General features: G+C 38.0%; 2 long non-coding RNA genes across 3 annotated transcripts; both read left to right on the top strand.

Moving 5' to 3' along the window:
• The first annotated feature begins 15,220 nt into the window (after positions 1–15,220).
• On the top strand, positions 15,221–18,828 carry LOC133784074 (uncharacterized). Of its 2 annotated transcripts, none has more exons than XR_009871112.1 (3): positions 15,221–15,684; positions 15,767–15,845; positions 18,467–18,828. It is a non-coding gene; the product is annotated as an uncharacterized LOC133784074 (long non-coding RNA). The 2 variants fall into 2 exon arrangements; XR_009871111.1 differs by lacking the exon at positions 18,467–18,828 and adding an exon at positions 17,428–17,644.
• Positions 18,829–24,986: 6,158 nt separating this feature from the next.
• LOC133784073 (uncharacterized) lies at positions 24,987–43,129 on the top strand. Its single transcript, XR_009871110.1, has 4 exons — positions 24,987–25,361; positions 25,444–25,522; positions 27,105–27,170; positions 42,852–43,129. It is a non-coding gene; the product is annotated as an uncharacterized LOC133784073 (long non-coding RNA).
• The last annotated feature ends 28,960 nt before the right edge of the window (positions 43,130–72,089 follow it).

Raw genomic sequence — 72,089 nt, 5'->3', positions numbered from 1 at the left:
AACTAAGTTTTCAAATTAATGTCTTGGATTCAACCAGGTCCAAAAACTTAGAAGTTAGTTCAAAATTGATTGATTGATGTTTTTCTTAAAAAACACGAGATATAGATAAAAAATTAACGCGAACTAAGTTTTCAAATTAATGTCCTGGATTCAACCAGGTCCAAAAACTTAGAAGTTAGTTCAAAATTGATTGATCGATGTTTTTCTTAAAAAACACAAGATATCGATAAAAAATTAACACGAACTAAGTTTTTAAATTAATGTCCTGGATACAACCAGGACTTGTCTTAGAAGTTGGTTCAAAATTGATTAGCATTTTTTTTCCCTAGAAAAGCATAAGGTGCCAATCACAACACCAACAAAAACTAAGATTTTTACCAAAGGCATGAAGGAGAAATAACCGTAAGATCGAGGCAAAAATATGTAAGTCAATTTAAATAAGGTTGAAGAAATCAATTGTCTTGAGGTTAGAAAACCTCATCACATAAAGTTACAAAAAAAATGTAAATGATAAAAAGAAAAGGAGAGAAGTCCTATGCCCCACCAGGCCGCTCTGATGAGGTCACCCCCTCGCCATCCTGCTCGGCGGCAGTGGAAATTTCCCCAGTCTCAGAGGGTGCCTCTTGCTAAAGGTAAGCTTTGAACTTCTCCAGGAAGGATTCCCACGCGTCCAGCCCCAGAAAGGAGAAGTCACCATCTGGGTTGAAAACCCAACAGTGGTACAGCATAGCCTCCATGGAGGAGCTGGAAGCTACCCTCTTCGCCGCCAGGGCGGCCTTGGCCTCCTCGGCCTCAACCTTCACGGCGTCCAGTGCGGCCCGAGTAGCCCTGGCCTCCTCGAACTCAGTCTTCGCAGCAGCTAGGGTGGCCTTGGTGGCCTCGGTCTCCTGCAGCTTGGTCCAAAATGCCTCCAGCTCGGTTCACGCAGTTGCCAGGGCTGCCTTGGCATCCCTTTCCTATTGTTGAGCCGTCGCGAGGGCGAGCAGAGTAGCCTGGTGCTCGCCCCTAATCTCTTCGATCCTGGACTTAGACCAAGATATGCTCTGGTGGAGGGCTAAAGCACCCTGCAAGACCAAAAGATAATAAGGCAACTGCCTTAGAAAAAAAAATGATGCATACAAACAAGGAGTACCAATGGCAAGGCCAACCTTCCATGAGAGTCATCCCCAACGAAGACTCCATTTCGTTCTCAGGGCTCCTTGTCTCAATTTCCCGCAGATCCCTCGCAGAGGCATTGTAACAATGGTCCACCATGTAGGTCGCACTCTCGTAGATCGTCCCCCTGAAGACATCGGGGATTTTCTCTGAGGCCTGGGGGTTGACCGGAATGTGCACCTCGGGGGTTGTAGTCGACAAGGTCCCAGTGGGCACCTCCGGTTCCCAAATAGAGACGGGAGCTCGCGGAGGAGGTGGGGGCATCTTCTCCATTGCCGGAGGGGGTGGAGGCACTTTCTCCTGAGCAGCCGGGGCTTGGTTTATCCCTTTGCAGGAGACTTGGAGGTAGTCCCGATGGATTTCTTCGCCATCCAAAGCTTTTTCACCATGGGCCCGGAAGCCCCGGAGGAAGGGTTGCCTCCAGGGAACATGGCTCGCAAATCATTGTTCCCGGGCTAAGACATCTCCTCTGTTGAAGCAAAGATAGCAAAGCATTAATATACATCTAAAAATATTTGTGCAAAACAACAAAAGAAAAAAAAGCAGATCTTAAGTGTGTATTAAAAGGGGTCCTACCCTTCGAGCTAGAGGAGGAATCTATGGTCACGACCCCCGGCCCCGCAGCTTCGGCGGGGGAGTCTAAGATAACGACTTCACGGGCTAGAAAAGGCTTTGGGTCCGAATCTGCCTCAGGACTAGACTCTTCTACGTACTGCCTAAGACCCGGAGCTACTACACCCTCCGGAGGGAGGGCCACGATCGAAGATTGGTCCCGTACTCCTCGAAAAAGGCCGACCTAAAGGCTAGGGTATTATCTACAACTATAGTACCCTTAGGGCGGCTCATGTCATAACCCAGCATGAGCTGGTCGACGCATTGGAGTAGGGTTATGTCGCGGTCTGGGTCATTTCGATGGCGATGAATGGGCTGGCTGGGATTGAACCTAGCAAGCCGAAGGTCTGCGGTGGCCCTATCTAAATCCCTAAACAGATAAGGATTACCTTGGCCGGAGGGGCCGGCTGCTGCCCTGGACTGGGCCCTCTCCACGTTTACTTCTTGGGCGACCTCCAGAGCTCGCTTCCGTCGCACAAGGGGCACCTCATCCTCATCCTCGCCCGCGGCCTCCTCCTCGGGGATGGGCGCCATCTCGCGAGCAGGAGGGAGGCTCCGCGGTCTCCTCAAGGCCAGAGTCTGGCTCGGAGAGATTAACTTACACGCCAGCATCGTCTCGTCGGACATGAGCTGGCGATAATCCTTTTCACTTGGGGGGAGCCCTGCCAAGGTCTCATATTGACCCCCAAGGGTCACTGACTTGACCATCCTCGCAAAAATGGCTGCATGGTAGTTTTTAAGTCAGGAATGAATAAAAGAAGCTAATCAACAATCAACTAAGGAGCTGAGAGTAGAAGGTACTTATGAGGGCGGTTGAAGTAATGGTGTTCGCAGTTGCGAAACCCCTTGGACATAAAAAACTGGTCCTTAAAGTCGTTGGGGTGGCTGGGCAGCTCGATGACCGCAGCCGAATTTGGTAAACGGGTCAGGTAATAGAACCTGTCGCCTCGCCCCCGCTGCTCAGAGCTAGCTTTGAGGCAGAAGAAATAAAGGATGTCCGCCGGCGTGGGGACCTCCCATTCCTGCTTCAGGAATAGATACTTCAATCCCGCTAACAGACGATATGAGTTAGGGGGAAGCTGGAAGGGAGCCAACCTCACGTAATTTAAAAAATCTGCGAAGTACTGATCCAGCGGAAGGAAGGCCCCAGCCTTAAGGTGCTCGTCACTCCAAGCGGCGTACTCCTCATCGAGCGGCGCGCAGCTCCGCTCACCTTCAAGGGGAGATCGGGCATCTAGGGCGCCCCTCCCTATCTCAATGTTATGGGAAAGGAAGATTTTATTCACTTTCCCCTGGGTGGTGACCTTCGAGGCAATCCTCTCGGTCTCAAAGAAAGCATCGGGCCCCACCTCGACCTCCTTCTCCACGGCTGGACCGAAGGCGGGGATCGAGGAATCCGTGACCACCTCATTTCCCTTGTTGGTTTGCTGGGAAGACGAGCTGCCAGCAGTCTTCTTGGGTGCGCTCTTCTTTGGTACCATCTAGTCGCCTAACGAACAAAAGAAGAAAATTTAGAAAGGGCGACCTAAGCATAAGAAAGAATCTAGCGCGAAGTGTTTCCTTTACACGGGCTGAGGTAATCTCAGCCCGTGGAGAGTGAGACCACGCGGTTCTATGAACACGCGCCTGTGCTCCCAAAGGATCCCCGATTACTCGGAATCCGTGTGTCAGGAGGGTCAGAGTAAAAGTTTGCCTTGGAAGGAAAGTTTCAGTAGGCAAACAGTGCAAAACCGCCTATGAAGCGTGTCCCCTAAGCTACCCGGTTTTTGTACCCTAAGAACTGGTTATTCCAAACAGGCACACAAAATTTTTACCCAGAAAATCTCCCCAGAAAGTGTACCCTATGAGTCATGCTCCTAAATGGTTTTTCCTACGGTCGATGCCCCTAGGATAAAAACCTATGCGTATCATACCAACAAAAAACCAGCAACATACTGCATGCTATTACAGAGACAATTTACCTAAGCAACAGTGAAGGAAAACATTTAAAACATGCACAAACAAAGGACTTACAGAAATGTTTTGCTATGATGAGACTGAAAGGGTCGTCTGGGTTGGAATCCTGCTGGGATTGCTGGTGCCGAAGTCTCAAAGGAGCTCTCGTGCCTGAATCTCTGGAACGCTGGGAACAGTGACTGGAAGAAAGATAGGGTTTTGAGACTGAAAAGGAAGAAGATGAGAAAATGAGAAAATTTTCAAATGAACGGGTAGCCCATGTGAAAGGTGGCCACCCCTTTTATATACGTAAAAGGCCAAAGGAGGAGGGTCGTTGGATCACCTTGATGTAGGATACGAGGATCACTACTCGAAAGACGAAACGACGGCCGAATATAGGCTAGGCCATTTAATGCGGTTCTCGGAAGACGGACCGTCACCAACCACGATGCTCCACGTATTCGATACCAGCGTAATGGGAGAAATGTGAAGAGTCCACAAAGAAGCCTAAAAACCCCCCACTATGGCCCCAGGTGACGTCATATGCCACAAGCAGGGGCTTGGGGAGAAAATGTACGCCCGAAATATCCACGGGCTATTAGCGAGCTGAGAAAGGGCATAATTATCTCAGCCACATGGATGCCACGTACCCGGAGTTGCTATTGTTAGGTCCTACCTCTCTAGCTCAAGGTAACCAAAGACCTAATGAGATTACTAAGGAGTCGGGTCAGGAGTATGGACATCACGGGCTAAGAGTACATTAAGCTTGAGGCGTGAGCTTGAGTTGGCACCTCTGACCCCTTATAAAGTCAACCACGCAATGTAAACGTGCATATATCAGACATCACGTGTCTGATCCATCCCTGAATTCTCGGACACGCAGCATAAACGTGCGTGTTCAAGCACCCATGACTGGGTTGGGCCGTGCGACCCATTATCCCCCTTACCTATTGATTAGACCACACTTCATTGTCAGGTTTTAGGAATTAATCATGAATGTCATAGAAGTGACATGATGGGTAAGAAGGTCACTGGATGACCTTCCTTGCCAACCCCCAGGTGCCTTCTCCCTATAAATATGGAGACCCTGGGAGTTGCAAGGGGTTGGATTTTATTTTGTAAAGAAATACCCTGTAAAGAATATCAGAGAGATAGTAATAATATTGGCTGGTGGACTAGAAGGATTTTAACCATTGAACCACCTAAAACAGTATTCGTGTTATCATTTTACTTTGAGATCATTCATCTATTACAGTTCATTATTTAACACTAATCCCACTCTTTATTCTATTAATTATCTGTTGCCGAAGAACCGCATCAACACTATCGTTTCCTTGCAATCTAGCATTTCCCCATACTTACTTAACCAATCCATATCCTAAATCGTACCAAGCTGGTCATAACCAGCTTTATCAAAATCACTGATGATTCATTTTCATCATAACCTAACTCATCTCTTAAATCACCAATACAGTATCGCATTCCCATCATAACATAACCATGTGATCTGCATATCATCTTTATGCTTCTCTATATGCAACAAACAAAGAAACAACATGGCACCAAAACCAGTCAGTACAATACCAAATAAGAACTAGAAAGCTGACCTTCCATCCCCAAGGAACTAGTCTCAGTCTTTGACTGCATCGGAACAAACTCTCGAGCTGGAGTCGAGTTGTCCATCCCCTTTTCCTCATCCTTTCTAGCCTTGGGCAATCTTTCTTGAAATGCCCAACCATGTCACATAAGAAACATGCCTTTGCTCGGCATTCTCCCAGATGACACCTAGTGCACCGAGCACATACTGGACGGGTCCTCCACTCCTTCTTCTTGCTTGGTCAAATAAATGGAGGCATCACTGCTTGAGCTCCATGCTCTCCAGCATTCTCCTGCCCAATCTGATTTCCTGCACTCTCAATAGCAAGAGCCTTCCCTACCACCTGAGCGTAGGTAGAGATTTCATGCATTGGTGCAACTCTAATGCCCTGAGCTATTCTGGGATTCAACACCTGAATAAAATTTTTCTTTCGAGCTGCTTCTGTGGGTACCATGTCAACAGCGAACTTGGCCAACCCATAAAATTTATTGACATACTCGGTTATTGTTGCATTTCCCTGAACGAGATTCACAAACTCATTCATCTTAGTTGTCTAGGCTGCATCATGGTAATACCTTTCATTAAACAGCTGTCTAAATTCTTTCCAGTCCATCATAACTGTATCTCGTGTCTGGGATACTACTTCCCACCACGTCCAGGCATCATCCCGCTGTACATATGCCACACAGATCACCCTATCGTGACCTACCAGCCCCATACCATCGAGAATGGAACTGATCATGCCCATCCATTGCTTAGCTCTAAATGGATCTCGGCCTCCCTCAAAGACTAGAGGGTAATACTCCTGGAATCTTCCACAGAGAAATTCCCATCTGCTCTCAACCCAAGGCTGAGCCAAAACTGGTGCCACTTCTGGCACAACAAAGGAAGAGGTGTTCCCCGACAGGTTCCGCTGTTGCTTCAAACACCTGATCTCTTCCTCCTGTATCTGCAATCTTAATTGCACATTTGTAAGCACCTGTTGGAAATTCTGAGGGGAAAATGAAGAACTCAACCCCTGGTTGAAACTCCCAGCCTTTGTATAACCACCATCAGGCCTCAATATCTGCCTTGGATACATACCTGCTGATTGAATCTGCAGTCAATAACTTGATCCATTAAACATGATGAGCATATCAAGAGCTTTCCCCCACAGGAACAATCTTACCACACTACATTCACAAACCACTGCAGTGCTAAAAACGTTGCCCGTGGCATTTATTCATCAATCATAATCCCTAGTCTTCCAACATACCTACCATGCCTCTAACTCCAGCATGAAAATATCATATTTATATAATCACGGAGTAGGTAATCATATAATCACATTATTAGTCAAGAGCCAGGCTCTATCAGAATCTCATGCTCCCTAATACAATATGCAGGTAAAGCATTAACATTCTATTTAAGTAGTTAAACACATAACTACAAAAATAGTTACCATTCCCCGAGTGAAGCTATCTTCATTGACGAGTGTACATGCCCAGCTTGTCTTCAAGAACCCTTAACCTTGGCTTGCTCTGATACCAAGTTGTAACGCCCTAAAATCCAGGGACCGTTACAGTGTGCATTTTAAATAGTGCTAAACTCGCTAATCGAGTTATTTGGCCATAATCGTGTAACTAAGTATGATTAGAGGTATAGGGTAAAAAATTGTGGTTAAGATATAACGTTTCACCAAAACGTAAACGATGTACATTGGGATCCCAAAAATATAATTTAAAGGTTAATTACAAGAAAATATTTACAACCAGCCCATTTAAGCGGCAAAAATAGGGTTTAACCTTAGTTCCTCTTTAAACCCACGACCGTGGCGGTTGAGCAGCCGCATATGTACACATCGTCACCTAAGTTCTCCAACTCAAGGATGGTCTAGCTTTCTTTTTCCTTTACCTGCACCACATAGCACCCGTGAGCCGAAGCCCAGCAAGAAAACTCAATATGCTCATGAACAATAATAACATGTCATCAAATCATAATGTGCATGCCTAGCAATAATAGCCTTAATCACGCATGCAAGCAGGTACAAATAAATGTTTGTGGAGTCCCGTGCTTTGAGTAGATGACTAGTAAGTCTCTCACTCTGAGGTAGATGACTAGTAAGTCAATCTCGGTCAGATGACTAGTAAGTCAATCCCGGTCAGATGACTAGTAAGTCAATCCCATTTAGATGACTAGTAAGTCAATCCCGGTCAGATGACTAGTAAGTTAATCTAGGTCAGATGACTAGTAAGTCAATCTCTGAGGTCCCATACCCTCCTAGCCATGTGACGTGTAGGTCACCTTAGTCTTTCCGACTCTGGCTCTAAGTAACTAGCCTTTAGACTAGACAAGCGCTTTGAGTTTTCATCAAACTTGAGGTCGGTCCGGCATTAATGCTCATGATGAGTCATCCAATGCAGATGTCGATTAGATCTAATCTTTTATCAGCTCTGTGTTCATGACGCTTATGCCGCTCCTGACTCTTAGGTCAATAACACACGACCAGTGCTCAGTACTATTGTTGAACTTAATTAGTAAGTCACAGCTTCACAGTCAGTTTTGACACCATTGACGATTCTGACTAGTAAGTCAGTGCCACACACAAGTAAGCAATGCTCCCAGGCATATATCATATGTCAAATATCCAAATGTAGGGCATTCAGCATGCTTACTTAACAATTACTAGCATAATTAAGATCATGCACAAACACAGAGACTCAAGCTCCGATTAATCTCATATTCAACATTCATGGCATGCCCTAACCACATGTTTCTCGTGCATCACATACTGGGTGCAGTTTTCTTACCTCTGGTTCAAGCGAGAAATAACAAATGAACGACCCTTGAGAACAATCGATCCTTTAATCCCTTAGCAGTCACCTAGTCATAACCAAATATGGGATTCCATCAGTAAAATAAATCAATAAAAGGTTCCCGGACCAAGACCTAGCCTCCGGGACATGAAAGCCCACTAAACTGGGTAGTAGGAACGATCCCGAGGCCTAAGGTTTGAGTTCCCATGACCAAAACACATTTATGGACAAAAATGCTCTTAAGGGCCGCAGCCCTACATTCACCATGCCGCGGCCCGCCTCCCAAAAAGAGGCATAGCCTCAAGCTCCTGCACCCTATGCCGCGGAATTGCCTCCCAAGCGCGCGGCATTGCCTCCCCATCAGCCAAAAACCCCTGTTTTCTCCCATCAATACCTCATTTTCCCCTCTTTTATTCCTTCCAAAACTTACCCAAACATCTCCAAATCCAAGCCAAGCATCACCACAACACAATCAACATTCCAACAACAAAACCCAAGCTTTGAACCACCAAAAACCACACCAATTACTCAATTCTATAATCAAAAGTTCTAACTCAAAACTAACTTCAAAACAGAGTAAAAACCAGAAATTTCATGGCTGAATCTTACCTCAAGCTCAAGATTAAACCCTCTTCAATGGCTGAACACAATCCTAAACCCTCAAGGTTTGATTCCCTAGCTTGAATCCTCAAATGGAACTTCAAAAATTCAAAGGGAAGTTGAAGGAGAAGATGAACAAGAGAAGAAACCAGCTGATTTGTTTTTGCTTAAGCTTCTTACATCTTCCTATGGATGATATATATCTTAAGGTCAAAAGACCAAAATGCCCCTAGGTCATATTTACTTTCTTAACAGCCCCAAGGGCAAAATCGTCATTTCCCGCCTATCTCGTTAATTATAATTAACACCCTCAAATTCCCAATACTTCCAATATTCTCAAATGCTAATAAATTATATCCCATTACCCTTTAATTCCCAGCAATGTTCTAATCCTCAAATCACCCCGAGACTCACCCCGAGCCCCGAGATTAACCCCGTTATGACTAGATCGAAAACTTGCATTCCATGATCGTCTCATGCTGAATGGCTCGAACAAATCCACATATAATGTGGTATTATTCATAATTCACCCACATGCATGAAAATACACAATTACGCCCTCAACGAGCCAAATTACCAAAATGCCCTTATAATTAAAAATGGACCCATATGCATGCATTTATCATCATATTATAATATAATTCACATAAACATGCATATAATTATTTAATGGCATAATATATCAATTATGGCCCTCCCGGCCTCCTAATCAAGGTCCTAAAACTTATTAGGAAAGTTGAGGCATTACACTTTTAGTTTGGTTCAAGGTGCTAAATGATAGAGATCTCATTTTAGTAATTAATATTAGTTTCCTGAAATATCATTTACAAAGAACTAAGTATTTTAAGGATAAAATACAATGAGGGGTAAAATAGTATTTTAGTCCCATCTCATTGTAGACAGTCTATAGAGGATTGAGTGACAATTATGGTTGTAACAATGGATAATTAAAAACGTATTTATATTGCTTATTGAACGTTCTATGAATTCAAGAGTGCAATTTTGAGTCTTTAGTGGAGTCACGAGGAATTAATAAGTTTGTAAATTTATTTGTTAAATTTATGATAACTTATTGGAGCTTGATTTCATAGGCCCATGGTCCCCATTGTACCTTGGATGAAATCATCTAGATAGTCTCAATTAATTGATTTAATTATCAATTAGAATTATCAAAGTTGACTAGGTCAATTTTGGATAGTTTCACAGAGTTGTGTAATTTGAGAAGAAAAGAGAAATTATGATAGATTTATTAATTAAGATAAATTGATATCTAAATTAATAAATAAGTTTAAATCAAGGTTCAAATTATAAATAATTAATTTGATAAAGTATTTAATTAATTAAATTAATTAATTAATTAAATCTATAGAAAATAATATAGGTCTTCATTTTAAGACCAATGAGCTTATAATTAAATGAAAATTCTCACAGGCCTAAAGTCCATGATAATTTCGACCTAATGGCAGATATTATCTATTATTTTATTGAGTTTTTAATTAAAATAAATGACCTAATTGAGCCTATAAAATGAATGCTAAGTGAGAGCAGAAATCAAATTTTGGAAAGACTTGTTTTGAGAAGATCAAAAGATATATTCTTGATGCTCTAGGTTTTAGATTCTCTCTACAACATAAGTCCTTTTATATGCCTCAATATTCTCTTCTATTTTTCTTCTATTTGTTTCTATCTCATGTGTTGAGAATTTCCCACTCTAGCCTAGGTGACTCTAATGATAATTTGGAAGGTTGTGAAGAAAATTGAAGAACGGTTTAGTTTCTTGGTGATACCCTACGACAGAAAGGATTCAAGGGATAGAGAAACTGAAGGAATGACTAATACATTCTGCTGCATATAATGTAAGCGTTCTTATCATTATCTCTGTTTAAATTTAATTGTAGAAACATGTTCTGGGTTGTCTTATATTAATGTGTTTAATATATGATTTACATGAAAATAATTAAGATCCTATATAGGTTTTTCCCAACAACTGGCCTCAGAGTCTTTGGTAATCTTTATTTTCATGCATGAACATGGTAAAAATTGAATTATTTGATGTGTTGAGTAATTGGATGGATTTCATGTTTTTATGAAGCATATTGATTCTTATGTGATTATTAGCAATTTTGGGTTATTTTATTGTGTTTTCTTTGCAAATAATGTTTATAAATGTTTTATTTGATGTGAAACATGGTAAAAATTCTTTAGAAAACGGTTTTGAGTTGAAAAATTACACAAAAAATTTTTGAATTTTTTTTTGAGGTTGTGGCCATGGCCTGGGTATTTGACGCTAGTGGCCGCAGCCACCATAAACCCTTGGCCGCGGCCTGCACACGATTTTTTCCTAGAAAAGTCCCGTGGTTGCAGCCACCAACTTTCATTGGCCGCGGCCTGTGATAAATTTTTTCTTAAAATTTGAATTTTGAATGTATTTTTTATTGGGTTAATACAAAAATATCAGATGTTTTCTATTATTTAAAATTATCTTTTTTGAAATACGATATTTTCGTTGTTTGATCGTTTAAAAAATAGATATTTTCTAAAAGATTCAAATTAAAATTTAAAAATAAGTTAACTAATTAATTTTAATATATATTAAAATATTAGAATTAAGTTATCAAATATTAAAGATATTTTTGAAATCTTTTATTTGAAAATAATAATATCTAATTATTAAATGGATTTTAATATTTAAATATTTTAAATTAAAATTTGTTTTTGAGTAAATATTTTTATAGATATTTGAATTTGTTTAACTGTTTAAGATATTTTTTCAAAAACAACATATAATATGTGTTTTAAAAATATTATAACTGGTTAAATTTTTAAAAATATCACATTTATCAAACCAATTAATAAAATATTTTTTTTAATAAATGAGATTTAAATTAACTTTGGTTAATTGTTGATAAATCCTATTTAAATTAAATTAATATTTTTAAAAATGACATAAACTAAGTTGATTGCTGATAAATGAAATTTAAATTAACTTTTGTTAATTGTTGATAAATTTCATTTAAATTGACTTATTTATTATTGCAAAAATTTAATTAATTCGAATTTTTGGATAAATTCTAAAAAATAAATTGTGGTATTTTTGCATAAATTCATAGAATTGCTCATATAGTAACATGATTAGGCCCATCCAATCATAACATGTCTGTGTTGCACTATATGTGGTATTTTTGCAATTGGGCTTAGATGCATACAGTGAACAATATGTTTGCTTAATATATAGATTTTGCTAAATAAATCATTCATAAAATGATAGATTTTATTTGGGCCCATTAGAAAATGTAAAATTTAAATTCATCTCTTGTGAGTGGTTCCACTTGTGAATGTCAATTTGATTTGCATGACTATAGTGAGTCGAATCAATTAATAACAATTAATAAAACGAATGTTTAAATTCCTGTCTTTTGGACCTTGTATGGAAGTATGGGGGCATTAGTAGTGGGAATGACATACTGGACCTAGCCCTCCTCCATACAAGCCCAATTGTTATGACCTATTTGCTTGAGTTTGACTTAATTGTATATGATAGTTATAATAGTTTAACTTAAATATTGATTAGCAACAAATTAATTCTAATTTAATTGAATTTGTTTCAATGTGACACTTTAGAATTAATAGAAAATTATAGGACTTTGATTTTAAAATTTTAATTTTATAATTTTTGGAGAACCACAGTCACTAATTTTGAAAAATTAATAATAATAAAAATATTATTTCTTAATTAATAATGAGCTTACCTTAAGAATTAATACTTGATCTCCACCTTTAGTTTAACAAGGTCAATAACTTAATGGGGCCTCAAGACACTTTGACTCGTCCCCCTACTAAAGGTGTTCATTAGTTATTTTGACAAGGTTAGAATTCGAAAGATAGATAACTATACGTCAAATTCTACTCGACTCACCCCTACAGTGACTACTAAGACTAAATCTATTGATTATTGAAACCGTGGGTCAGGCTCATAAAATAAGAGATTTTGTTTTCTTATTTTGATCGAATATTAGGTTGTTAATAATGGTGTCCATTATTAATGAGTTTACAACTCTATTTAACTAATCATATTTTTTTACTCTCGCCAACCGGGACAACAATATCATAGATTAGTTAAAAACCTAACGAAATAAATATATGATTATTTTGGTATTTTTTCCATATCTTACATATTTATGGTATATGTTGTGCTATTTCTTGCAATTAGAGTGAATAGAAGTTTTATTGAGCAATTGTGATTGATTTCTATTTTATTGATAATATGTAGTTTTATGTATGGCTGTGTTCACTTTCATCCTTTCTCAACTTTCTATGGAGAAACTCACTGGAGAAAACTTCCTTAAGTGGAAGTAGAATATCAACATAGTGTTGATTAGTGACAACGCCAAGTTCGTCATTACTAAGGAATCCTCGGAAGTTCCAGCTAAAGGAGCTACCAAGACTGTTAGAGACAAATATGAGCATTGGCAAGTGACTAATAACAAGGCACGGTGCTACATGTTGACTAGTATGGTTGACACTCTGAAGACAAAGATGGAGAATGTCGAGACGACCTACGAAATCATGGATCAGGTCCAAGACATGTTTGATGCAAAGTCTGTGCATAATTATTTTGAGGCCACCAAGAAATATGCAAATGCTCGAATGGCACTGTCTCAGCACGTTCGTGATCACCTGATCAAGATGACCAACTACTTTTAGGAAGTTGACCTGCATGGAGTAATTATAGATGAGGAGACTCAAGCCGGCTTAATCCTAAACAATCTTTCTCCAACTTTCCTATCGTTCACCATAAACTATGTGATGAATAACTCAACTATGGTCTGACGCTACTCATGAACAAACTTCAGACTTTCGAGTCTATCATCGGTGGACCAAGTAAGGGAGGAGAAAATAAGACTAGTGTTGCTCCTGATCCAGCTAAGGCTGAAGCAAACCAAGATTCATCTTCGAAAGCTGGAAACAAGAGGATAGATGGACAAAATACCAACCCCAAGACTGCAAAGACGAGTGCACAACCAAGTGCACAGACGCCTAAGGGAAAGAAAAGAAAAACAATAATGGTAAAGGTAAGTGTTTTCACTGCAAAGATAAAGGGCATTGAAATTAGGATTGCCCTAAGTTTCTAACAGCGAAAAACAAAGGTAATGATTATAGTTCATATATCTTTGAAACATGTGTTTTAGAGAATGATAAATCCATTTGGATTATTGATTCTGGATCTACTAACTATATTTGTAACTCTTTACAACTTCTTGAATCGTGGGAGGAAGTGGATGAAGGCGGCTTAAAGCTTAGAGTTGGGAACAAAGCGTTCATTATGGTCCAAGCTAGAGGAAGAACTCGCTTGAAGTTTGGAAATAAATATTTAATTTTGAAAGATGTATTTTTTATTCTGAATTTTAGTAGAAATTTAATTTCAGTTTCCATGTTGCAATTAGAATAATTATTTATGACTTTCACAAGTTTTAATATATCTATTTCTTTCTATGGATCACATTTTGTATTGCATGTTTAGAAAAAAGACTTTATATTCTGTGACCTAACGAACCCCTCACTCTTAACAATGATTTATTCAAAATAGCTAAACCTAGTACCAATAAACGTCAAAAGACCGATAACGATAACATGGCGTATTTATGGCATTTGAGACTAGGTTACAATGGCTATGATAGAATTCAAAGACTTACAAAGGATGAACCTTTGAGGGAACTCACCTTAGGTGAATTACTTGTCTGTGAATCTTTTCTAGAAGGCAAACAGACCAAGCATCCATTCTCCGCAAAGGGTGATAGGGCCAAGGAACCACTTGGACTTATTCATTTAGATGTTTGTGGACCTTTGAATGTACAAGCCAGGGGTGGTTTTGAGTATTCCGTCACTTTTATTAACGATTACTCTAGATACTCATGTCTTTACCTAATGCATATGAAATCAGAAACATTTTCAAAGTTTCAGGAATTCCTGTCTATGGCTCAGAACCAATTAGGTAAAACATTAAAGATCTTGCGATCTGATACGGGTGGAGAATATTTGGATATGCAGTTCCAAGATCATTTTACTGAACTTGAGATTTTATCACAACTTACTGCCCCGGGTACTCCGTGTAACGTCCTACGTTTTTGGGTACCTTTAAACGACTCGGGTCGGGATTTTTCCCCCGGGTTAAGAATATTATTTTAAATAATATTATATTTTGTTTGTAAGTATTCCATGAGTTATTGCTAGCCAAAATATGAATTTTGTGATTTTAGAAGTCAAGATAAGACTTTCGGTCCTGGACCGACACAAAAACCCTGATCGGGTAAAAATCTCGGAAAATAAAACGAAAAATCATGAAAATTATATTTTGGGCATAAAATACATTCATAAAAGTTAAAGTATGGTAAAAAATAATAAACCTAAAAGAAAATGGAAATTTTAGGGCATTTTGTGTTAAATGCCTAATTTTGCCGAAATGGGGAATTTTATTCCATGAATGGACATTAAGTTAAATTTTATTATGTGATTAATTAAATTAAATGTGAGAGACATTTAATTTAATTAATTAATGTTAAGTTTGGTGATTAAAACTTAATAAGAGTGAAAAAGGTGTCAAAAGCCAATTTGGACTTTTCTTCTTATAAACCCTTATTAACCTTTATAAAAAAATAAAAAATAAATAAAAAAAATTAATGGTCACATATATGGAAAATGGTGGCTGGCCATGTGCTATTTTAGAGTGGTGTGAACCCAATTTTATAAAATTCAAATCCCATTTAATTAAGAAGTCAAGTGGGCAAGTGGGTAGAAAAGCACTCAAGTGTTTTGTGATATTTTGAAGAGTTGTGTGAGCCATTCTAACCCCCAAATCCGACCACTCTCCCTCCCTCATTCACTCTCATCTGATTTTTGAAGACTCTCTCAAGTGTTCTCTCCATTTGCAACCCCAAGAACACCAAAGAAACTTGGAAGCTAAGTCTTGGTCTAGGAAGGGTTTTCCCTAAGGTAAAGTTTCATTAATCTAGACTTTTGTAAAGTTTTAAGCATAGAGTTTCAAATAGCTAATTGACTATGTTGTTGGGGGAAGTTTGTTAGGGTTTTTGAAAGGTTTTAAAGGAGTCAAAGCTTATAGGAAGGTCCAAACCTTAAGCAAGAACACCAAAGAGGTAAAAAGTTTACTTTTGATGATTTTGTTGTAGGGTTTTTAGTTTTAAGCATTATTTTGTATATCTAATGCTTAGAGTTTCTTGTTGATGATGTAATAAGGTTATGGTAGTTGTTTAATAATTTTTATGATGCATGAGTATTGATTTTTGAAAATGGGAACCAAAACCCCCAAGGGTTTTGTAGGATACCCTAAAACAAAACATGTTTTGAGCTGTGACTTCCAAGGGGTCAAGCAGCCACTGTATATTGTTTTTGTAAAATTAAATTGTACTGTGATGTTGTTGAGATTGAGTACATAAAATTGAGCTTTTGAAACACAAAAAAATGTTTAGAAATGAGTAAGTTATGCTATTTCAAAGATTAGGTAAAAAACTGTTTTTTCGTATTCTTATTTTTGGAACCAAGTTTGGACAGCCACTGTATAGGTGAAATGAACCCAGTTTTTTCTAAAATTTTGTGGACATATTACTTGCATAACCTATTATTCCACTGTAAAATTTGGTAAGAAAATATTGAACGGTTTGAAATTTATTAACTGTCAAAGTTTGGAAAAAATAAGGACTTGAAAATAATGTCATTTTTACCTCATTGTTGGAAAATGATTTCACCAATCAAAAATGCTCATTTTGACCTAAGATTTTTCAAAGACCTAAATGGCATAACAAAAATGGAATTGGAAAATTTTGGTAACAATTGGGTAAGTAAATTTCAAGTTATGAACTAACGAAGTATGTAGTTAAAAACGTGAAAAATAGGTTTTTCACACTTAGTGTAAAAATGAGATTTTGGAACATAAGGTAAAAAGTAAAATTTTGTTTATTTCAAGATATAAAATGGTAAGTCTTGAAATCATATTTTCACTAAAATTTACCCTTTGAGTTTAAATGAATTATTTTTATTAAAGAGTTTTTATTCTTTCTAAAAATAAGAGATTTAATTTATTAATAGTTAATAAATTAAAAGAGGGATTAAAACCCTATATTTTGAGAAAAATAATTAAATAAATTATTTTCCTAGTAAGTAAAATTGATTAATTGCTTTTGGAAAATTAATTAGTCAAGATGAGAAATTTATAACGGTTTTCCTAATTAAGACAAATTAGGCAATTTTCTTAAAACGGTTTTTAGATATTAAAACCTTAAGAAAAATAAAAGGAAAATTTAAAGAGTTTATTTTCTTTAAAAATAATTAAGGAATTTATTTGTATTTTCTGGATATAATACCGGCTAAAATCTTACATATTTTAACCGACTAGTCGAAAGTGCGGGTTAATAGCGATACCTGGAAAGAATAAGATTTTTAGCGGATTGTGGGAAATACCATTGTGATACCCGAGCCTAAGTATCGAGACCTTAGGATAGGTCTCCCCGAGACTTAAGGTTTAGTCTCGAATATTTTGTATAACTTTCCTTAATAAGTTTAAAACCAAATAAGGATTGTGGGAAATACCATTGTGATACCCGAGCCTAAGTATCGAGACCTTACAAATGACTTTTATTAAAATGACCAAACTGCCCAAAATAATAATAATGAATTATGAGTGCCATAATTAATCCGAGTATACTGTATGGATAACTACAGTATTGGCTAAGCGTAACTGGACTGAACGTTGGAGGGTGAAAACTTGCTGAGCGCTAAGGACTCCAAGTAAGTCAACTTATATTGTATGGCTGCAACATGAAATGATTATTGTCTTGTATGTTAGTATAGGGATACATGCACATGTATAGGCTGTCATAGAAAGTTTCTTAGAGACGTTAGTCTAGTGAGTGCTGATTTAGAAAATATGAACGGTAGAAGTCCGTCATATCCTAGACGGTTGATCCCCGTCACACTGCTTGATTTATTTATGTCCGGTTCATTACCACGACGAGTGGCCATGAGATGAGGATAAGCTGGTTAAACCTAGGGGCGCCAAGATAAATGGGACCTAGGGGCCCTCATGCTTACTTAATCATTGGACGGTTAGAATCCGAGCAAGTGCTCTGATAAGTTATTCCCGGATTGCAGCCGTGAATATTGGCCATTCCGTGAGAGTGCCTAGAGATACTAGGGGTTGCCAAGATAGAGTGAGGTTGAACACCCTAGGGGCAGCTGCTCACCAGCACCACTGATTAACATAGAAGTCTCCGTAAAACCGTGTAAATTGGATTACGCTCTTGGATAAGTAGCGATGCCCTAGGTAACACGATAGTTACCCTTGATGAAAATATTTATTGGCTAGATCTTAGTGTGGAGACTCGGTTCTCTTTTACAGATTAGCAATTATGTTGGAGGGCGCGTTACGCATGAATTGTTAGAAATTGTCGAGCGTTGGTCTCGAATTATGTTGTGATATAATATATCTGCTTGCTCTGGGATTTTCTGAGTGCAGGGATATAATTGTTGATAAGATATAGTTGTGATATAATATATCTGCTTGTTCTGGGATTTTTATCTAGATATGAATTAATTTATCCTTGGTTATCAGGCATGACCATAAGTTTGCTAGGACGCTTTAGCGTTCTTGAAATTGATTGTGTAGGGTCCGGATGGGTCCGGATCCCTATTTCTCTATCTGCTTTGTTTGAAAGTTGATCTTACTAAGCATTTTCGCTTACCTAGTTGTTTCATGTTGTAGGTAAGAGCAAGGGCAAGGCAGAGCAGTGAGCGCTGGAGTCTTCCTTGCAAATGTACATGTGGACTGACCTTTTGGGAAGCCGTTTTATTTTTGGAAATGTTGTGTAATTTTCCTAAACTAGGCTCACTCTACTCTTTATAAAATATGTTGAAACTAAATGTTAAGTATGGCCATACGACTTTTTAATTTTTTTTTTTTTTTTTATACGGGTTTTTGAGACATTTTGTTAAATGAAAACATTTATATTTCCGCATTATCGAGTCTTGAAAATCCGGGTCGTTACAGTTGGTATCAGAGCTCGAGTTGAGCCGGTTCTGTATACAACCCACATGTACATTTTGCAAAGATAGACCAGCACTCACTGTAAGTACTGTTTCTTCCTTTAGTGTGTTGTTTTCTTTTTATTCACCTCAATTCTATAAATTGTAGGTTATGGTCGTATACCTGAGATAGGTGACCCTGTGATAGAAAAACTAGCCATGATCCCTTCGCCTAGAATCAATTTTCTGTAGACCCTTTAACGATGAGAATTCCTTGCCACTTTGAGTACGAATGACGACATTGGTGTGCCATTTGGCAATGTACGCAGTACATGACAGAAGTCTTCAGTAGAGCCAGAGGAGGATCCCGAGCAGTCTGATGAGGATACCGACATAGAGCTGGATATGATGATGGATAACTTAGATTAGGTTATGCTGTGAGGGTCTTGTTGATACATTTTGTAAAGACCTTGCAAAACTACTAGGTTGTAGGACTTTGGTGTAGTTGTAGCTGAGAACCTGCCAGTGGAGGAAGTGGCTAATGAAGAACTCGGCGACGGGGAAATTTCTTATGAGGAGCTGATGGACCAGACTGAGGAAGATCTCGAGGAGGATCCAGATGGAGGTCCTGATATGGCCGCTGACAGCGACACCGACTAGGTGTTAGGCGCTGCACAGGTGTTAGAAACCCACCTAGTTTTGAAATATGTACCTACCTTGTATATGATTAAGGAAATTGTAACTGGTCTAGCAGGGATATAAGTCCATTTTTTTTTAGGGCTAATTTTGTAAATCCCTTAGACTTGCCAACCCAAACTTCAAACATTGTTGTATATGGTATAGGTTATGAAATGAAGTTGCTAACTTTTGTTAAAAAGTGTTGATTGCTTGTTGTGCTTGATATGCTTGGCGTGTTTAATTAGGTTGATTGACTATCTGTGTCAATATTAACTTCTCGTCCTTATGCGCTTAAGAGCTTTTGATTGAAATCAAAAAATTGGTAAGGACAAGAGCTAAAAGAGGAAGGGGTGTTGCTGGCCGAGGCCAGGCCACACCTGCTGATAGAGCTCAGAATGCGCCTGCCGCTAGAGCTCCAAACCAAGCTGATAGAGTTCGCGAGATAGCCGAGCAGATGAACAATCTGCAAAGGCTAGTGGAGACGCAGGGAGCTCAAATAGAAAGAGGGCAAAAGAGACAGGAGGACGCTGATGCCCTCCAAGCTGATAGATTTAACACCCTTTTTGGGACGACTCCCCATGCCACCCAATAATGCTCGGAACAACGAAGTACCACCTGCAAACAATGAAGAACAAAACCTTGGCCCGCAGGTTATCATTGAGCAACTTGTACAGCCAGTAGAAGCGCCAAGAGCTGCCCGAGCAAAACCTATATCAGAAAGGTTCGGGAACCAAAATCCACCTATATTCGAGGGGAGCAGTGACTCTTCAATGCCAGAGGAATGGATTAGTATTTTGGAAAGAATCTTCGACTTCATTGGAACTACTTAGAGAGAGAAGGTAGTCTGCGCGACCTATATGAAGATGCCCACATCTGGTGGGATGCAGCCAAGAAAGGGCATAATGATGCCGAGATGGAATGGTTAGAGTTCTTGACCTTGTTCAATGGCAAGTACTTTAGTAAGGCGGTGATTGAGTACAAAGTGAATGAGTTCACTAGTCTGAAGCAGGGAACATCGAGCGTGCACGACTACGTTCGAAAATTTGACCAACTGTCTAGGTTTGCGAAGAACTAGGTGAGCACTGAAGAGAATAAGACCTGGAGTTTTATGAAGGGCCTACGCAGAGACATTGCTAGGTGTGTAGACACTGGTAGAACTGGCCCAGAGACGTATGCTGAAGCTGTGGAACGGGCTCTTCGCCAAGAGTCTTGGGCCGTGTCAGACAAGCCAGATCCACAGAAGAACGAAGACAGGAGGTACACTCCCAACAACCCCGGACAGTTTCAGGCCAATCAGAATGGCCCAAGGGGAAGGTTCAACCCGAGGTTCGGCCAGAACTCGGAGCGAACAAACAATCCAAGAGGCACAAGACCGAGTTTTGGGGGAAATAACAAAAGAAAAGGGGGACCTCCCAATCAGGCAATGGATAGTCACAACAAACAGCCGAGACGTGGGTTTGAACAATGGCCACTGTGCAACAAGTGTAACCGCCGCCATCGGGGCGAGTGCGGGGTCTGTTTTAACTGTGGAAAGCCAGGGCACTTTGCTAAGGATTGTCGAATGCCAGCCAAGGGCAATGGAAATGACCAACATAAACAAATTGGAGCTCCGCCTTGAGTTTATGCGCTTACACAAAGCGACAAAGGAGCTGGCCCATCTGAAATGGTTTCAGGTCAGATTTCTATCGCCCAAACCTCAGCATATGCATTAATGGATACTGGTGCATCACATTCTTTTGTATCTGCATCCTTTGTGGAAAAATTAAATAGAAGTCCTGAGCCGATGCCTGTTATATGTGGGGTATCCTTGCCTTCGGGTGAGGATATGCTGGTGCGGACATGGGTTAGAGTCGTACCAGTTTGGGTTGAAAATCGTGAGCTAATGGTGGATCTGTTAGTCTTGGACCTACATGAATATGATGTCATATTTGGGATGGATTGGTTAACCAAATATGGATCAGTTATCAATTGCAAGCGCAGAAAAGTGGTCTTCACCCCAGCAGGAGAAGAACCATTCGAGTTCAAGGGAACGTCAAGAGAAAAGAAGTGTCCCATGATTTCTGCGATAAAGGCGAGAAAAATGCTGAGTGACGGGTGCATCAGTTTTCTGGCAAACATAGTGGATAAGGATAAAGAAACGAGTCAACAACCATCGGATGTACTGGTTGTGTGCAAGTTTTCTGATGTATTTCCTGAAGATCTCCCAGGGATTCCACCAGACCGAGAGATTGTGTTTGAGATAGAGTTGATTCCGGGAAATGCGCCGATCTCAAAGACTCCTTACAGAATGGCACCAGCTGAACTCAAGGAGTTGCAGTCACAACTGCAAGAGTTACTGGACAAGAAGTTCATAAGGCCAAGCCATTCTCCATGGGGAGCCCCGATCTTATTCGTTAAGAAGAAAGACGGTACGATGAGAATGTGCATTGACTATCGGGAGTTGAATAAAGTGACGATCAAGAACCGATATCCATTACCGAGGATCGACGATCTTTTCGATCAACTACAAGGAGCGTCAGTATTTTCCAAAATAGACCTGTGATCAGGCTATCATCAGCTCAAGGTTAAGGAGACGGATATACCAAAGACGGCCTTCAGAACGCGCTACGGTCACTACGAGTTCTTAGTGATGTCCTTTGGACTAACCAATGCGCCTGCTGCATTCATGGATCTCATGAACCGAGTATTTCGTGAGTATTTGGATAAGTTTGTCGTCGTGTTCATTGATGATATTCTGATATACTCGAAAATCCAGGAAGAGCATGCAACACATCTGGAACTGGTCCTCCAGTGTCTGCGAGACGAAAAGCTTTACGCTAAGTTTTCGAAGTGCGAATTCTGGCTAGAGAAAGTAAGTTTTCTGAGGCACATAGTGTCGGGAAACGGAATTTCAGTAGATCCCGCCAAAATAGAAGCTGTTAAGTAGTGGAAACCTCCGAAAAATGCGCATGAGGTTAGAAGTTTTCTTGGGTTAGCGGGATACTACTGGTGATTTGTGGAAGGATTTTCCAAAATAGTCGCACCAATGACTGCCCTTACCCGCAAAAACATCAAATATGAATGGACTGACAAGTGTGAGGAGAGTTTTCAGGAGCTGAAAACAAGATTGACGACTGCCCCAGTGCTGACAATCCCCAATGGCATAGAGGGATATACTATTTATAGCGACGCCTCAGGCCGAGGGTTGGGAGCAGTGCTGATGCAGCACGGAAAAGTAATTTCTTATGCTTCTCGACAGCTAAAGAATTACGAGAAGAACTATCCCACTCATGACCTGGAGCTTGCAGTAGTCGTTTTCGCTCTAAAAATATGGAGGCACTACCTATACGGGATACACTGCGACATCTACACTGATCACAAAAGCCTGAAGTATTTCTTCACTCAGAAGGAATTGAATATGAGACAGCGTCGATGGTTGGAACTATTTAACGACTATGACTGCGACATTCTGTACCACCCGGGAAAAGCAAACAAGGTGGCAGATGCATTGAGTCGACAACCAGGTGCTTATGTGATGACAGTGAAGGAAATTTCGCCGCAGTTACAAGCCGACCTTGCTACCTTGGATTTAGAGATAGTAGTTGGTCAATTGGCTAACCTTTCTATCGAGCCTACCATTATGGAAGCTATAAGAGGCGGGCAGTTAGTCGATCCTTGGGTTCAAGGATTGATGCATGAAGTGAGGAACGAGGGGCGACCAGGATTCCATATCTCCGAGGATGGATTATTGGGGTTTGAGGGAAGAATATGTGTTCCTGAGGATGACGATCAAGAAGCAGATCTTTTTCGAAGGACATAATGCTCCTTATGCCATGCATCCGGGTACCACAAAAATGTACCAAGACTTGAAGAAGTACTTTTGGTGGCCTGGGATGAAAAAGGAGACAGCAGAATATGTGGCACACTGCTTGACTTGTCAACAGACAAAGGCCGAGCATCAACGACCAGCCGGATTGTTACAACCCTTAGAAATTCTGGAATGGAAGTGGGAGATGGTCACTATGGACTTTGTCACAGGTCTACCAACCACTCCCAAGGGGCACGATGCCATTTGGGTTATCGTGGATAGGCTGACTAAGTGCGCTCATTTCTTGCCGATCAAGGTAACTTATGGCGCACATAAGTTAGCAGATATTTACATTGCAGAAATAATGAGACTGCATGGTGTACCCAACTCCATCATATCAGATCGCGACGGACGTTTTACCTCGACATTCTGGAATAGAATCCAAACGAGGTTGGGTGCTAAACTGAAGTTTAGCACTTCTTTCCACCCACAAACAGACGGTCAAAGCGAACGAACAATTCAGACCCTGGAAGATATGCTAAGAGCCTGCGTGCTCGACTTTCAAGGGTCATGGAATGAGAAGCTTCCACTAATAGAGTTCGCTTACAATAATAGCTATCATGATTCCATCAAGATGGCTCCATATGAGGCATTGTATGGAAGGAAATGTCGATCACCGATTCATTGGCACGAGACCAGTGAAAGAAAGTTTCTCGGATCGGATGAGGTTGATAAGATTACAGAGGACATCTGACGGATAAGGCAACGCTTGCAAACTTCGGTTGATCGACAACGCAAATATGCTGATAGACACAGGAGACCCCTGGTGTTTGAGGTTGGCGATAATGTGTTGCTGAAGGTAGCTCTGCTACGAGGGGCTATGCGATTCGGAAAGAAAGGAAAGCTTAGCCCAAGGTTCGTTGGACCTTTCGAAATCATAGAGAGGATCGGGGAAGTAGCTTATCGTTTAGCTCTTCCGCCCGCCCTGTCTAAGGTGCATGACGTGTTTCATGTATCCTCATTGAGAAAATACATGCGTGATCCCTCGCATGTAATCAGCTATGAACAGCTGAGCGTGGATCCCCAACTCGTCTATGAGGAACAATCGGTTATGATACTAGACCGAAAGGAAAAAATGTTGAGGAACAAGACGGTGCCATTGGTAAAGGTGCAGTGGCGTAACCATGGCATTGAAGAGGCAACCTGGGAAACAGAAGACAAGATGAGGGAGCTGTATCCTCATTTGTTTTAAGTTTCGAGGACGAAACCTTTATAAATTGTAGGTATTGTAACGTCCTACGTTTTTGGGCACCTTTAAACGACTCGGGTCGGGATTTTTCCCCCGAGTTAAGAATATTATTTTAAATAATATTATATTTTGTTTGTAAGTATTCCATGAGTTATTGCTAGCCAAAATATGAATTTTGTGATTTTAGAAGTCAAGATAAGACTTTCGGTCCTGGACCGACACAAAAACCCTGATCGGGTAAAAATCTCGGAAAATAAAACGAAAAATCATGGCAATTATATTTTGGGCATAAAATACATTCATAAAAGTTAAAGTTTGGTAAAAAAATAATAAACCTAAAAGAAAATGGAAATTTTAGGGCATTTTGTGTTAAATGCCTAATTTTGCCGAAATGGGGAATTTTTTTCCATGAATGGACCTTAGGTTAAATTTTATTATGTGATTAATTAAATTAAATGTGAGAGACATTTAATTTAATTAATTAATGTTAAGTTTGGTGATTAAAACTTAATAAGAGTGAAAAAGGTGTCAAAAGCCAATTTGGACTTTTCTTCTTATAAACTCTTATTAACCTTTATAAAAAAATAAAAAATAAATAAAAAAAATTAATGGTCACATATATGGAAAATGGTGGCTGGCCATGTGCTATTTTAGAGTGGTGTGAACCCAATTTTATAAAATTCAAATCTCATTTAATTAAGAAGTCAAGTGGGCAAGTGGGTAGAAAAGCACTCAAGTGTTTTGTGATATTTTGAAGAGTTGTGTGAGCCATTCTAACCCCCAAATCCGACCACTCTCCCTCCCTCATTCACTCTCATCTGATTTTTGAAGACTCTCTCAAGTGTTCTCTCCATTTGCAACCCCAAGAACACCAAAGAAACTTGGAAGCTAAGTCTTGGTCTAGGAAGGGTTTTCCCTAAGGTAAAGTTTCATTAATCTAGACTTTTGTAAAGTTTTAAGCATAGAGTTTCAAATAGCTAATTGACTATGTTGTTGGGGGAAGTTTGTTAGGGTTTTTGAAAGGTTTTAAAGGAGTCAAAGCTTATAGGAAGGTCCAAACCTTAAGCAAGAACACCAAAGAGGTAAAAAGTTTACTTTTGATGATTTTGTTGTAGGGTTTTTAGTTTTAAGCATTATTTTGTATATCTAATGCTTAGAGTTTCTTGTTGATGATGTAATAAGGTTATGGTAGTTGTTTAATAATTTTTATGATGCATGAGTATTGATTTTTGAAAATGGGAACCAAAACCCCCAAGGGTTTTGTAGGATACCCTAAAACAAAACATGTTTTGAGCTGTGACTTCCAAGGGGTCAAGCAGCCACTGTATATTGTTTTTGTAAAATTAAATTGTACTGTGATGTTGTTGAGATTGAGTACATAAAATTGAGCTTTTGAAACACAAAAAAATGTTTAGAAATGAGTAAGTTATGCTATTTCAAAGATTAGGTAAAAAACTGTTTTTTCGTATTCTTATTTTTGGAACCAAGTTTGGACAGCCACTGTATAGGTGAAATGAACCCAGTTTTTTCTAAAATTTTGTGGACATATTACTTGCATAACCTATTATTCCACTGTAAAATTTGGTAAGAAAATATTGAACGGTTTGAAATTTATTAACTGTCAAAGTTTGGAAAAAATAAGGACTTGAAAATAATGTCATTTTTACCTCATTGTTGGAAAATGATTTCACCAATCAAAAATGCTCATTTTGACCTAAGATTTTTCAAAGACCTAAATGGCATAACAAAAATGGAATTGGAAAATTTTGGTAACAATTGGGTAAGTAAATTTCAAGTTATGAACTAACGAAGTATGTAGTTAAAAACGTGAAAAATAGGTTTTTCACACTTAGTGTAAAAATGAGATTTTGGAACATAAGGTAAAAAGTAAAATTTTGTTTATTTCAAGATATAAAATGGTAAGTCTTGAAATCATATTTTCACTAAAATTTACCCTTTGAGTTTAAATGAATTATTTTTATTAAAGAGTTTTTATTCTTTCTAAAAATAAGAGATTTAATTTATTAATAGTTAATAAATTAAAAGAGGGATTAAAACCCTATATTTTGAGAAAAATAATTAAATAAATTATTTTCCTAGTAAGTAAAATTGATTAATTGCTTTTGGAAAATTAATTAGTCAAGATGAGAAATTTATAACGGTTTTCCTAATTAAGACAAATTAGGCAATTTTCTTAAAACGGTTTTTAGATATTAAAACCTTAAGAAAAATAAAAGGAAAATTTAAAGAGTTTATTTTCTTTAAAAATAATTAAGGAATTTATTTGTATTTTCTGGATATAATACCGGCTAAAATCTTACATATTTTAACCGACTAGTCGAAAGTGCGGGTTAATAGCGATACCTGGAAAGAATAAGATTTTTAGCGGATTGTGGGAAATACCATTGTGATACCCGAGCCTAAGTATCGAGACCTTAGGATAGGTCTCCCCGAGACTTAAGGTTTAGTCTCGAATATTTTGTATAACTTTCCTTAATAAGTTTAAAACCAAATAAGGATTGTGGGAAATACCATTGTGATACCCGAGCCTAAGTATCGAGACCTTACAAATGACTTTTATTAAAATGACCAAACTGCCCAAAATAATAATAATGAATTATGAGTGCCATAATTAATCCGAGTATACTGTATGGATAACTACAGTATTGGCTAAGCGTAACTGGACTGAACGTTGGAGGGTGAAAACTTGCTGAGCGCTAAGGACTCCAAGTAAGTCAACTTATATTGTATGGCTGCAACATGAAATGATTATTGTCTTGTATGTTAGTATAGGGATACATGCACATGTATAGGCTGTCATAGAAAGTTTCTTAGAGACGTTAGTCTAGTGAGTGCTGATTTAGAAAATATGAACGGTAGAAGTCCGTCATATCCTAGACGGTTGATCCCCGTCACACTGCTTGATTTATTTATGTCCGGTTCATTACCGCGACGAGTGGCCATGAGATGAGGATAAGCTGGTTAAACCTAGGGGCGCCAAGATAAATGGGACCTAGGGGCCCTCATGCTTACTTAATCATTGGACGGTTAGAATCCGAGCAAGTGCTCTGATAAGTTATTCCCGGATTGCAGCCGTGAATATTGGCCATTCCGTGAGAGTGCCTAGAGATACTAGGGGTTGCCAAGATAGAGTGAGGTTGAACACCCTAGGGGCAGCTGCTCACCAGCACCACTGATTAACATAGAAGTCTCCGTAAAACCGTGTAAATTGGATTACGCTCTTGGATAAGTAGCGATGCCCTAGGTAACACGATAGTTACCCTTGATGAGAATATTTATTGGCTAGATCTTAGTGTGGAGACTCGGTTCTCTTTTACAGATTAGCAATTATGTTGGAGGGCGCGTTACGCATGAATTGTTAGAAATTGTCGAGCGTTGGTCTCGAATTATGTTGTGATATAATATATCTGCTTGCTCTGGGATTTTCTGAGTGCAGGGATATAATTGTTGATAAGATATAGTTGTGATATAATATATCTGCTTGTTCTGGGATTTTTATCTAGATATGAATTAATTTATCCTTGGTTATCAGGCATGACCATAAGTTTGCTAGGACGCTTTAGCGTTCTTGAAATTGATTGTGTAGGGTCCGGATGGGTCCGGATCCCTATTTCTCTATCTGCTTTGTTTGAAAGTTGATCTTACTAAGCGTTTTCGCTTACCTAGTTGTTTCATGTTGTAGGTAAGAGCAAGGGCAAGGCAGAGCAGTGATCGCTGGAGTCTTCCTTGCAAATGTACATGTGGACCGACCTTTTGGGAAGCCGTTTTATTTTTGGAAATGTTGTGTAATTTTCCTAAACTAGGCTCACTCTACTCTTTATAAAATATGTTGAAACTAAATGTTAAGTATGGCCATACGACTTTTTAAAAAGTTTTTTTTTATACGGGTTTTTGAGACATTTTGTTAAATGAAAACATTTATATTTCCGCATTATCGAGTCTTGAAAATCCGGGTCGTTACACTCCGCAACAAAATGGTGTAGCAGAATGCTGGAACAGAACTTTATTGGAAATGGTTAAATGCATGCTTAGTTACTCAACTCTTCCAACTTCATTTTGGGGACATGCAATTGAAACTGCGAACAACATTCTATATGTCGTACCATCGAAATCAATCCCCAAAACACCTTTAGAACGATGGAATGGTCAGGAACCTAGCTTACGTCATTATAGAATCTGGGGGTGTCCCGCCCACGCCCTGAGGAAAAAGGAAGGAAAGCTAGAACCGTGAACCGAAGTTTGCATGTTTGTTGGCTATCCTAAAGGTTCTTGGGGTGGACTTTTCTATAGTCATTCAGAAAAGAAAGTGCTTACTTCTACGGATGCTACTTTTCTGGAAAATGACTATCCAAAACTTCAAACCGCGCAGCAAAGTAGTTTTAGAGGAGATGGTTGAAGAATTGACTCCAACCAATATTCCATCATCACCAACGCAAGTTGATGATGAAATTCCCACTCTTCATGTCCAACCGGCACAAGTCAGTTTAAATGAAGAAAGTACCACTGTTCCTGAGCAAACAGTCACGGAGCCTCGTCGTAGTGGGAGGCTTTCTAGGAAAACAGTTCGCTATGGTTTGGATGGTGAAACCAATATGGTTGTTGGTGACATTGGTGACGATGATCCGTTGTCTTTCAAATAGGAAATGGCTAGCCCTGAAATGGAACTATGGCTCAAAGCCATGAAACAGGAAATGGAGTCCATGTACTCAAATTCCGTCTGGGATCTTGTTGAAGCACCTAGTGACTTTAGGGCCATTGGGTGCAAGTGGATCTACAAGAAGAAATGAGGTGTTGAAGGAAACATCGAAACTTATAATGCTCGATTAGTGGAAAAGGGTTATACCCAAAGAGAAGGTGTAGACTATAAGGAAGCTTTTAGTCTGGTAGCCATGCTCAAGTCCATTTGCATCCTCCTATCCATAACAACCGCTCTCGACTATGAGAACTAGCAAATGGACGTCAAGACAACTTTTCTTAATGGGAAGCTTGACGAAGTCCTTTATATGGATCAGCCAAAAGGATTTAAAGTAGCTGGACAAGAAGGAAAAGTTTGCAAGTTGAATAGGTCCATTTATGGACTTAAGTAAGCTTCTCGTTCCTGGAATCTTAGGTTTGATGAAATAATCAAAACCTATGGATTTAAATAAAATATTGATGAGCCCTATGTTTACCAATTGAAGGAAAATCAAATAGTGGTATTCCTGGTTCTTTATGTAGATGACATCTTACTCATTGGAAACAATATTAAGAAATTGTTAGATGTGAAGAATTGGTTGAACACTCAATTTGAGATGAAGGATTTGGGTGAAGCAAGTTATGTTCTAGGTATCCAGATCATTAGGGATAGAAAGAACAAACTCTTAGCTCTATCTCAAGCAACTTACATTGATAAAGTGAATGAACGTTTCTCAATGAAAAATTCCATGAAAGGACATATACCACCCCGCTGTGGAATTCATCTTTCAAAGAAGCAATCTCCCCAGACTCCTGAAGAGGAAGATGCAATGAGAAAATTTCCTTATGCATCTGCAGTTGGAAGTCTGATGTATGTTATGTTGTGTACTAGACCAGATATCTGCATTCAGAGGGAGTAGTGAGCAGGTATTAGGCAAACCCAGGACCAGATCATTTTATAGTAGTTAAGCATATTCTGAAATATTTAAGGCGGACTAGGGATTATATGTTAGTCTACAAGGGTGGTGTTCTGAACCCTGTATGCTACACCAATTGAGATTTTCATATTGATGTTGATGACAAGAAGTCTACTTCTAGAATGGTGTCGACTCTTGGGGGTGGAGTCGTGATATGAAGAAGTGTAAAGCAGTTTGCGATCTGAAGCAGCTAAGGAAATAGTCTGGCTAAAGAAGTATGTTATTCCAGGTATGGATAAAATGCTTGTGTTGTTTTGTGACAACATAGGAGCAATAGCCAATTCGAAAGAGCCTCGAATTCACAAGATGAGTAAGCATATAGAAAGGAAGTATCACATAATTCGAGAATATGTGGTCAGGGGAGATGTGAAGGTTATGATGATTGCATCTGAAGATAATATTGCAAATCTGTTTACAAAGACACTACCAGAAGCTACATTTGATAAGCATATCAAGGAAATGAGAGTATAATTAAGACATTAGTTTCAATTAGTGCAAGTGAGAGTTTGTTGGTGTTTTATGCCCTAATTAAAACCCAATTTCTTTGTAATCTCATTTTATTATCAATAAAAGAATAGAAATAATTTTTTGACTTGGTCAATCACTTTGCTCACATGTTTTATTTTCATCATTATTTGTTTAACATAAAATTCTATTAAATCGTGAGCATATAACTAATCGTATTTATAGTGACGTAATCTGTAACGCCCTGGATAGCAAAGACCACTACACTGTGCACTTATAAAGGTGCAAGAATTGCTAATCAAGTCATTAGTTTTAAAACGTGCCACTAAACATGTATGTGCTAGGGTTAAAAAGATTTTGGTCTCACAAGTTTCATTTTATATAATTAAACTGTTATATACACGGGATCCCAAAAGAAACAGAGTTAAAAGTAGGTTTACAGACTTCCAAAAGTACATAAATAATCATTAGCCATACTTAGGCAAAATAGACACTCTTTGGGTCTCGCGTCCCTGCCTAAACCTCAACCGTGGCGGCTGAGCAGCTGGCCATGTACATTCCACTTGCTGAGCTCTCCAATCAAGGCTGATCCAACTTGCCCTTGCCTTTACCTGTACCACGTAGCACCCGTGAGCCAAGGCCCAGCAAGAAAACATGAAATGCAACACAATCGATAATATTAGACAGTAAAATTCACCAAGCATGAACTTTCACCAAATAATCCACATAATATCATTCAACAAATATTCAGAGTCATAGATGCAATCAAACACTTATAACATTCATATCACATAATAATAAAGGCTAACAACTTAGGCCGCACCCTCTGTTTATCCCACTGACTCCGGCCCGCTTAAACCGAGCTTAGTGCATATTAAGCTGTCCTCGGCTACCAGTGGCCGAGTCGCGCCCTGTGTGCTAGTGTAACCCTTGGAACCCTTAGGCTGTTGGTTCACTAAATGGCTTGCATGGCATAATACCATCTTTTCAAGCATTCACAATAGGGAACCCTTAGTCCCGTCACATATATTCAACCAGGTGTAGTTTTCTTACCTTTAATCTTTGCAGTAATTAGTTACGAGCAACACTCCTCAGGCACGATCCGTTCCTGAGCCTAAGCTTTTATCACCTAGCCACAACCAAAGTATAAGGTTCCATTAATATCCAAATATAGGTTTTTAGGTTCAAAACTAACTTCCGCGAAAATCGAATCCCGCCACGCATGGTGGCGAAAACGATCCCGAGCATTCTAGACCACATTCCCATGCCTAAAATCCCTAAAAGTTCAAGTGCACAACTAAGGGCTGTGGCCCTTGAAGCTTAGCCATAGCCCTAGCCTCAAAACAGAGCCAAGGACCACCCCTGAAAGAGGACACGCGCCGCGGCCCTTGCCTTGGGCGCCACGGCGCTCACCTTTGGCCGAGCCCTCTTGGCTCATCTCCATCCTAGGGCCGCAACGCTCTAGAACAGAGCCGCGGCCCTTCCCTTCGAACCTAGAATTCACACCATTTCTAGGCTTGAAACCTTAGCCAAAACCACCCTTAAGCTTCCTACTTCAACAACCAACAATCCCAACACTTTTAACATGACTTAAACAACATAATTCCATAGAAAACCCAACCTAACATACACTAGAATTCTCTTTTCAATTTCTGAAACTCAAGAGCTATAAACACTCAAACCAGCCATTCAAACCCAAATTAAAACTTCTAAATCATGAATTGAGACTTACCTCTTCTCCTGGACCACTTCACCAAGCCAAAACCAAGTTAATTCCCAAGCTTCCCTCCTTAATTCTGTCTTTAAACATCAAAACCATATTTACCTCAAAACCCAACAAAAACCAACAATTTCTAACCACAGAAAAGGAATTTAAATGCTTACCTTAGCCCTAATTTAGTTCTTTATTAATTCTTGAGCTAAGCCTCCAAATCCCCACCTCAATTTTCAGAAATTCCCAGCTTGATTCACCAAATTCTCAATGGTTTCCTCTTTGTGTTTCCTTGAGAGAGAATAGAGAAAAATGGCTGATAATAGATGTCGGTTTAATTTTCTATCCACTATTTTCTAAAGCCTCAGTCTAATTTTATCTCATTAAATCAATCCCGAGACTCGGGGTGCCGGAAACATCCCCGAGGGAAAAATGGTAAAATCCCCCATTATTTTCGCCTAGACTTCCTAACCTCAAATATATCTCCATATATTTATTTTCATAACCCGATAGTCTAAATAGTTACACGATACCTAAAATTCCCCTGGCTTATCCAAAGTCAGACGCTAAGCCCCGTTGTGACTTTTTCCCCGCTAACTAGCTCTAAGATCGCCTTGAGTCGTGCTCTGCGGATCTACCCACATAATAATGTGGTTCTCACAATTACCATATACACTTATCACATTAAAGCCAATATAATCACACAAGAATCTTTAACCATATAATCATGCATTTAAGTCAATAAATTCATGCAAATCATGTTTAACCCAATAATGCCCTCCCGGCACACTAATCAAGGCCCTTAAGCCTCATTAGCGAATTTGGGGTCGTTACATAATCACAGTGGAATATAAATATGATTATATGTTCAAAATAAGTTAGTCCTAAGATTAGTCAGTGGATAGGATTTACATTGTCTTACCAATCTACGATATGATCTACTTACACATTGTAGTGTTATGTTCTTTCCAGAACATTAACAAAGTAGATAAGATCAGATGTATTTGTTACATCGAACAGGACCAATATTGACAGTAGATAGGATAAGTAAACATACTGTTATTATCTCTTCTAGTCATATCATATAGTTGACCATATGTAATGCCCCGACTAATTCTAAGACCTCGGACCATTAAAACTACTAAGACATAGATTCTATTTTTGGAATACATGCATATAATAATATGTAGAGTCCAAGAATTTTACTTAGCAAGTTAGATAGTAGTACTAGTAGTAATAGCTAGTAGTAGTTATAGTATGTTTGTTACTCTGGATTTTGGTTCAAGCCGGGACTTAGTTGAATACTCGTAGCAACACTTATAGATTTTACAAGTTTAACCTATAGTTTAAGAATATTAATTATAACATAAGGTTTGATTAATATAGCTGATTATAAATATGATATATTATACTATAAGGTTTAGATAGAACTAATAAGATCATGACACTTGTCATGTGCATGTTTATTGAGAAATTAAAGTATTTTTGAGGAATAGTTTTATAAGAATAAAATTTGAAAACCCCAGAATCTGCAAGCAGCTTTGAAATCGTTATAGGACTCAGTCAAAGTTGTTTACTCAATTCAAATTAGGCTGAAAAACTGCAATTACGTGTATAATATTTCAGCGTATGCTGATATATCGCTGCTCTAGGGGAGATATATCGCCACTAGGGGAATACGAAAAACACGTAACTTCGCACGAACGTTTCAACGAGCCTCGGGAATATAAGCCCAGGTGATATATCGCCTACCATGGGCGATATATCGGCTCCAGGGAAATATTTTGGAATGATTTTGAAACCGAGCTCAATTCAACCCATAACCTCTTGGCAAGCCTCAGAATCTTTTTGACCGAGTCTTAAGCCTCTGCTGAACGATTATTCAAATGTTTTTCAATTAATAGTCATTATTTTATTCAAGCTAAAAGAAGATCTTTTCATTCTTGAACTCTATAAATAGGACCTAGTACCCAACCATTTCTTTCATTCTTCAAGATGAGTTCAGAACCTTCAAGCTGCTAGGCTTACTTTAGAGTGTTAAACACTTGGGTTGGGGTTATAAGCTTTATCATCTTAAGCTTATTAAACACTTGGGAAGTAAGGTTAATAGCGTGTTTTTCGATATCGAGGTGTAGTTCGGTTATAGTGCATTCAAAGGTATTCCTATTCCTAGTTCATTTCTGTATGTTTCATTAGTTTTTATATTTTTTCTCTACTCAAAATCCTAACTCGCTGTTTTCCATTCTTGGTTAGGCATTTAAGTTCTTTGAACTTGAGGTTTCTTGTTGGTAAGTATCTTCTCGATGGTTTAGTTCATTTCCTTTCATCTCTTTCTTTTTAGAAATACCCACCTTCTCATTGTTGGTTTTAGGAGTGTTCCAAAATCCCGTCCTTGTTCTCACATCTTGGTATTGGTAAGGAAAATAGGATAGTTATTATATGCTTATATAATATGATTATGCTATAATATGTTATGATATATTTGTTTTGGGGCTTATAGTTGCTCATATAGCAAACCCCAGCACTTTTATGTTCTTGGGGCTTATAGTTACTTAGCTAGCAAACCTCATTGTATTTTGAGGCTTATAGTTGCTTAGTTAGCAAACCCCAATAATTACCATGTACATGGGTTAGAATTGTGATATATGTTTATAGTATATGTTTATGATATAGTTTATGTATATGTTTTATGTTATTAGTAGATTTTCCTTGCTGGGCATTAGGCTCATTCCTTTATTATTATTTTTTTATATGTGTAGGAAAATAGTTATGGCGGCGGAAAGATTCTTGGCAGCTTGGGATTGTGTATTGAGGGAGAATGGATTCGGTGGACTGCGTGAACGATTCGAGGAGGAAGTTATTTTTAGTCATTTCAATTATATTTTCTATGTATTTTCCGCACATGATCTTGTAACAAATTTATTTAAGATATAAGATATGTTTTATTTTCAAACAATGGGATCCCATATCATACCCTGAATTTTATGTATTTCAACTTTTACTTTTTAGTTTTCAATAAAGTTATAAATGTTTCATATGTATGTTTTCTTAAGAATAGTGTTTATGTATACGTAGTTTTAATAGTCCAAAGTCTAGAATTAGTTGGGTCATTACAGTTGGTATCAGAGTAACGGTTCATTTGCATGAAGTTCACCTCGATACACATACTCAAAGCTCCGAATCTGACTGCCAAGTAAGTGTTTATGTTATAGTTATTATGTTTATATGTATAGAAAGCGATTTTAGCCTTTATGTTTTCAGTTAAGAATGAACGAAGCATTAACATATGAGGATATATGAGCCATAAAGGCCTTAAAAAGAATTAGAGAACCAAGAAACACCGTAGGATTGCTAGAAAGAATCACTTGAAGACTACTGTTCTTCCACATGGAGATAGGTCACCTCCAAGAATCTAAGCAGATCATGATGAGATCAACGGAGCAATACGTTTTAGTAATTAGACTTTTTAGAGATTATCCTACTGTGATTGCAACCTTAGAAGAAATTTGGGAGATGATAGATGATGAAGATGAATTGCCGGTAGCTATGAGATATTATTTTCTCATACTTAGGTTCACTTCAAAAATGGAATTTCAATTTACAAATGAGAAAAAACATAGAATTTTTACGAATCTTCCTCGAGGGAATTTTGAGGCACAAGACAATGATGACTATGAAGAAATAGATGACGATATGCTAGATGAAGGATCAGATGTAGAAGATCCCGATTTTCAGAATAAATTAGTTTCTTATTTATTTTATTTATTTGCATTTATGATTGTAAATAGTGAAAAAAAAAATTTCCAAATTAATATCATGGTTATTTTGTTAACATGTATGAGTTTGATTTTCTTTTGCAATCATAATAAATTTAATAAATAATGACTAAGTTCGGTGAGGGTGGATACAAATCAATGAACCGGGTTCTCTATATTGAGAGTTAGGGGGCCATAGTAGTGGGAACGATTTTACTGATCCCAGCCCTCCCTCAATATAGTTGACTTTGGAACAAAGATGAGTTTCGAGCTTGAGAATTAAGTCATATATGATCATTAGAACCACATTTAGAAAATAATAAATATGGCTTATTTTTCTAAGTATAGAAACTCACTCTAATAATAAAGAAGGCTTATATAACTTCCATAAGAAATCATAATCAATAGGTCCGAGTTATGTTTGTTTATATTAAGTTTTTGCCTTAGAGCCTATTAGGGTAAAGTTCTAACATGTTTTTCTCAATTGTTATAACTTTGCTAAGATGTCGCTCCGAAGATCTGCCCGTACCAATGGAAATGCCTCCAACGCTACTCCGATGAACAATGAAGCCCATCCGGTTCGCAGAAGGGGGGTGCGTGCTACTGCCAACCGCAATGCGCCGCTGCTGCCGCCGGTTGACAACACTGTAGAGATAGCCAGATTGCGATAGCATGTCGAGGAATTACAGCAGCAATAGCGACAACAGGCTCAGCCTCAGACTCAGCCTCCGCCTTCGCTGCAACCACAACCATAGCAAATGGCCCCAGCACCCCATCAAGTTGGTCCATATGGGGGATGGCCAATGGCAAACTATGCGCCATACCCAGCTCAACACGTGGAGCCAGTTTATGAGCGGTTTCGTAAGCAACATACTCCTAATTTTGAAGGGACTACAGACCCCTTCGAGGCAGAAGAATGGCTCAGAAATGTGGAGCCAATCCTGACGCATCCTGACGCACATGAACCTCGGCAACGCGGACTGCATATCCTGCATTTCGTCTCTGCTTAAGAAAGATGCCAGAATATGGTGGGACTTAGTCCAGCAGACGCATGATGTTGCCACCATGACTTGGACCCGATTTGTGGAGCTATTCCACAAAAAGTACTATAATTCGACTGTCATCACTTGTAGAGTCGAGGAGTTTGCTGGCCTGAAGCAAGGGAGTTTATCAGTGGAAGAATGTGCTCGACAGTTCGACCGATTAGCTAAGTTTGCACCAAAAATGGTTCCAACTGACTATTTGAGGGTGTCTAAGTTCGTTAGAGGACTTCAGCCGAAGATCAAGCTAGGGGTTAAGCTAGAAAACCCAGGAAATACTACCTATGCCGATGTTCTAGAAACGAAAATAGAAGTAGAAAGGCTGCAGGCTAATGTTAGTAAAGAAGAAGCCAGTAAGCCTGAGCCTAGACAGCAGAGTCAACTTCAGACTTGTCAGAACAACAAACACAACAACAGAAGCAATCAGTCCAACAACAACAATGGTCAGAAAAGAAGGCATCCTGACAATAAGCAGTCCGACAACGATAAAAAAGGCACGGACGAATAATGGAAGTAATAGGCCGGGTTATGTAGAATACCCGCAATGTACTAAGTGCCAGAAGAAACATCCTGGTGAATGTTGTGCAAACACTAAGGGATGCTACAACTGTGGTCAGGAAGGTCATCGAAAGAAAGAGTGTTCCCAGCTCAAGCCAGAGGGAAAAATAGACGACAAGATGGTTCCTACCAGGGTATTTGCCTTAACCCAAGGAGAAGCTGATGCTAGCAATAAAGTGGTCACATGTCAGGTTTCTATCCTCAATAATATATGTTCTTTATTATTTGATTCGGGAGCCACTCATCCATATATCTCGTTAGGAATGATAGAAAAAATATACAAACCTTGTGAAAGATTTAGAACTAGGTTTGTAACTGAGTTGCCTTCCGGCAAAGTAGTTCTATCATCACGGATAGTACGAGGCTTACCGATCAAGATTGAGGACGTAGAACTAGAAGGAGACCTGATAGAACTGGAAATCAAAGACATCGACGTGATACTAGGCATGGACTGGCTAGTAAGGCATGGCATGACCATTGATTGCAAACGCAAGAAGGTGAAGTTCGAGACTCCTGACGGCCAGAGATTATGCTTCATGGGACAAGTTTTAGGACTACGCACACTGCTAATATCATCTCTCAATGCTCAAAGGATGATAGAAAAAGGATGTCAAGCATTCTTATCTAGCATCACAAATGTGGTAAAGGAAACACCACTAAAATTTGAAGACGTTCGCATTGTAAGAGAATTCCCAGAAGTATTTCCTGATGACTTACCAGGATTGCCGCCGACTTGGGAAATTGACTTCACGATCGAATTAGTACTGGGCACCGAGCCTATCTCCAAGGCACCATACCGGATGGCACCTACAGAACTCAAGGAGTTAAAGACGCAGCTACATGAACTCCTTGACTTGGGCTTCATTAGACCAAGCCATTCGCCATGGGGAGCATCGGTTCTATTTGTGAAGAAAAAGGACGAAAGCATGCGAATGTGCATAGATTACCGCGAGCTGAATAAGGTAACGATTAAGAATAAGTACCCACTACCCCGAATTGATGACTTGTTTGATCAACTTCGAGGTACGACCATGTTTTCAAAGATTGATTTACGGTCCGGGTACCATCAGCTCAAGGTGCGGGGAGAGGATATTCCTAAGACAGCTTTTAGAACTCGTTATGGGCATTACGAGTTCTTAGTTATGTCTTTCGGTCTTACCAACGCTCCAGCCGCATTTATGGTCGCACATCTTTGTATACTCAAAGGACTACTTAGATAAATTCGTCGTAGTGTTCATCGACGACATCTTAGTATACTCAAAGGACGAAGTCAAGCACGAGGAACATTTGAGGTTGATCTTATCACGACTAAAGGAGCATCAACTTTACGCCAAGTTCAAGAAGTGCGATTTTTGGCTTTCGCAAGTGGCGTTCCTCGGGCACATTATATACAAGGATGGAGTTGCAGTAGACCCATCCAAGGTAGAGGCTGTGAAGGATTGGCCAAGACCAAAGAACGCATCCGAAGTAAGGAGCTTTCTGGGATTAGCAGGTTATTATTGGAGGTTCGTAGAGGGCTTTTCTAAGATAGCCACTCCGCTCACCAACCTAACTCGGAAACAGCAAAGATTCAACTAGACTGATAAATATGAAGAAAGCTTCCAGTTGCTTAAGGATAGGCTTTGCTCAGCACCAGTACTCTGTGTACCGACACCAAACGATAAGTTTGTAGTCTAATGTGATGCATCAAAGCAAGGGTTGGGTTGCGTGCTGATGCAGAATGACAAGGTGATAGCCTACGCCTCAAGGCAGCTAAAGGAGTACGAGAAACACTATTTAACTCACGATATGGAGTTGGCAGCGGTGGTATTTGCGTTAAAATCTAGCGCCATTATCTTTACGGAGAACGGTGTGAGATTTATACGGACCACAAAAGTTTAAAGTACTTCTTTACTTAGAAGGAGCTCAACATGAGGTAGCACAGGTGGTTAAAGCAAGTGAAGGATTACGACTGCGAAATCCTATACCACCCGGGAAAGGAAAATGTAGTTGCCGATGCGCTAAGTAGGAAGAATTATGGAAGTTTAGTAGCATTAGCCAGAATAGAAAAGCCGCTATAGCAGGAGCTGATCAGTGCCAGGATAGAAGTAGTCATCGGTAAGCTGGCTGACTTGTCTATCCAGTCAAATATGCTAGTAAAAATATACTGATTGGGCAAGGGCATGATGACACACTAGTACCACATATGGATGTCGTTAGTGAAGGCAAGGCCACAGATTTCTCAATATCAGATCGAGGGTTATTGAAATATAAGGATCGGGTATGCGTGCCAAATGATCAAAGGATTAAGATGGCGATTTTAGAAGAAGTGCACAGTACCCCATACTCAGTTCACCCAGGATCGACCAAGATGACTCACGACATCAAGGCAATATATTGGTGGCCAGGGATGAAGAAGGATATAACGGAATTTGTGTCTAAATGCTTAGTATGCCAGCATGTGAAAGCAGAACATCAGCGTCCTGCATGCTTATTGCAACCACTTAGCATACCATAATGGAAATGGGATGATATAGATATGGATTTCGTGACGGGTTTGCCACGAACAAGTAAGCAGCATGATTCAGCTTGGGTAGTAATAGATAGACTAACCAAGTCTGCCCATTTCCTGCCTGTTAAGAATTCATACACAACGGATCAATATGCAGACATCTATGTCCAAGAGATAGTAAGGTTGCATGGAATTCCCAAGACAATAGTGTCGGATAGAGGATCGGTGTTTACATCGAGATTTTGGGGAAGTTTACAGCAAGCCATGGGTACTAAGTTAAGTTTTAGTACAAATTTTCATCCTCAGACAGACGGTCAGTCCGAGCGTACCATACAGATTTTAGAATATATGTTGCGCACTTGTGTACTGGATTTTGGAGGATCGTGGAATAATTACTTGCCATTGATAGAATTCTCCTACAACAATAGCTACCAGTCAATGATCAGGATGGCACCTTATGAGTTACTTTATGGAAGAAGGTGCCGATCACCGTTACATTGGGACGAAGTAGGAGAAAGGCACCTTCTTGGTCTCGAAGCTGTTAGAAAAGCTCAAGATGCAATAATGCTGATTAGAAAGCGAATCCTGAAGTCGTCAGAAAAGCGTATCCTGAAGTAGGAGAAAGGCAACTTCTTGGTCTCCCTGCTCAAAGCCGTCAGAAAAGCTATGCAGATGCCAAGCAGCGTGATGTGGAATTCAAAGTCGGAGACCAAGTCTTCTTGAAGATATCTCCTATGAAAGGCGTAAAGCGGTTTGGGAAGAAAGGCAAGCTTAGTCCCCGGTTTATAGGTCCTTTTGAGATATTGGACAAAGTGGGAGCAGTTGCATATAGACTAGCCCTACTGCCAGCCTTAGCAGATAGCCACAATGTGTTTCACATCTCAATGCTACGAAAGTATGTGTCAGACCTATCTCACGTCCTCAAGTACGATACGATAGCACTCCTGAAAGATTTGAGTTACGAGGAACGACCGATTAGCATCCTAGATAGAGGGATGAAGCAGTTACGGTCCAAGAGTATTCTGATAGTCAAAGTCCTATGGAGTAATAGTTCTGAATGGGAGGCAACGTGGGAGTTGGAGGAAGACATGCGAGGCCGGTATCCAGAATTATTTGGTAAGTAAATTTTGAGGACAAAATTCTTTTTAGTAGGGGAGAATTGTAGAGTCCAAGAATTTTACTTAGCTAGTTAGATAGTATTAGTAGTAGTAGTAATAGCTAGTAGTAGTTATAGTATGTTTACTACTATGGAGTTTGGTTCAAGCTGGGACTTAGTTGAACACATGTAGCAACACTTATAGATTTTACAAGTTTAACCTATAGTTTAAGAATATTAATTATAACATAAGATTTGATTAATATAGATGATTATAAAGATGATATTTATTATACTATAAGGTTTAGATAGAACTAATAAGATCATGACACTTGTCATGTGCATGTTTATTGAGAAATTAAAGTATTTTTGAGGAATAGTTTTATAAGAATAATATTTGAAAACCCCAGAATCTGCCAGTAGCTTTGAAATCATTATAGGACTCAGTCAAAGTTGCTTACTCAATTCAAATTAGGCTGAAAAACTGCAATTACGTGTATAATATTTCAGCGTATGCTGATATATCGCCACTCGTGGAATACGAAAAACACGTAACTTTGCACGAACATTTCGACGAGCCTCGGAAATATAAGCCCAGGCGATATATCACCTACCATGGGCGATATATCGGCTCTAGGGAAATATTTTGGAATGATTTTGAAATCGAGCTCAATTCAACCCATAACCTCTTGGCAAGCCTCATAATCTTTTTCACCGAGTCTTAAGCCTCTGCTGAACGATTATTCAAATGTTTTTCAATTAATAGTCATTATTTTATTCAAGCTAAAAGAAGATCTTTTCATTCTTGAACTCTATAAATAGGACCTAGTACCCAACCATTTCTTTCATTCTTCAAGATGAGTTCAGAGCCTTCAAGCTGCTAGGTTTACTTTAGAGTGTTAAACACTTGGGTTGGGGTTATAAGCTTTATCATCTTAAGCTTATTAAACACTTGGGAAGTAAGGTTAATAGCGTGTTTTTCGATATCGAGGTGTAGTTCAGTGATAGTGCATTCAAAGGTATTCCTATTCCTAGTTCATTTCTGTATGTTTCATTAGTTTTTATATTTTTTCTCTACTCAAAATCCTAACTTGCTGTTTTCCATTCTTGGTTAGGCATTTAAGTTCTTTGAACTTGATGTTTCTTGTTGGTAAGTATCTTCTCGATGGTTTAGTTCATTTCCTTTCATCTCTTTCCTTTTAGAAATACTCACTTTCTCATTGTTGGTTTTAGGAGTGTTCCAAAATCCCGTCCTTTTTCTCACATCTTGGTATTGGTAAGGAAAATAGGATAGTTATTATATGCTTATATGATATGATTATGCCATAATATGTTATGATATGTTTTTATATGTTATGATATATTTGTTTTGGGGCTTATAGTTGCTTATATAGCAAACCCCAACACTTTTATGTTCTTAGGACTTATAGTTGCTTAGCTAGCAAACCTCATTGTATTTTGAGGCTTGTAGTTGCTTAGTTAGCAAACCCCAATAATTACCATGTACATGGGTTCGAATTGTGATATATGTTTATGATATAGTTTATGTATATGTTTTATGCTATTAGTAGATTTTTCTTGCTGGGCATTAGGCTCATTCCTTTATTTATTTTATATGTGCAGGAATATAGTTATGGCGGCGAAAAGATTCTTGGCGGCTTGGGATTGTGTATTGAGGGAGAATGGATTCGGTGGATTGCGTGAACGATTTGAGGACGAAGTTGTCTTTAGTCATTTCAATAATATTTTCTATGTATTTTCCGCACCTGATCTTGTAACGAATTTATTTAAGATATGAGATATGTTTTATTTTCAAACAATGGGATCCCATATCATACCCCGAATTTTATGTATTTCAACTTTTACTTTTTAGTTTTCAATAAAGTTATGAATGTTTCATATGTATGTTTTCTTAAGAATAGTGTTTATGTATACGTAGTTTTAATGGTCCAAAGTCTAGAATTAGTTGGGTCATTACATAATAGAACTTTATTATAAAAATCCAAAATACAGGATCCTATTGTTATTACATAAAACATAAAGAAAACAAAACTTTTATTTAATTGTTCAAATACTAAATGCGGAAAAATAAATACATAAATTAAAAACACTCAAAGTATAAACTTCATCCTCGATCTTTTCCAGAAGTCCATTCATTCCGCCATCTCCCAATACACATGCCAAAACTGCCATGAATTTGTCTCGCCTTCCAAGCTTATTTTCCCACACCATTTAAAATAAAAAGGAATTAGCCGAATGCCCAGCATGGAAAATCTACTAAAACATAAGACAAAAAACATATATCATAAAAACATATTACGTAAAAACGTATATCATATAACCATAGGACTACAATATTATTGGCCATTAACTCATTACTGTAGTATGTGATATAACCATCTAGATCCTCTGTCTACTAATCGGGGTAGGTTAGATCACAAAATAGTATATGATAAACCATCTAGGTCATCTGTCTACTAATCGAGGTAGGTTTAATCATAACTCTAATCTACGATAATGATAAAAATCATGGGACTTATTTGCTATCTAAGCAATTATATTTCCCAAGTGACTACAACATAAAACATATATGTACATAAACATAACATAGCATATAAACATATCATAATAAATACAATCTATCCTATTTTCCTTACCAAAAACTGGGATATTGGTGACAAGAACGGGATTGGAAAACTCCTAAAACCAAACAATAAGAATTATAAGTTTCTAATGAAATGGAGATAAAAAGGAGATCTAAACCATCAAGATAGAAGCTTACCAAAATCCTTAAGTTTCAAGAAACTCAAACACCTAACCAAAAGCCATAATAACAATTTAGGATCTGAAAGAAAATGAAAGAAAATAAAAGAACTATAATGAACTAAGCCTGAGGATAATAATACCTTTGATAGACTAGAACTCTGATCTACAACTCAATTCCGAAATATCACTCTATCTTACTTCCCAAGTGTTTAGAAAAGTTTAGGTTGGAAAGCTTTTAAATCCCAAAACCCTAGTGTTTTCTCTCTAGAATAAACTTAGTAGCTTGGAGGCTCTGAAGCATGCTTGAATAATGAATGAAATGGCTGAGTGAAATGTCCTATTTATAGAGTTCAAGGAGTGAAACTAACCCTTTTTAAAAAGAATAAATAAATGAATATTAATTGAATAAATTTGAGTTTTCTGTTCAACAGATGCCTAGAACTCGGTCGAAAACGTTCAGGAGCAAATCTAAGTTGTTTAGGGCTGCTTCTAATTTGATTCCACGAAATTTCAAAAACAAAAAAGGCATATGATATATCGCTCTCTATAGGCGATATATCTCCTTTCCCTATATCCTGAGCCTTCATGGTTTCGTTTATGCGAAGTCGATGTGTTTTCCATATCAACCTTAGGTGGCATACGCTGATATTTTAAACACGTTTTTGCACACTTTTAGCACACTTGAAGTTTGTTAAAACAACTTTGACTGAGTAAAACGTAATCCTAACAGCTGCTGGAAGGTTCTAGACCTTCTAGATCTATCTTTTATTAATTTATTCATCTAAAATCCTTAAATCCTTAATAAACATGCATGTGACAAGTGTTACGTTCTTAATTATTCTTTCTAAACCTTAGGTTATAATAAATAATATTTCTAGGACCAGTTATATTAATCAAACCTTATGTTAAAATTAATATTTCTAGACTATAGGTTAAACTTGTAAAATTCATAACTATTTCTACGAGTTTCCAACTAAATCTCGGCTTGAACCAAAAATCATGAAAACTAAAATACTACAAGCTAGTAAAATTATGAAAATTCCAGGACGCTACACCATAGGTCAATTCAATTTCAATTCTGAGTGGTTAGTATTCTAACTGATTGTATTATTTGAGTTCTTTGAGTTGTTATTTACAAGCTTACCCTACAGACTAGCCCATACTTACATCTTGGGAACTCGGTAGTATAATTGAGTGGGAGTGTTAATCATAGATATGAACATCTATTGCTTCTGATAAAGAAGTAAAACGATGATTTCCTTTTAGTTTGTTTCAAGGTGCCAAATGATAGTGGTCTCATTTCAGTAATTAATATTAGTTTAATGAAATATCATTTACAAGGAACTAAGTGTTTTAAGGATAAAATACAATGAGGGGTAAAACGGTACTTTAGTCTCATCTCACTCTAGATCGTCTATAGAGGGTTGAATGACAATTATTGTTGTAACAATGGATAAGTAATAACGTATCCATATTTGTTATAGAGCGTTCTATGAATTCAAGAGTGCAATTCTGAGTCTTTAGTGGAGTCATGAGGAATCATTAAGTTAGTAAATTTATTTGTTAAGTTTATGATAACTTATTGGAGCTTGATTTCATAGGCTCGTGGTCTCCACTGTACCTTGGATAAAACCATCTAGATAGTCTAAATTAATTAATTTAATTATCAGTTAGAATTATCAAAGTTGACCAGGTCAATTTTGGATAGTTTCACAGAGTTATACAATTTAGAGAAGAAAAGAGATTTTAGAGCATGTTTATAAATAATTAATTTGATAAAGGGTTTAAATAATTATTTAAGTAATTAAATCAATAGAAAATAATATAAGCCTTGACTTTAAGTCCAATGGGCTTATAATTAAATGAGAAATTTCACGGGCCTAAAGCCCATGATAATTTCAACCTAATGGCTGATATTATCTATTATTTTATTAATTTTTTAATTAAAATAAATGACCTAATTGAGCCTATAAAATGAATTCTACGTGAAAGTTGGAATCAGATTTTTGAAAGACTTGTTTTGAGAAGATCAAAATATCTAATCTTGATGCTCTAGGTTTTAGATTCTCTATATAGCATAAGTCATTTTCTAAGCCTCAATATTCTCTTCTATTCTTCTTCTCTTTGTATCTATCTCATGTGTTGAGAATTGCCCACTCTAGTCTAGGTGATTCTAAGGATACTTTGGAAGGCTGTGAAGAAAATTGAAGATCAGTTCAGTTTCTTGGTAATACCCTGTGATAGAAATGATTCAAGGGTTAGAGAAACTGAAGGAAGGACTAATACATTCCACTGCGTATATTGTAAGTGTTCTTATCATTATCTCTGTTTAAATTCAATTGTAGAAACATATTTTAGGTTGTCTTATATTAATGTGTTTAATATATGATTTACATGAAAATAATTAAGATCCTGTATAAGATTTTCCCAACACCTTACACATGCGACGACCAACTATTTACACCCGTTCATGTTGAAAGTGATCTTGATATCTGTGCATTCTTAGGAATAACACTGCAAGAAAGGATTTCCTTGTGTATCACTCATGTTAAGAAGATTGTCATTGCAAATCCATCTTCCACTCCCAGTCCCATTGTTAACAAAGTTCATAGTGAGGTGGACACTTTTTCCATAAAGAAATCATATGGGTATTGTTGATGCTGATATCCCAACTGGAGGTCTTCTTGGTTTCCTAGAGGAAAACCTGTATGAGTATGACCCATATGTGAATGACAGTCCAGTAGCTGAATTTGATGAAGATAATAATGAGAGGTTTGGGGACTATTCAAATTCATATTATAGTGCAGAAATGTCGATTGAGGTATGATGATTTGTAAGTCGACTAGGTACAAGAATAGGCAGTACCTTCTATTGCATGAGCACACCTACTAAGTTAAGGATGACGAACACTTGGTGTAAGATCTAGTTGTCCTACAGGAACAGAAGCACTTCTGCTCCAATATTTTCAGTAGAAGATCACACAAGATGGAGTGCTCCCATGTTTACGAAAAAATGATATTATGGCCTCTAGTCGATCATAGACCTCCTCATCCGGTGCAACATTGGGAGAAATACACATTGGGAAGACTTTTGACAACAAAATGGATTTGAAAAACAAAGTGGCTCTCTTCGCAATGAAGAATAATTTTGAGTTTGTGGTGAAGAAGTCTGGTACTAATGTGTGTTATATCACCTGCAAGGATCCTGATTATGGTTGGAGATTAAGGGGGGAAAACTAGTGCGACCCTCCATGTTTCAGATCACTGTTTACAATAGTGTACATACGTGCTCACTAGAAGTACAACAGAAAGACCACCGTCAAGCAGCATCTTGGGTCGTTGGGCACCTTATCAAGAACAAATATGCTACTGATGGCACTAGCTACATGGAAAACAACATAAAGGAGGATATGTAGAAATTTTTTGGGATCGATATGAGTTATATAAAGGCATGGAGATGCAAAGAGAAGGCACTCATGTATGTTAAGGGGACACATGAAGACTCCTACTCCAAGTTACATTCTCACTTGCACATGTTGCAGCAAAAGAATCCAAGTACAATAACCGATTTTGTCACAGAGGATGGTCGTTTTCTTTATTGCTTCTTCTCACTTGGAGTTTGTAGAAAGGGATTTAGATCATCTCGTCCTGTGATGTGTGGATGGAACTTTCTTGAAGACTAGGTAAGGTGGTCACATGCTATTTGTTGTTAAATTTGATGCGAATAGCCTATCATATACACAATCATCATAACAAAAATGAAGAGCACATCATACTCGCTCTTATAAAATATGTCCAATAAGAAAACAAAAAATATATACTAGTATCTGATGGTGTCATATGGAGGCCTGTTAAGGTCGCACATTCTGATGCCGCAAGTATGTCGTCCACTTGTTCCTAAACAACTCAATATTTTCATCGCAAATGGTGTCTAATTGAAGCCCGACCATGAGATGCTCGTCATGGTTGATAGCATACACACCACAATCTCCACTGTAAAAGACATATAAACATTAAATGTACGGTTGGGGGGAGAGTGAGATAACACCACCTCAAAAAATAGAATCTACACAAAAATTGGATTGAAAAAGACTAAATAAAGATTGAGAAAGAACTTGCAAACCCAAGTAGATCAATGGTCTTCTTCAGCCTTGATGAAGCTTCAAAATCCCTAGGCAAAACCACCACCTTTGAGCAAAGCAAAGCACAAAACCAAGGCTTATAAACACTGTCCTAATACTTTGTTTCCTAGCCACCATGGCTGCTTGAGGCCTTCTCTTGAGGAAATGAGGATTGAGATATAACAAGCCTTAAACTCTCAAAGTCAAGCATTTTCTTTGAGAGTTCTTGGAGAAAAACTAGAGATTCTTGGAGCTAGAGAGAGGGGGTATAGAGAGATTGGAGAGAGTTATCAAGTCTTTCGAAACACCATTTTGACCCTTATATAGAGTAGGCACCGTCATTAGGTCTAACCAATAAGATTAGACTTGTAAAACACATCATTAAGAGAATTTCATGTAACTTTTACGTACTGTAGTAGGCGATGCGTTGCCTGTAAGTACGTGATGCATCCCTGTTAGAATCTCTTGAAACACTAAGCATCAGGCGATGCTTCGCCACTTGAGTGGCAATGTATCGCCACCCTCTCTATTTTTTCAACACTTCTATTGGTCCTAAAAATGCTCTAAATGCTACAAAATTTTTTGGGAACCATTAGATACTTTCATGCATCACTTTGGACCCAAAATTACATTTTAAAAGTATCTACAATTGAATCTCAAATTTCACACCTTCACTATGTGAAATTTACTAAGTGTTTATACAATACTTGTATTATAACACTTATCTTTTTTATTTAACCAATCATATCAATCGCCCACTTGCTTTAATACAAGCCTCATTCTCTAGCTTAAAACAATTTTGGTGCATAAAATAAAGTGTCTTTCAGTTTGAACTTTATGTTAGGAAAATATGTATTTTGCCTCAATGGAAAAAATAATAAATTATAACTCTAAGCAATATATTACAAATAAATAATGATTGATTAAAAAGAGTTACAACTTTATAACTGAAAATTACAAATAAAAGGAGAAGGAGATGTAAGATGATAGAAATAGAAAATACAACTCTATTACAAAAGATACAAATAAAAGTGTTTGAACAAAAGGAAATAAAATGATTACAACTCTTAAACAAAAGTACAAGTAAATAGAATAAGAAGAAAAAGTAGAAAAGAAAATAGAAGAAAATAAGAACAAGAACAAGAACAAGAACAAGAACAAGAACAAAAAAAATAAACTCTCACTCACACAACTAAAGTGAAGAGTGTTGGGGATCACCAACTTGAACAAGGTTTGAAACCTTTTTCCAAAAGCTTATTTCCCCCTAACTCAAGCACTAAGGGATCTCTCACAGATTATAGGAAATGCTTTATGGAATTATCAAGCCTCAAGGTGTTTCTATCCAAGTTCTCTAATGGATAGAAATGTTGTGTCTTACAAGTGAGCTATAGGCTCCTATTTATAGAGTTTAGAGACACCCTTTGAATTTCAAATTCCATCAACTCCCATGGATGTTACCAATGTTTAATTGGATTAATATGGAATTAAAAAAGAGATTTGGGAGTTATTTGGGTTTTTTGAGCCATTCAACAGAGATTGAAAAAACTGAAAAAATGGTCAGTTTTTTGCCTGTGGCCGCGGCCAGAGACATTGGTGGCCGTGGCCACTGACCATTTTCAGCATTTAAAATTGTGTTGTTTTTCCAAACGGTTCCAAACCCTCCCAAATGTTTTTGTAACCCCCAAAACACATTATTAGGGTTAAAATCATTTCTCTAACAGCCATTTCTCAAATGGCTTTATGAAATTCATCTCAATATTGTGTAATAACAAATTTACACAATAAAGGGTAATATTTGGAAGTTACAAATTTGTACCACCAAATATGTTACATTATTTGGATATATCTCATATATCTAAATATTGTAACTCTCTATTATATGTTACAATATGTGACACTCTTTGTCACATTTATTTAATCTAAAACATTATATTATAATATAATATAATATTACATTATATTATAAAATAATGTAACACTTTATATTAGTGAAAATGCCACAAAGTCTTATCGAAATCATTAGTTGCTTAAAGCTTGAACGAAGTATTCCATATGATAAAACGTGTGATACCTCACACACCTCCACCACATCTTTTGTTTTTCCCACTTTCTCGCTTAGCACTATCATGGCCATGTGCTCATCTCTTCATGAACTTTCTGGGGAGAAACTCCCACTCCCATGAGAGGCGGCACCACCTCTAAGTCCACATAGGTGAAGTTCTTATAGCATCTTTGCTACCTTCATAGATACTTGTTACACTCAATTGAACTTCATTAAAAGTGCTAGGCTTAACCATAACTTGGTAGCAACCAATACTAATCATCTCGGATGGAACTCATCATAAATTTACTGTTGAAACTATGCACTTATCAATGACTTGTTCTTACCTATTGAAATATTTCCCTTGATTTGTACAAGTTGAGAGTTGGGTTTCCATCATTGGTGAATTTATTATTCTGGGAGTTCAATCCCATCCCTTTTGAAGTAGAACTTACTAACCTTCTCACAAGAGGTTTTGTAAATGGATCCGCTAAGTTCTCACTTGTCTTAACATATGAGATTGATATGATTCCACCTTGAATCAATTGTCTCACATATTCATGTATAAGACTAATGTCTCTAGAATTTCCATTATACACACTATTATATGTTCTAGCAAGTGCGGATTGGCTATCACAATGTATTGAAATTGTTGACACCATATCCGTGGTTAAAGGAATATCTATCATGAGATTCCTAAGTCACTCAGCCTCTTTGTCGAATGTCGCTAAAGCTATAAACTCTGCTTCCATGGTCGAGTGAGATATACAAGTTTGCTTCTTGGATCCCCATGAGATTTCACCTTGTCCAAGAGTAAACACCCAACCGGTGGTGGAGAGATGATCTCCAACTCCCGATATCCAATTAGGATCAGAATATCCTTCAAGTATCCTTGGAAAATTTGTATAGTGAATACTATACACTTTGGTACCCTTAAGATAACCAAGAATTCTCTCAATAGCTTTCCAATGCTTGATACTTGGATTGCTAGTAAACCGACTAAGTTTACTAACTGCATATGCAATATCTGCTCTTGTCCAATGACCGACGTACATTAGGCTTCCTTTTGCATTTTCATATTCCAATTGAGCCACCACTCTTCCTTCATTATATTCAAACATCATGTTTGAATCAAATGGTGAATGTGCCTCTTTGATTTTGAGATGACTGAATTTGTCAAGCACTTTCTCAACATAGTGGGTTTGACTCAACACAAAACCCCCACTATTCCTTCTAATTTTGATTCCTAGAATTGTATCCACATTTCCAAGGTCTTTCATTTTAAAGTTAGAAGATAGATACCTCTTCGTTTCTATTATTCCTTTCATGTCATTACTCAAAATCAACATATCATCTACATATAGACACACAAGTATGACAAAGCCACGACAAGTCTTATAGTATAAGCACTTGTCCGCATTGTTATGTCTAAATCCATTAGAAAAAATGATTTTATCAAACTTCTCAAGCCATTGTTTTGGATCTTGTTTCAGCCCATATAATGATTTGACAAGTCTACACACTTTATGTTCATTTCCTTGAAGAACAAAACCTCTCGGTTGTTCCATATAGACCTCCTCCTCAAGATCCCAATTTAGGAATGCTATTTTGACATCCATTTGGTGAACATAAAGGTTATATATAGAGGATAAGGCAATACAAAATCTTATAGAAGTAGTTCTTTTTACCGGTGCATATGTGTCAAAGTAATTTATTCCCTATCTTTGTTTGAATCCTTTAGCTACAAGCCTAGGCTTAAAGTTTTGTATGGCGCCATCGGTATGGTATTTATTTCTAAATACCAATTTTCACCTAATTGGTTTGGACCCTTTTTGAAGGTCAACCAATTCCCAAGTGTGGTTTGACATAATTGAATCCATTTCATCATTAATTGCCTCCTCCTAAAAAGCGAAGTCTCTTGAGGACATTGCTTCTTTGAAGGTTTTGGGATCATCTTCTATTTGAAGTACTATTGGATGTTTCCAATTAACTTCCTCATTATCACCTTCAACAAGGTATATTGTCTCTATTGGAGAATAGTTCTCGCTTGATCCCAAATCTTTGAACCTTTGGCTCCTTCTAGGAAATTGAGGTTGCTCACCAGCTATTATAGGAATCTTCTCTTGAGGCTCTCTTGTTTGAGTTGGTTCTAACTTGTTGTCATCGCATGACATGTTCTCAAAGAACTCAACCTCTCTAGATTCAATTATTACATTACACTCAAAGTCTAATAATCTATAAGCTTTGCTATTTTGGGCATAACCCACAAATGCACATCTTATAACCCTTGGACCCAACTTGGTCATTTTAGGATCGGTGCTCTTGCAATAAGCAAGAAACCCCCACACTTTAGGATAACCAATGTTTGGTTTCTTTCCTTTCCATAACTCATATGGAGATATATTATTTTTCTTCATGGGAATATGATTCATAATATGACAAGCGGATAGCAAGGCTTCACCCCACAAACTAAAATTCAATTTAGAATGTAATAGCATAGCATTAATAATCTCAATAAATGTTATATTTTTTCTTTCTGCTATACCATTTTTTGTGGAGTATAAGGGGTTGTACATTCATGAATTATTCCATGTTCTCCACAAAAAAAGTTAGATTCATTTGAAAAATATTCACCACCCCTATCACTTCTAAGCACTTTAATTATCCTTTAAAGTTGTTTTTCAACTTTCGCTTTATAAACCTTAAATACATCAAATGCTTCATATTTATTTTTAAGAAACTATACATATGTGAACCTAGAGCAATAATCAATGAAAGTAATAAAATATATACTTCCTCCTCTAGTAAACATTCTATTAAGTTCACATAAATCACTATGTATCAAATCTAACAACTTAGAGTCTTTCAACACTAGGAAAATGTTTCTTTACCATTTTAGATTTTACACATAATTAACATTTGTCATGCTCAACATTATCACAATCAATTAATCCACATTTGACAACCCTTTTAATTGTGCTAAATCCTATATGTGCAAGTCTAATATGCCACAAAGTAATAGAATTTGAGTCAAGCATATAACAAGAAGAAGAAGAAACTTTCTTGTTCACATGGTCAATAGATGTACAAAGTTTGAACATGTCATCACAAGCATATCCCTTTCCCACAAAAACATTGTCTTTACATAAAATGAGCTTGCCATAATCTATCACAATCTTGATTCCCAGTTTGCCAAGTAAATTGCCACTCACAAGGCTTCAAGTCATTTCCGGTACATACAAGACATTGGTGAGTAGAATCTTCTTGCAGGATGTGAAGAACAAATCAATAGTTCTCTTTCCTTTAACCTTGGACCTTTTCTCATTGCCCATTTTTATCTCATGCCCTTCCTTTGAAGATTCAAAGGTCTTGAAAAGAGTTCTATCATAGGTAACATGAATGGTGGCACAAGTATCATACCACCACCCACTCACCTTTCCATGAATGGCATTAACTTCACTAAGTGTTGCCACTAGCTCTTTTTGGGTTGAATTGACTCTTGCCTCATTGTTTTGGCCCCTCTTGAACTTATAATCTCTTGCAAAGTGGCCATTTTTGCCACACACAAAGCAAGGTCCCTTGGAACTTTTTGAATTGTCCCTCATTCTTCTTGGGCCCCAAGGGTTTTTGACCTTTGCCCTTATTCTTACCAATTCCTTTGCCCTTGTTAGGAGGGTTAGCCACCACATTGGCCCTAAAAGTCTCTCTAGTGGACTTCTCTTCATTTATATCTCTAGAGCGAGATTCCTCCTCAATTCTCAAGTGTTTGAGAATTTCCTCCAAAGAAATCTCGTCATTTCTATAGAGAATTTTCTTTCTATAGCTACTCCAAGAAGGAGGTAACTTGGCTATAATGGCACCAACAAAGAATTGTTCTGGCAATACAATCTTAAGTGTAGACAATTTATTCACAATAATTTGCAACTCATAAATTTGAGGGAGAATGGTTTATCATCATGAAATTTAAATACCATATATTGAGTAATAAGGAATTTCTTAGTGCCTTCTTCTTCCGCTTTGTACTTCTTTTCCAAAGCCTCCCAAATCTCCTTGGCAGTCTTGCTGTCGGTGTAGAGATCATAGAGCCTATCCAAGAGGGCATTGAGGGTGTGACCCCTACATATCAATTCATATTCTTCACGCTTCTTCCTTTCTTTGACAACTTCTTGAGTATCATCTTCTTTGGGCTCTTCAAAGGCTTTTAGGTCTTTATCCAAGATATAGAAAACTTTCAAAGTGGTGAGCAAGAATCTAATCTTGTCTAGCCAACGAAAAAAGTTAGTCCCATCAAACCTATCCAATCTAAAAAAGTCTTGAGTTAAGAATTTCAATGCCGAAAGAGAGTTAGATTCTTCCATGATATGCTATATCAAATTATAGAGTATTAGAATGTTGGGGGAGAATGAGATAACACCACCTCAAAAAATAGAATCTACACAAAAATTGGATTGAGAGAGACAAAATAAAGATTGAGAAAGAACTTACAAACCCAAGCAGATCAATGATCTTCTTCAACCTTGATGAAGCTTCAAAAACCCTAGGAAAAACCACCACCTTTGAGCAAAGCAAATCACAAAACCAAGGCTTATACACGTTGCAAAACGCTGTCCTAATACTCTATTTCCTAGCCACCATGGATGCTTGGGGCCTTCTCTTGAGGAAATGAGGATTGAGATTTAACAGGCCTTAAACTCTCAAAGTCAAGCACTTTTTCTGAGAGTTGTTGGAGAAAAACTAGAGATTCTTAGAGCTAGAGAGAGAGAGTAGAGTTAGATTGGAGAGAGTGATCAAGTCTTCCAAAACACCATTTTGACCATTGTAGAGAGGAAGCACCACATTAGGTCTAACCAATAGGATTAGACTTGTAAAACACGTCATTAAGAGCATTTCAAGTAACTTTTACATACTGTAGTAGGCGATGCGTTGCCTGTAAGTACGTGATGCATCCCTGTTAGAATCTCTTGAAACCCTAAGCATCAAGCGATGCTACGCCACTTGGGTGGCGACGTATCGCCACCCTCTCTATATTTGGACACTTCCAAAGGTCCTAAAAATGCTCTAAATCCTATCAAACATTTTGGGTACCCTTAGATACTTTATCACTTTGGACCAAAAATTTTATTTTAAAAGTGCCTACAATTGAAGCTCAAATTTCACATCTTCACTATGAGAAATTTACAAGTGTTTATATCTTGCTTGTATTTTAACACTGATCTTTTGTATTTAACCAAAACATGTAAAATATTATAAATTTGGTTGGAAACTGAAATTTTATAATGATGATATTGTTTACTGTCTCTTAGACCGAGGGAACTTGTGCCACTGTAGGCGACACCATTGGAACCTAGTTGGCCTCTTTTGTGTTGCAGGAATCTTCAACATCAAGTTTTCTTTGAAGAAATTACTCATCAACAACAGAGAAGGAAAGAGGATGCACCATGGCCTCATAATTTCCTCCACTACTTTCTCACTAATCACCGACATGTCTGAATCATATATGGTGAATGTCCAACTAGAAATAGAAGCCTCAACGGAAAACTAATGAGACTGCTCATAGTTCTTGCACCAATATACATCCTCAACTCCTGCCCAAGATGCAAGAAACTATTGTTTGAGGTCGGTCAGTAGCGATAAAATGTCATCATCCAAGAGGAACTTCCCTTTGGTTTTCTTATATTGTTCATCTTTGGCAGGTATCACTTGTGAGAACATGTTTTTCATCACAGTAGCATTTTGGGTATATACCCCGGGGTAAAACTGGCGACGCCTACGAAGTATGTGCTTTGCCGCATCAATATGCTACAAAGAGAAGAGAGAAGAAAAATATGTTAATTCAACAAAAGTAGTGCGAAAATCATAATAAATGGCTGAAATGTAATTTTTCGAGCATACATCGAGAAATAATTGATCTCCTATTGAGTTCTTTCGATCTTCCATCGAGCCACCATTAAGCTCTATCGAGTCAGTTCAAGATCATTATCTTCCAAATGCTAACTGCTCTTATCGAGCCAGTTCAATGCACCTAATTTTCCCAATGCTCATTGTTCATATCGAGACGTTATTGAGATCCCATCGAGCTCATATCAAGCCCATTCAATACTCCCAATCTTCCAAATGTTTTGTTCCCATCGAACTCCCATCGAGTAACTATCGAGCTGGTTCAATACACCCATTCTTCTTAATTCTCACTATTCTTATCAAGCTTCTATTGAGCTCCCATCGAGCTCATATCGAGCAAGTTCAATATTACCAATCTTCCAAATGCTCATTGTTCCCATTGAGCTTCTATCGAGCTAATAACCTATGGAGCCAGTTAAAGGCACTATCGACCTCACTTATCAAGCATGCATCAAGATGCTATCGAGCCAATCAAATATCATATCGAGACACTATCGAGAATGCATCGAGCTCCTATTGAGCCAGTTCAAACAACATTAAAAATTATTGAACATGACAAATTTTTTTAGACATTTTAAATAACTTACCCCATCATTGAGACATGAATGGGGTGTCTTCAACATCAGAAACCATGCCAGACCATAAGTCCCTGTCTTCACATCCCTCAGCTTCTTATTGGGGATGTCTCTAACCAGCCACTTGCACAGTGTCCTATATTGTTTGGAAGTTGGCTTCTTGAGGGGGTCGAGGACTAATGACTCCTCAATAGCTATGTCACCGTGATACCTCTTTCTCGTTGGATCAGTGTTGTAACACCCTGGATAGCCAAGACCACTACATTGTGTACTTTTAAAGGTGCAAGACTTGCTAATCAAGTCATTAATTTAAAAACGTGTCACTAAACATGTATGAGCTAGGGTTAAAAAGGTTTTGGCCTCAAAAGTTACATTTTATATAATCAAACAGTTATATACATGGGATCCCATAAGAAACAGAGTTTAAAAGTTGGATTACAGACTTTCCAAAATATAGATAAATGTCAGCCATACTAAGGCAAAACGAACATTTTTGGTTCTCGCGTCCCTACCTAAAACCTCAACCGTGGCAGCTGAGCAACTGGTCATGTACATTCCGCTCGCAGGGCTCTCCAAATCAGGGCTGATCAAGTTTGCCCTTGCCTTTACCTGCACCATGTAGCACCCATGAGCCAAGGCCCAGCAAGAAAACATAATGTGCAACACAAGCAATAATAACAAATAGTAAATTCACTAAGCATAGTCTTTCATCAAATAATCCACATTAACCATTCAACATGTATTCAGAATCAAGGATGCAATTAATCACTTATAACACTCAAATCTCATAACATCCATAACACATAATAATCAGGGCCGACAACTTAGGCCGCACCCTCTATTTACCCCATTGACTCCGGCCCGCTTAAACCGAGCTCAGTGCATATTAAGCTGTCCTTGGCTACCAGTGGCCAAGCTGCACCCTGTACGCTAGTGTAACCCTTGGCACCCTTAGGCCGTTAGTTCACTAATTAGCTTGCATGGCATAATACCATCCTTGAAAGCATACACAATAGGGAACCCTTAGTCCCATTACAGATATTCAACCAGGTGCAGTTTTCTTACCTTTGATCTTTGCAGTTACTGTTTACGAGCAACGCTTCTCAAGCACGATCCGTTCCCGAGCCCTAGCCTCAACACCTAGTCACAACCAAGATATTGGGTTCCATTAATATTCAGATAAGGGTTTTTGGATACAGAACTAACTTCTGGGAAACCAAATTCCACCAAGCACGGTGGTGAAATCGTTCTCGAGCACTCTAGGCTAGATTCCTATGCTTAAAACCCTAAACATTCAAGTATGCATCTCAGGGCTGTGGCCCTTGAAGCCTAGTCGTGGCCCTGCCCTCAAAACAGAACCAAGGGCATGCCTGAAAGAAGACACGAGCCGCGGCCCTTGCTTTGGGCGTCGCGGCGCTCACCCCTAGCCGAGCCCTCCTGGCTCATCTTCATCCTAGGGCCGCAGCGCTCTAGAATAGAGCTGCGACCCTTCCCTTCATGCCCAGAAAACCAACCATTTCCAACATCTAAACCTCATCCAATGCCATTCCAAAGCTCCCTAATTCAAAACCCATTAATCACAACACTTTTATCATAACTCTAACAACACATCCCAACAGAAATCCAGCCCAAAAACCTACTAGAATCCCATTTTCAATTTCTGAAACTCAAGAACTTCAAACACTAAAAACATCCATACAAACTCAGATTGAAACCTCTAAATCATGAATTAGAGCTTACCTCTTCTGCTGAACCACTTCTCTAAGGAGAATCCAAGTCAATTCCCAAGCTTTTCCACCTTAATTCTGTCTTTAACAACAAAATTACAATTATCTCAATACCCAGCCAAAACTCATAATTTCTAACCAAAAAGAAGGGAATTCAATGCTTACCTTATTACTAATTAAGTTCCCTAGTTGATTCCTGAGCTAAGCCCCTAAATCACTCCTTCAATCCACTGAATTCCCCTAAGATTTTTCAGTGTTTTCTTATGTTTCCCTTGAGAGAAAGAAAAGAGCTGAGAAGGAAAAAGGTCGATTTATTTCTTTCTACTGTTTTCCTTTAACTTTAGCCTATCCTTATCCCATTAAGTCAATCCCAAGGCTCGGGGTGCCGGAAACGTCCCCGAGGGAAAAACGGTAAAATTCCCCAATATTCCCGCCTAGACTTTCTAACCTCAAATATATCTCCATATATTTATTTTCATAACCCGATAGTCTAAATAACTACTCGATACCCCTGACTTATACAAAGTCAACTATTAAGCCCCGTTGTGACTTTTCCCGCTATCCAGCCCTAGGATCGCCTCGAGTCGTGCTCTACAGGCCTACCCACATAATAATGTGGTTCTCACAAATACCAAATATATATCACATTAGCATCAATATAGTCATACAAGCATTATTAATCATATAATTATGCATTTAAAGCAATAAAATCATTCAAATCACATTTAACCCAATTATGCCCTCCCGGCACACTAATCAAGGCCCTTAAGCCTTATTAGCGAATTTGGGGTCCTTACAAGTGTTGTCTTGAAAACCAATCGGGCTTGTGTCTTTTCCTCTTAAATTCAACCCCAGCCACCTCCTCGGGGTTGATAATAGCTACACCCGAAGTCGCAGGATCTAGTGTGACAACAATGGTCAGAGGAGTGGATGACTCATTAAATTCAAAATCATCTAGCATATCCAGTGATTCTGAGTCTGAATCTGCTGCATTGCCCCTAAAGCCTCTCGGTTGCTCCTGTATAAATGTCAGATTCTGACTGACCATGTCCATGATCCTGGACTGGTTCTTCAGGATGGTCTCCTTTCAACCTTCAACTCTCTCCAACCTTTGTACGAACTCTGTCATATTAGCTACAACGGGGGCTGGGGCTATAGCAAGGGCTGAGGGAAGGGTGGGGCCTACAACCTCCTCCTCGTCACGACCAACATCATTAAAAATCTGTGATGCCTTGACAACCTAAGACACCTTCTCAATCACTTTCTCAAAATCTAGGGTTGTTTCGTCCTCCCCATCATTCTCCTCAGGGTCCTTGGTAAACTCGGGATACAAAGCAACATCACCCTTTGTCAGGGCGTTGTAATTTTCCACCTATGTTGGTCTGGGCTTCAACAAGGGTAACACGAACAACTACTACCACCATAAAACATTGATTAAAGTCAAATTATCATAAAATATAGACATATAGCTAAACATAATTGCTTATCGTTTATAAAATATCACTTACAGTGCTCTTTTACAACATTTATGAAATGGTAGACTTTGTGACATCCTTATTCTTCTGGCAAGACCAACTAAGCATCCTCAGGACCATATTTCTGGAGCTCACAATATACTCCTAGGCAACTTGCTAAATGGCCTCATATGCCCAATACTATAATGTCCTGGCAAAACTGTACTTTGACTCTTGTTTCACCTTCACATCCTTCTTCCTATCATATAAAGCCTTCTGGTGATGCATGTCCTTCTTACAAGAATTGATAAGCTTCTTGAAAGAGAACTTCCCCCATGGAGAGCTAAAGAAGTAGTCTATGTCCTCAACCAACTTCAGTATATCAAGCCATATATTCAACTTTCCCTCCAGGGCATTTAGCAGCCCTTCAACCAAGAAACAGAGACCCATCTTGTAGACATCTTCAACAACTGTACGTCTTGAAAGCATTATCCAGATATAGGATCTTCACTTTCGCAACATCATTAAAATACTCCTTTATCAAGCAGTCATTGGTCAGACGCTCCTCCAACATTTCCTATGACAGTCCAGAACTGAAATTCAACCCCGTCACCAGAGCGAACTCTCCCATGCTGAATCTACAAGCCTTTGAGCCCAAAAAGAAATGCACCTCATCTTCTCCTTTACATTCTATTTTCCTCAATAATAGATGATGCACCAAAACTCCTGAGAAATTCAATTCCAGAGCCAGGAAGAACTATTTGAAAGGGGATTCCTTCACCCTTTCTATCAGCTCGAGTGTAGTGTCACGAAAACTCCTAAATAAGATTTAGTATCTTGGTTAGTGTGCCAGGAAGGCATAATTGGAATAATTCTGAATGAGATGATTTTAATTGAATATATATATATATGTGTGTGTGTGATTATGTGAATTATATGAGCTATATTATGATATGACTATTTATGCATGTTTATGTGTATTAAACGCGTTAAAAGGCCAGCTTTTATTAAAGAGGGGTATTTTTGTAATTTTGGCTCGTTGAAGGTATATTTGTGATTTATGTGCTATGTGCTGGAGACCACATTATTATGTAGATATATTTGTAATATTCAACATGAGTCACAACGAAGATTTATACTTGGCTTGGGGTAAGCCAATGGGTATTTTAGTAATTTCAAATATTTTGGGTATTAATGGAATATGAAATATTTTTTAGGAAAATATTTGTATTTGGAAGATTAGAGGATCTAATTGAAAATTAGTGGTGAAATATGAGGTTTAGTGGGGATTTAAGTTAAATGACCAAAATTCCCTTTACTTAGTTTTGAGGTTAGGTCAAAGCTAGGGGAAAATGGTATTTTCACCATTAAATAGAAAAAATTGAATTCACTGCTGAGGTTTATCTCACTTACACACTCAACTACATCCATCTCTCCCTTCTAGTTCTTTCTTTAAGCTCAACTGATATTTTGAGGAACCAATACTTGAAGTTTCTAAGGATTTCAAGTGGAGGTTTGGAAATTTCTTGAGATTAGGAGCTACCTTGGCCACCATATCAGTTGTGATTTTCAAAAATTCCAGAGGAGGAAAGAATCTTTTCATTGTTCTTCATCCTCTTTGTAGTGTTCTTGAGGGAGTGTTTGAGTTTTTGGTTGAAATTCGAGTTTCAAAGGTCTAGGATGTTTTTGTATGTTTATTGATGATAAGAACTACTTAAACTCTCAATCTAAAACATGTATTAGTTATGGATGATGAATTGGGATGTTGAATTTCAAAGTTGAAGCTAATTTGGGGTATAGAACTCTAAGTGTTGTTTTGGGTTTGATTGTGTAATTGAGTATATTTTGGTTGTTTTGATGGTGTTTAGTACATGGGTAAGTTATTTGAGGTCGAAATTTTGGATTTAACTGGCTGGGATTTTTATTTTGGCAAGTTTTGGGTTTGAGATATCGCAGGGGAGAAACCCAGACATTTTGGGCTTGTGTTGCGCAATGATGCCAAGGGGACAACACCCCTACGTTGAACCAGGGGTTTGGGGCGTTTCTGTTGCCTCTGGCCGCAGTGGCACCAGGGGGTCGGCACTGTTGCGCCCATATAGTTTCAGGGTGTAATTTTTCTAAAGTTTGGGGAAAAGGCTTGGGGGCTCGGAGGACGATTCCACCACCTGGATTGATGGAATTGGAAGTCCTTAGAGCTAGGGATTTTTCCTAGATCCCATTTTTGGACTTAGTTCTTAATGAGGATACCGTTTATGTTGGTGTGACTAGGGTTATCGTAAGGCTCGGGAATAGGGTTGCACTCGAGGTCGTACCATTATTTGCACAAGACTCGAAGTAAGAAACCTGGCACATGCACCGAGTGAAGGGTATTGGCCCTGATTATCGAACACGGTTATGATCGTGCCTTGAATTTGTTTAAAGTTAATTGTTTGTTATGTATGTGCATCTATAACTATAGTTGTTTGTAACGATCAATTATCATTTGTGATTGATCAACTGGGGGCCATTATCGGCAATATACATACATAATGTAGGTCGTTATGGCATGGCCATTATAGGGGTGCAGTATGCATCTATTCGGCATAAGTCATTATAGTTGTTGAAAAATAAATGTGAATCTGATTGTGATTTTTAAAGCATGCATTAGATATTAATGCTTATATGGATATTTGTTTCACTTGATTGAGTTTTCCCGTTGAGCCTTGGCTCACAGGTGCTTTGAGTTGTAGGTAAGGGCAAGGGAAACTGGACCAACCATGAGTTGGAGAGCTCAGGGTTGGCATGTACATACTCAGTCTGCTCAGCCACCACAATCGAGATACTTTTGAGGAACACGGAATATTAGTCTGATTTTACCGCTTAGGTGGGCTATTTCTGTAATTTTGTATAACTGTGTTTTGTTTGAAACATTTGGGATCCCTTGTTGATATTCAATCCTTTTTCATGAAAAATGTAACTTCTTTGATCAAAATTTTTAATACTGAAACTATTTTTTAACCTTAATTACACTTTTGAGTCCAAATGACTCGCTTAGTGAGTTAAGCACTATTTTTAACACATAGTGTAACCATCCTAGATTAGTAAGGCGTTACACTGAGCTTCACAAACCTCTTCTTAATTGTATCCAAATGACTACTACCCATATATGTCACTCGGCCAGAAAAGTAATCTTTAAACAGAATAAGCCACTTCAGCATTTGCATCGACACATAAAAATAGTTAGTGAGAAAATAGAAAAATAAATAAAATCGAGAAAAAAATGTCAAAACTTTCATAAAAATCTGAGTTAATCACTATTATTGAGCCACAATCGAACTCTATCAAACCACCATCGAGCTACCACATAACCCTATCAAGCCACTATCGAGTAAAAAAAATTGTCTAAATGGGGAACCATCAAGCATGCATCGAGCTCCTATTGAGCTCCCATCAAATGAATCATATCGAGCTCATATCGAGCTTCTATTGAAATCTAACGAGTTCAGCTTACCGAGCTAACATCGAGCTCCCATCAATGATTCCTATCGAGCTCCCATCGAGCTTCTATCAAACTCAATGTATTGATCTTACCAAGCTTCCATCAAACATTTCAAGCAACTTCGGAAAAACCATAAAAAAAACCCAAAATGTTGATTCGACATACCCATTCCACAAACATGCATTTAGGTTCAAAAATAGACTTGGTTTCAAGATTTTATGTTAATTAGTTTATAATATTTTAATTTATATTAATATAATTATTAAATATCTAGTTTTTCGTGTTTTTTAATTGGTTTTAAAAGTACATTGGTAAGATTTCGTTAAACTTGACAAAAAAAATTATAAATTAAAAACTCTTAAACCAAGAAGAAGAAATCATGGAAATATATCTATATTCTATTCATCGTATGCAAAATTCTTACGAAGACCTTCCTTCTTACTACCTTTGGAAATTCAGTAATAAGAGACAAAAATATGATTCATTAAAGTACACTCCCTGCAAGCAAACATACACTTATAAGTTGCAAAAATAATTGAAAAAAAAAACCATAACGTTCCATCATAACATTATGTAGTTCTAACCTTTCAAAAAGGTCAATCTCTACCAATACATGAGTTTATGTTGAAAATTCCTCACCAAATAAGATTGTTAATCAATCTTTAGCAAGATTCCTATATCATTAGGTTGAATAAAACAAGACAATAGGATGATGAAAATACTAATTTTCAAACTTATAACAACGCAACTATATTTGTGTTATAAAAACCTTTTACCTTTATTCAGCAAAAAAATAAAGCTAAAAGTGTAAAAGCTACAACCAAGTGAAATTAGGATCAATTCTTCTTTGGATTCCAAAGGTTTTCTAAATGAAACCTTCTATCATATTAAGCACAAGACTTATTTTTCCCTTGGAAAGAATAACCAAACGAGTCAATGAATTGCGAATAAGATCAATGATTGATATTTTAATGGGAATTATTTTACATGTTGTAATCATATTATGGAAACTTGCATAACATTTTGTTAAGTTGTTAAGGCTATGTGAACTTTTCAAGTTGGACTTTATACTACTCCCAAGAAATTTGTACCAACGGGGAAAACCACTAGTTTTGGCCTATCATAATGATAACTTTTACTTGTATGATTAAAGTAATTTATACATAACAAAAAATAGCTTTTTATTTTGGAATCATCCCAGATCTTTTGTACATTTCAAAATATGTTTATAATCTCGAATGAAATTTGAGAAAAATGTAATGCGAGAAACCCTAACTTTGAAAAAAAAACATGAAAAATAAGCTTCCATCAAGGGAGAGGAGTATAATAAATTTTGGAAGTATATTTTTCAATGAAACTTGAATCAATAGTATAATGAATCAAGTTTGTGAGTTAGTTTTTTAAAAATGGGCGTAGTCATGCGTTTAGGAAGACAAAATGGTTAAAAAAACTTAATAACTTAGGTTGTAATAATGCCCAAAATCCAAAGTAGATATAAATGAAAAACACAGACTTAAGAATTGGATGGGGAGTTTTAGTAGAAATTGACCAAATAACCTTAGAGAGGGAGTTCATCAAAGAGAGTTTTAAGCATATTTTACAAAGTGGATATTCAAGACGACACTTTTACTTTGGTTTTAGTACAAGATTGACATAAGTCTTTTCTTTGCCATGTTCAATAACCTATTAGGCCTGTCTTTTATTTATGTCTTTTATAAAATCGATGTAAAATACCATGTCTTTAACATCATTCCTTAAAAGTCATGAAAAAAAAGCATACTTTTTATTGAGTGTGTCAAAGAGAAGAGATTTTATAAAAACCAAGATAAAATGCCATGTATTTTACATTGTTTTAAATTACGTCCATCAAATAATCATCATATTTGAAAAATAACAGTTGAAATTAGTTTCAACATTAGTTGCTCATGTGCAGGACTGATCTTAGGCTTAGGTGGACTAAACTCGTGCCTAGGTATCCCAAACATAGGAATTTTACATTAGATATTACATTAATATATTTTATTACACTATTAATACAATTAAAGTGTTAGTAATACTAGCCCAACACAAGAGTCAGACCCAATTAAGTTGGACTCAGAAGCCATTCAGAACAAAGTTCACGAGTGGATTGACCACTCAACCCAAGCCCCAATCCTGGAAGAGCCTACTATTCCTCACGATACCAATAGAGAAGAGGAGACTACACGCCACAACAATGGAGAAGAGGCACCTACGCGTGAGAAGAGAGTACGAGTGAGACCCAGCTGGCTCAAGGAGTTCGTTATGCTCGGGAGACATTGAGGGATGTAGCCAAGTGAATCCTATTTTCTGTTAAAGCAATTTTTTTTATTTCTAGTTTGAGTATATATACTTTTTGTATTAGAACTTATGGGTATTATGTTGAATGAGAAGTTGAAGGGCTCTAGGAGATTGGTACTGTCTCGAAGAGTACTTTTACATATCTCACTGGTGCTTTCATTGATTTGTGCTCAACATGAAGAACAAAGAAGTTGCTGTAATGCTTCAATCTATGGAGCTAAGCTTCAAACAATATTCAGATGCTCAACTGGAGAAAAAATTCGAGAATTTTCCAACACTACTTGATCAACATGTTACTAAGATAGATGAACGCATATCTCAGATGCGCAGCAGCTAGCATCGAACATCGAAGGGAAGGGTAGTGTGGCTCGCGAGACTGCCTGTTCGGATGGAAGATGATTGGATGCAGAACCTGATTGTCGTGAGTTGAATTCAATTCTCAAAAATCTCCGAGTTAACATTCCTCACTTTGATGGCTTGAATGTGGAAGATTGGGTTTACAAGATCAACAAGTTTTTTGACTTGCACAAAGTGGATCGTGCGATGAGGTTATCGGTGGTGGCCTTTCACTTGTAGGGTGCTCCATCGACACGGTTTCAATGGATGGAGAAGGGTGGTGCAATTACAGATTGGGATTCATTTTTTAAGGCTCCGTAGCAAAGGTTTGGGCTGTCCATTTATGATGATCCTTTGGGAAAAATCTCTAAGCTCACTCAAACAGGAAGAGTTTCACAATATCATGCTGAATTTGAGTCATTGATGCCTCGCATTACTGGATTGGCAGAGTCAATGTTTCTGAACTTCTTCATTTGGGGGCTGAAGTTCAAGATTCACAGGGAGTTATTGATGTCAAAACTAGTGGATTTGGCAGATGTGATGGCCAAAACTCAGTTGTTTGAGGATCGTAACGATGATTTAGTCAGTGAGTTCAAGCGTACTGGATGGTCTTCTCGGACTACCGTTACTATGCAAGGAAGTTCACCATCGCCGCTTACTTCCAGTAAACAGGGAGTTGTTGCTTTTCCTGTGGTAGATCAGAAATCCATGCCCCAAACAGGTAGTAATCCTTTGCCTATTAAGAGGTTAACTCCAGCTAAATTGAAGGGTAGACGAGATATGGGACTCTGTTTTACTTGTGATGAGAAGTTTAATTTCGGTCATAAAGGTAAGAATCGAATGTTGATATTATGTGGTCAAGATGATGATAAGGTTGAGGCCAAAATAGAGAATGACTTTCAAGGGATGGAAGAGAAAGATGATGATGAAGTGAGCCTAAATTCCCTCTCAAACTCAATGAATCCACGAATTTTTCGTATTATGGCCAAGCATGGGACCTAGTCATTGGAGGTTCTCATTGATACGGGTAATAATAATAATTTTATTCAAGAGTCCTTGGTAGCAAAGTTGGGTTTGACACAGGTGGAGACTAAGAGATTCAAAGTTTACATGGGCATTGAGAATTTTCTACTTTGTTCTAAGATGTGCAAGGATGTGGAGCTTGTTCTATAGGGCCATCATTTTGTGGTGGATTTATATGTGTTGCCTATATGTGGTTTGGATGTGGTATTGAGGATGTAATGGTTACACACACTTGGCCTTTGTGTTCATGACCACAAAGCTCTCACCTTGGAGTTTCAGTGGCAGGGAAACGTGGTACAGTTGGTCGGGTCCAAAGAAGTGGCTGCTCATCAACTATCATTTACTCAGTTTCATGCATTATTGAGGGAGGGTGATGTGAAAGGATTATATAGGCTTGCTGCCATGGTAGATGATGTCCACTAGGAGGATACAACATTGAGAAAATTAGAAGAAGATTTTCCAGTAGAGGACAAAGGAATTCTTGTTGAATTTTCCAAGGTGTCTAGGGAACCCAAACAACTGCCGCCACACTGAAATGTTGATCATCGAATTTTCCTACAACCCGGTTCCACTCCCATCAATGTAAAGTCCTATCGTTACCCATACTTTTAGAAAGATATTATTGAGTGGCTAGTTAAAGAAATGATTTCTTTTGGATTTATTAGTCCAAGCACTAGCCCTTATTCCTCACCGGTTTTACTTGTCAAAAAGAAAGATGGCACTTGGCATTTTTGTGTTGATTACAGGGCACTCAATGGCATTACTGTGAAGGACCGATTTCCAATTCCCACAATTGATGAGCTTCTTGACGAATTGGGGCAAGAAGTAGTATTTTCTAAGTTGGACCTTTGTGCCGGTTATCACCAAATGCGAATGGATCAAAAGGACATTCACAAGATAGCCTTTCACACTCATGAAGGGCACTATGAATTCAAAGTGATGCCTTTCTGGCTTACTAATGCTCCTTCTACCTTTCAAGTGGCTATGAACAAACTATTTAGACCATTTGTGCGTCGTTTTGTCATTATTTTTTATGATGATACATGGGTGTACAATAGTAATGTGGATGAATATGCTTATCATTTGCGGCTGGTATTACAACTACTACAAGATAACAATTTTTATGCTAATTAGAGTAAATGCAAGTTTTTTCAGAGCAATATTAAGTACTTGGGACATCTGGTTTCATCACAAGGGGTTCGGGCTGGCCTTGCAAAAATTTCTGCGATGGTAGATTGGCCCATGCCACACAACATTAAGCAGCTGAGAGGATTCCTTGGCCTTACAAGTTACTACCGCCAATTTTTAGCTCATTATGCCTCCAGTGTAGCGCCACTTACCGAGCTCTTAAAGCAGGATGGATTCAATTGGTCCACTTAAGCAACAGTCGCATTTGAAAACCTTAAGAGAGCAATGGCTACTACCCTTGTCTTGCACTTGCCCGACCTTTCCAAGGAGTTTTTTGTGGAGACCGATGCTTCTAATGTAGGCATTGGAGGAGTTTTAATGTAGGAGGGTCATCCCTTAGAATTTTTCAGCAAAAAATTGGGTCCTAAGTTCGCTCGTGCTTCGGCCTATATCAGGAAAATTAGAGCTATTGTGGAAGTGGTGACGTGTCAATATCTTTTGGGTAGGCACTTTATAATGTGGACATATCATAAAAGCTTAAGGGAGTTACTAACATAGGTAATACAAACACTGGAGCAATAACATTTTCTTAGAAAGTTACTGGGATTTCATTTTTCTATTGAGTACAAATTGGGAAAGAATAACTCAGCTACAGATGCTCTTTCTAGAATACATGAAGGGGGCTATTCTTCTTTACAAGTGGCCATGAGTTCAAGTTGTTTTGAGTTTTAGAGGAGTTACGACGTGAAAAAACTAATTGTCTAGATCTCCGACTTTTACATGCTAGAATGCAGCAGGGAGAACTTGGCAATTCATCTTATTCAGTCAAAGATGGGATGCTATATTACTAGTAGAAACTAATGATCAGCAAGCACTCTAACTTGAAACAACAATTATTGCATGAGTTTCATGCGACTTCGATGGGGGGACGGGCTGGGATGGATCAAACTTTCTTACATTTGGGAGGCAATTTTTTTGGCATGGGATGCGCTAGGATGTGAAGAAGTTTGTTCTCTCTTGTTCAATATGTGAGATAGTGAAATATTCTCCAATTGCTTCTTATGGATTGCTCCAACCTCTAGAAATTCCAGAGAGGGTTTGGGAAGACTTGGCAATGGATTTCATTGTTGGATTACCTTGTTTTTATAAGGTAACTAATATACTAGTGGTCATCGATCGTTTCACAAAATATGCTCCTTTTGGTGCTTTACCGAATCTCTATACAACTACGAAGGTGGCTGAACTCTTTGCTAACATGGTAATCGGCTTACATGAGATGCCTTGCACCATTGTTTCAGAGGAGACTCGATCTTCACCCGTGCTTTTTGGAGAAAATTGTTTGAACTCATGGGAACCACATTGAAGATGAGCTCCGCTTACCACCCTCAAATGAATGGCCAAACTGAGGTAACAAATTGATATTTGGAGCAGTATCTTTGATCTTTTACAGTGGACAATCCAAAGCAATGGAGCAAGTCTTGTCCTGGGCTAAGTATCATTAGAACACCAGCCACCACTTAGCCATAGGTATGACCCCATTTCAGGCAGTTTATGGTTGAGTTCCACCTGCTATACCAGCTTATGCGAGGGGGTCAACAAAAATTCGGGCAGTGGAGGAAGATTTATTGACTCGGGATGCTATTTTACAATAGCTTAAAGAGAATTTGCACCAGGCACAAAACTGTATGATCCAACAAGCTAATAAGAAACGAAGGGACATTGAATTAGGCTGGGTGATTTGGTTTTGGTGAAGCTCCAACCATACCGACAGTCGATGATTGCAAAGCACCTCATCTCGAAGCTTTGTCGATGCTACTTCGGGCCCTTTTCCGTGTTAACTGGAGTAGGACCAGTGGCTTACAAGCTTGAGTTACCTCCAAGCAGTCGAATCCACCCCACCTTTCACGTGTCGTTGTTCAAGCCTTTTCATGGTACACCTCCGCCATGCAGTTATCCACTACCGGAGTTGAGTATAGCTAATAGACCTGTCATGTTGCCTTTGGCAATTCTAGCAACACACATCAAGCATATCAATAATAAGGAAGTTCGGCAAGTACTAGTGCAGTGGTCCTTGATCTTCCCTGAAGATACAACGTGGGAAGAGTTTGCTTCCTTCCGTAAAATGTATGATATGTTCAACCTTGAGGACAAGGTTAATTTTGAGGGTGGGGGGGGAAGTAGTGTTAGTAATATTGGCCCAACACAAGAGTAATGCCAATTAAGTTGGACTCAGAAGCCATTCAGAACAAAGTTCAAGAGTGGATTGACCACTCGGCCCAAGCTCCAATCCAGGAGGAACGTGTTGTTCCTTACGATACCAATAGAGAAGAGGAGACTACACGACATAACAATGGAGAAAAGGCACCTGCGCGTGACAAGAGAGTGCACGTGAGACCCACCTGGCTCAAGGAGTTCATTATGCTCAGGAGATGTTGAGGGACATAGCCAAGGGAATCCTACTTTCTGTTAAAGCAATTTGTTATTTCTGGTTTAAGTATATGTACTTTTTGTATTATAACTTATGGGTATTATGTTGAATGAGAAGCTGAAGGGCTCTGGGAGATTGGTACTGTCTCGAAAGTACTTTTACATATATGATAAACTTAATTGCATTATATTACACATTTTATAACCTGTATATTGTTTCCTTATTTAGATTATTTGATTGCTATTTTCTTTAATTGGAAAATCATTTAATATTATATTGATTGGTGTAGATTTTTTTAATATTAATAGTGGTTACTGTTGGGATTTTATGCCCTAATTAAAACTCAATTTCTTTGTAGTCTCATTTTATTATCAATAAAAGAATAGAAATCAATTTTTGACTTGGTCAATCACTTTGCTCACATGTTTTATTTTCAATATTATTTTATTAATATAAACTTCTATTAAATCTCGAGCATATAACTAATAATATTTATAGTGACGTAATCACATTGAAATATAAATATGATTATATGTTCAAAATAAGTTAGTCCTAAAATTAGTCAGTGCACAGGATTTACACTGACTTGCCAATCTACGATATGATCTACTTACACATTGTAGTGTTATGTTCTTTCCAAATCATTAGGCTGATATTATCTATAATTTTATTGAATTTTTAATTAAAATAAATTAACTAATTGAGCCTATAAAAGGAATGCTAAGTGAGAGTTGAAGAGAGATGTTTGAGATCAATGAAAGACTATCTGACAGAAAATCAGAAGATCTATTCTTGATGCTCTAGTTTTTAGATTTCCTCTACAGCATAAGTCCTTTTCTAAGGCTCAATATTATTTTCTCTTCTGCTCTCTGTATCTATCTCATGTGCTGAGAATTGTCCACTCTAGTCTAGGTTATTCTAAGGATACTTTGGAAGGCTGTGAAGAAAATTGAAGATCGATTCAGTTTCTTGGTGATACCCTGCGACAAAAAGGATACAAGGGTTAGAGAAACTGAAGGAAGGACTCAATCATTCCGCTGCACACTAATGTAAGTGTTCTTATCATTATCTCTGTATGAATTCGATTTTAGAAACATTTTCCAGGTTTTCCTATATTAATATGTTTAATATACGATTTGCATGAAAATAAACAAGATCCTGAATAAGTTTTCCCAACAACTAGCCTCAGAGCCTTTGGTAATCTTTCTTTCCATGCATGAACATGGTAAAATTTAATTATTTGATGTGTTGAGTAAATGAATGGATTTCATGTGTTTTATGATGCATATTAAATTTTATGTGATATTAGCATATTTGGGTTATTTTGTTGTGTTTTCTTTGCAAATTATCTTTATAGAAATGCTTTATTTGATGTAAAACATGGTAAAAATTATTTAGAAAATGCTTTTGGGATGAAAAATTACACAAATTTTATTAAAAAAAAATTCGGGTTGTGGTCATGGCCTGGGTAACAGCGGCTAGAGGCCGCGGCCACCAACTACCCTTGGCCGCAGCCAGCACGTGTATTCCTACCCAGATCGTCCTGTGGCCGTGACCTGCAATAATTT

The sequence above is a fragment of the Humulus lupulus genome, chromosome 6 (assembly GCF_963169125.1).
Source record: "Humulus lupulus chromosome 6, drHumLupu1.1, whole genome shotgun sequence".
NCBI lineage: Eukaryota > Viridiplantae > Streptophyta > Magnoliopsida > Rosales > Cannabaceae > Humulus > Humulus lupulus.
Note: the sequence above shows the minus strand (reverse complement) of the source record. Positions and strands in the feature narration are given on the sequence as shown.